Source organism: Anabrus simplex, chromosome 1 (assembly GCF_040414725.1).
Source record: "Anabrus simplex isolate iqAnaSimp1 chromosome 1, ASM4041472v1, whole genome shotgun sequence".
Taxonomy (NCBI): domain Eukaryota; kingdom Metazoa; phylum Arthropoda; class Insecta; order Orthoptera; family Tettigoniidae; genus Anabrus; species Anabrus simplex.
This window is the reverse complement of record NC_090265.1, coordinates 1,089,372,119-1,089,444,207: the sequence shown is the minus strand read 5'-3', so window position 1 is coordinate 1,089,444,207 and position 72,089 is coordinate 1,089,372,119.

Genomic DNA, 72,089 nt, shown 5'->3' with positions numbered 1-72,089 from the left:
TTTAGTCGAGCTCGGTGAAATACAGCCATCTACATCATACCTCGAAGGGAATATTTCAGAACAATTCTGAAATTTTCCGTCGTTAAAGAGGGACTGGATTTAAAACTGGAACCCTAAGCTACTTGACTTAATATGCGTCCCGTCTTTGTTGACAAAGCCTCCCCCTGACCATATCTGTATGTGTCATATGCAGCACTATTAATCAGAAAACAGAAGGCCACTTAGCAAACGACGGAGGGGAAGGAGGCCAATACAAAGAACGACACTCGTGGGGAGAAATGTACAAAGAATGGGCGGGGCGTCACAGAGAACTAATTTGTTTATGAAATAAACTATTATGAAGAACCGTCCGTTTGTTAAATTACTACATTTTGCCAGAGACAATTGTATTTTTATTCTAAATTATTTTATTGGGATACTGATATATTCAAATATACTGCACCAACTGAGGAATTTTAAAGGAAAATCGCAATGAATCCGCACAGAAACTAAGCTTCTCCGGTAGTTATTAGTAAACATTTGTATCTTGAGTCCTCTGCCTGAAGACTGGTTGGATTATCAACAGCTCAACAACCATCAGCTGTCAATGGTAGTCTAGCCGTCAGTGAACAGTGTAAAAGTGAACTGAGGAGTGACTTAGCTCCCGTTGCTTTCCTCATTAAGCCAGAAGTCCTCTGCAATACACACTCTATGAGTAACACTTTCACACAATTAACACAGGGACTGACTACGAAAGAAATTGCATTACTAACATCGTTCATATCTTAGTCACTTTCATATTATGAAAGCGAAGGATGAGACTGGGGCGGAAAAGTGAGAGTAAAAACTGCACACTGTATCTCACCAAAGATAGATCTAGGCACAAGCGATATGAGATGGTAATGGTGTTATCTTTATGTAAACTAGATTATCGAATACATCAAGCCTCTATTATTGACTAATATTTGTAATAATTTTATACTTTTTTCAACACCCCCCCCCCTTTCCACCATTCCCATCTGACGGCAAAAGATGCAAACTAATGAATCTGCAGTTACGGTCTAGACTTTACTATTTATATAAAATCCACCCTCTAGCAAAGTCTCGCATCTGCAGCGGGCTTTTTACGCCTATATTCAGCTGTATTACATTCTCCAAACTGTGTAGTTAGTTAGGGTTTTAACTATGAAGAAATAGCGAACCTGTACTGTTTACCATAGTTAGAATTGGCGAAGTGTATACTATTCATTACTGCAAAAGTTGTAGTCATTTTCTGAAACTGTCTACAATTCTGAACAACAGTCACGTCACGGAGAAGACCAAAATAAAAGCAGCAGAATGCCCCTCAAAGGCGTAGTTTTAGAAAAACCTCTTGCAGTGGAATATTATAATAACGGTACTGTTTGCCGTGAGATTTTCGATCTCCGAAGATTTAGTCCGGGAAACACTACATAAATTCAATAAACAAAAAAATGGCTTCCTGAGATGGGAGTAAAAATGAGCCCAAGAAAAAAAGCTTGAGAAAGAAGTCGAAATATGAATTAGGGAAGACTTATTTGTCTTTCCCACCACCACTGTTGTCGGGAGAGAATGAAGTACAGATACCTAGGGACTACTTTACCGAGCGGAGTGGCTTCGGCTATGAGGCTATGGAGCCAAGCTCTGCAGTCGGGAGACGCGGTGGTCCGAACCCCACCTGAGAATGGTTTTCTATTGTATCCTATTTTCACTTCCAGGTAAATGCTGGGACAGTTCCTATTCATAGGCCACAGCCGTCCTTCCACCTCCTTACCCAATTATATTCACCAACATTCACTTAATCTTCATTAGCTCGTCAAATGAGATATGCGTCAGGAAGGGCATTCACCTGTAAAACATGACCTACAAGTTCATCTCACCTCATCCCCGACCCTATATATCAAGAAACTAGACTAAGGGGTAGACAAACAAACAAACAATATAGAAACTGCTCTCATTCTTACACATGTGTATGGACTGTAGGTACAAAAGGAATACCTTGAATCAGAAAGATTTTACAAGTATTCAAAGTGTACGGAAATTTTCCGTGAGTACTGAAATATCTCTGGAAAACCGGCTTAAAATGTCAAGCAACAAAGAAAACATATTAAATTACTGAATACGAAAGAAATCATTCGAAGAACGTACAAAAAGGAAAGAAACTTCCCGTAATTTGAAAGACATTGGTAAAGAAAGGACAAAGAATAAGGAGACAATGTTATCATTTGAATTTGATTGCAATCTATGCTGAGTACCTCAAAATGAGTTCAGTTTCCACATTTCTATGTGATTTATAATTTAACAGTTTACAATTTAGATGGTTCCTAGGTAGAATGTTTTATTTTGGAATGAAACTGAAGGCAAGAGAGGTAGCTTAGTGTGGAAATTTCAGTCTGAACTTTTTCTTACCTCATAAATTATGATAATGCTGAAAATATATTCTTCTTTTATATTTTATTATTATTGTTATTGCGGTCATTGGTCCATAGACCAGTCTGATGCAGCTGTCCATGCCACCCTATCCTGTACTAATCTAATCTGATCGTTTTGTCATATTCATGCTATGCTCTGCTTCTACCGTTCATACCATTTTCACTTCCCTCAAAAACTAGCTGACCGGGCGAGTTGGCCGTGCGGTTAGGAGCGAGCAGTTGAGAGCTCGCATCCGTGAGATAGTGGGTTCGAACCCCATTATCGGCAGCCCTGAAGATGGTTTTCTGTGGTTTCCCATTTTCACATCAGGAAAATGCTGGCACTGTACCTAATTAAGGCCACGGCCGCTTCATTCCCATTCCTAGGCCTTTCTTATCTCATCGTCGCCATAAGCCCTATCTGTGTGGTGCGACGTAAAGCAACCAGCAAAAAACAAAGCAAAAAAACTATTTGAACAAGTCTTGGTTATCTTAAGATGTGTTCTATCGTTATAACTCTTCTTCTTCTTCTTCTATTATTATTATTATTATTATTATTATTATTATTATTATTATTATTATTATTATTATTATAACATTATTTGTTTGGAAACTACAAACTTCTACCTGATACCTCGTTCTTATCTCGGGTTTGGCATGTAAGTCGAAAGTAGTTTCAGCTTAATTGTTGCCTGCTTTTTATTCGTTTGTTCGATTGTTGCAAACTTACGGGTAAATGGCTCCAAAGGATTTCTCTGAACTCTCTATTTGAATTCAAGGATAACCGGGTTATTCACCGAGATATATATTATTTTCTTAGTGTACAGTGAAGTAGCAATTTTATGAGGGCCAATGCAGGAAGAGACAAGTTTCTTTGTTAATACCAGCTGCATCGAACAACTTTAGCTTACATAATAAACACTGCGCAAAATATAATTTCCAATCTTTTATGTTCAATGCGTACGAGGTATAGTATTACATTTTTCACAAACTACCGAATATCTCCGGAAATATCTGTTCTATATAAAAGTTACACATTACAAAACACAAAAAGTCTAATTTTCAATATCTATGCTGGGTAAAAGTTTTACATTGCGAGTTATAATACTGTAGATATTGACAATTTGGATGATTATTGCCGAGTCCATCAACGGTGAGTATGATTGATGTGTAAATGTTGTACAGTCGTAATAGAGAAGAACTGGTATTATTGATGTGATTGTTTCATAAGCTTAAAAACCTTTTGGTCATTACCCTCTGTTGATCAGCAGTGGTGGTGATTACTGTTTTAAGAGGAAGTAGGCCTACAACGAGGCAACCAACCTCCATGTAACACTAATCAGAGGGAGAGGGAGAGAGAGAGAAAGAGAGAGGAAAGGAGTGATCCGACATTTCGATTAATGAAGGTATCGGCCAAAGAGAGACAAGGGCCACGAAGGGCGTGAAAAAGAAAGACTCCCTGGGCCTCTAATGCTCTAATATCTTCGAGATCGAAAAAGAACAAGAGTTGACCAAGGGAGGTCAATAGGGTAGATGACAGTTAGGAGCTTGACACAAGTAAGTGGAAGCAATGCCACGAGTCAGCTAAGGGCCCCGTGATCGCCAACCCACGCTCCCAAGTTACGAGCCCCTGGGGCCCCTTTCAGTCGCCTCTTACTACAGGTAGGAAGTACCGTGGGTGTTATTCTACTACCCTCACCCACAGGGTGATCAGGACGATAATGAATAACTGTCGAAATGTGAAGGAAAATGTAAAGGGAGGTTGGGGGAGTATGTGTAATTGAAAGTCTAAGCCTTGAACGCAGAATACATAAAAGAATAAACCCCATGGCGCAGAAGCCCTGCTGGTGGGCCTTGGCCTTCAAGGGCCAGCTGCTTAGCCCGAAGGCCTGCAGATTACGAGGTAACGCGTGTTCAGCAGAACGAATCCTTCTTCTTATGACGCCGTCTCCCTCCGAAGGTTGGCGATCCAATTGATTATGATTACACGCGAAACGGCAGCACGGAAGATTTCTATCGACGTATGTCCATACCATCGCCGCAAGTCTTTCAGCCACTCGATCGTTATTCTTGGCTTTCTATACCGGGGCCGCTATTTCGCCGCAAGGTAACTCCTCATTTATAATCACGTAAGCTGAGTGGACGTCGAATCAGCGCTTATATGTACATTGACTGACAGAGCAAATGCAACACCAAGAAGGAGTGGTTCGAAAGGGATGAAAGTTGGGGAAAAAACAGAGACGGCACGGGCGAATAATTGATGTTTATTTCAAACCGATATGCAGGTTACACAATGCGCACGGCATCGACTCAGTAGGATGTAGGACCACCGCGAGCGGCGATGCACGCAGAAACACGTCGAGGTACAGAGTCAATAAGAGTGCGGATGGTGTCCTGAGGGATGGTTCTCCATTCTCTGTCAACCATTTGCCACAGTTGGTCGTCCGTACGAGGCTGGGGCAGTGTTTGCAAACGGCGTCCAATGAGAACCCACACGTGTTCGATTGGTGAGAGATCCGGAGAGTACGCTGGCCACGGAAGCATCTGTACACCTCGTAGAGCCTGTTGGGAGATGCGAGCAGTGTGTGGGCGGGCATTATCCTGCTGAAACAGAGCATTGGGCAGCCCCTGAAGGTACGGGAGTGCCACCGGCCGCAGCACATGCTGCACGTAGCGGTGGGCATTTAACGTGCCTTGAATACGCACTAGAGGTGACGTGGAATCATACGCAATAGCGCCCCAAACCATGATGCCGCGTTGTCTAGCGGTAGGGCGCTCCACAGTTACTGCCGGATTTGACCTTTCTCCACGCCGACGCCACACTCGTCTGCGGTGACTATCACTGACAGAACAGAAGCGTGACTCATCGGAGAACACGACGTTCCGCCATTCCCTCATCCAAGTCGCTCTAGCCCGGCACCATGCCAGGCGTGCACGTCTATGCTGTGGAGTCAATGGTAGTCTTCTGAGCGGACGCCGGGAGTGCAGGCCTCCTTCAACCAATCGACGGGAAATTGTTCTGGTCGATATTGGAACAGCCAGGGTGTCTTGCGCATGCTGAAGAATGGCGGTTGACGTGGCGTGCGGGGCTGCCACCGCTTGGCGGCGGATGCGCCGATCCTCGCGTGCTGACGTCACTCGGGCTGCGCCTGGACCCCTCGCACGTGCCACATGTCCCTGCGCCAACCATCTTCGCCACAGGCGCTGCACCGTGGACACATCCCTATGGGTATCGGCTGCGATTTGACGAAGCGACCAACCTGCCCTTCTCAGCCCGATCACCATACCCCTCGTAAAGTCGTCTGTCTGCTGGAAATGCCTCCGTTGACGGCGGCCTGGCATTCGTAGCTATACACGTGTCCTGTGGCACACGACAACACGTTCTACAATGACTGTCGGCTGAGAAATCACGGTACGAAGTGGGCCATTCGCCAACGCCGTGTCCCATTTATCGTTCGCTACGTGCGCAGCACAGCGGCGCATTTCACATCATGAGCATACCTCAGTGACGTCAGTCTACCCTGCAATTGGCATAAAGTTCTGACCACTCCTTCTTGGTGTTGCATTTGCTCTGTCAGTCAGTGTATTTAAAACACCCTGATCTTGCTGAGAACCTAGTCCGGAGCCCCCGGGTAAGAGGTACGCTCGCTATCCTTAGACTGCGGGCTGACACTAATGTCGAAAAGCCAGAAGAAGAAAGTGCATTAGGCTACAATGTCCTAAGTACCTGAAACTTATTAACAATAATATTGCACTTACTGACTGTTTGATAGTTGAATTATGATATGTCATTGTACTGGATCTCGACCAGGCTGAGTGGCTCAGACGATTGAGGCGCTGGCCATCTGACCCCAACTTGGCAGGTTCAATCCTGGTTCAGTCCGGTGATATCTGAAGGTGCTCAAATTCGTCAGCCTCGTGTCAGTACATTTACTGTCACGTAAAAGAACTCCCGTGGGACAAAATTCCGGCACCTCGGCGTATCCGAAAACCGTAAAAGTAGTTAGTGCGACGTAAAGCAAATAACATTGCTATTATCACCATCCCCGTTAGATGTCAATACAAGTGCAATTACAAAAAACCTACCCGTCAACCACTGATATAAAACAGCTAGTATATATACACAGTATTTATTTATTTATTTATTTATTTATTTATTTATTTATTTATTTATTATTTATTTATTTATTTTATTTATTTATTACATTGGTATACTTCCTCAATTTAGAGGTTGCCTAAAAGACAAAGCATACTTAGTACCAGCTAAAAGCGTGTAGTGGAAAATATAAAACATTCTGTTGAATTTTAAAGAAAATCGCCGGAGATGGTTCCTTAAAATACTTATTGACGATTTCAAGGCAGAAAGTGTAATGTCATTAATCAAAGATCGTGGTAGGTGGAATGTCCTGCGGAACACGAGGAATTTTTGGAGGAATTGTGCCCTTTCTCCCGATTATCAAGCATATGACTTCGATCCTTTTTAGGTTATACGCTTCTTGCTTTCTTGTAGAATGGAACTGTGGGTCCGTATAACCCCTTCTTCGCACGATCAACATCGTCAAGTTGACTAGCGGAGCATTCGAGGTGGACTCTCAGATCGATTATATATCCTACACTGTTGTCTTTTTAGGCACTTACATCGACTCTTCGAGTAAAATTCTGTACTAATTCCTTCATGTTCTACATACAGGAGTTTTCTTAACATCTACTCCTGCTAAGTATGTCTCTAGTTTATTGCATCCGAAATAGATTTCTTGGCGCAAATTGCTCCTGATATGAACAGGAACTTGCCATGCGGAAAGTTGGAAAAAAATAGCATATCTCATTTGGGAAGGACATGTATTAAAGATATCCTTTCAGTTCATACAACTGTAACCGCAATTAAAGCTCATGAAAGCACATTTGTCCGTCTCTGTGGCGTAGTGATTAGTGTGATTAGCTGCCAACCCCGGAAGCCCGGGTTCGATTCCCGGCTCTGCCACGAAATTTGACAAGTGACACGAGGGCTGGAACTGGGCCCACTCAGCCTCCGGAGGTCAACTGAGTAGAGGTGGGTTCGTCTCCCACCTCAGCCATCCTGGAAATGGTTTTCCGTGGTTTCCCACTTCTCCTCCAGGCAAATGCCGGGATGGTACCTAACTTAAGGCCACGGCCGCTACCTCCCCTTTTGCCTGTCTATCCCTTCCAATCTTCCCACCCAACGCAAGGCCCCTGTTCAGCATAGCAGGTGAGGCCGCCTGAGCGAGTTACTGGTCATCCTCCCCAGTTGTATCCCCGACCCAGAGTCTGAAGCTCCAGGATACTGCCCTTGTGGCGGTAGAGGTGGGATCCCTCGCTGAGTCCGAGGGAAAAACCGACCCTGGAGTGTAAACAGATTAAGAAAAGAAGAAGAAAGCACATTTACGACTATATGTTACAAATCACACTATCTGTGATGAGTAGTAGTTTTCAGCCTATTGTTACTGCAAACAACTGAAATCATTTTTAGTGAATTTACAGAAAGAACAACGTGACATTCCGATCAATTGCGATATCCATCTTTATAATCGAAAGCTTAACAATCGAACTGTAAAGCTGCATGGTTGAGGTCCATATCCATAAGTTGACAGCAGTTACCCTGCATGTGGATTTGACCATGCTCCTCATCACTTCACGTCATAAACATCTCGGACCGAGCTCGATAGCTGCAGTCGCTTAAGAGCGGCCAGTATCCATTACTCGGGAGAGAGTGAGTTCGAATCCCAGTGTCGGCTGCCCTGAAGATGGTTTTCCGTGGTTTCCCATTTTCACACCAGGCAAATGATGGGGCTGTACTTCTATTAAGGCCACTGACGCTTCCTTCCCCCTCCTAGCCCTTTCCTGTCCCATCGTCGCCATAAGAACTATCTGTGTCGGTGTGACGTAAAGCAGCTTGCAAAAAAGAAAAAATAAGTAACTCGGTGGAGAATTATTTTTCATCGCCCACATAAGTTATTCAAATCCTTGCTCCTATGAATTTCTATTATCGACGTACGACGTCAGACAACAGTAGAACCCTGCGCGGATATACAAAGTAGTATCCGCATCCGCTCCCATCCGCACTTCCTTCATCCGCACCCTATCCTCATCCACGAATGCTCATCCGTGGATATTTAGTAAGTATATTACACCCATGATATTGAAAAGGATAGATCTGCTAACATAATACAATAGGCCTGACACCTGACACCAGAACCCCTACAGTCACAGGTTTACGAGGGATTTCCTCTTGCTACAACTAACGACGGATTGACCTTCCTTCCTTTTTTCCATTAATTGCGGACAGGAGCCAGTTAGACTTAGGTCCAATTTACGGCTTTATGGTCTCAAGACTCTTTATATATCACCATTCTCCCATGCCATTGTCAAGGGTCACCTAACCGCAAACAAAAATAAGAGTATACCTGAGTGAAAATAAAAAAAATTCCGTATTTAGAAATGATCAGCAAAATAATCCGCACTACCATTCCGTTTGCATCAACCCAGACACAAACTTTGCGGATATCCGCATCCGTGCAGGGCTCTAGACAACGCAGCACTCTAAGGAAACTCAAGGAACAACTTACATGGTTACCCAGACTTGAAAATAAATCTACGTAATAATTACCAAATCGTTATTAATCATTTATAAGTTTAGTAAGCATGTTTATTCCCCTTACGAGAAACGCAAATCACGAATATTATTTTATTTAATATTCGCACACTTCACATCGATACCATGAGGTAATATTGCAAGAGTATGGAAACCATTACAATGTATGGCTAAATACCTTTACTTATAAACACTTCCGCATACACCACAATACATGCCTTTTAGTCATACGGGTACTATCATCCAAGAAATTCCAAGCTCCACAATCAATCATCATCATCATATCAACATATAGTTACGAACTTACCCAGGCTTAGCAAGGAGCAAGGCACTGGCTACGAGGCCCGCAGTGGGGAAGATGTTGAAGATGGACGCCATGGTTGTACACTGAAGGTAACGTATTCATTGCCCCATCAATCTCAGCTAATGCTTACTTCAGGTCCAATTAGTGATGATTCTTACATCACAACCTGCAAGGCATTAGTCGTTTCCTAATCAGGATATATTACGGAAGTGAAAATGGCAGAAATCTTTCCCCAAACACCTCGCAGCTCTTGACTGCGTAACCGTGGAGAAATTATAAATTCGTGGAAACGTCCTGTTGAAATGACTTGAGTGGATTTTTTTGTTGCTAGTTGTTAACGTCGCACTAACAAATCAAGGTTTTCGGTGACGCAAGCATGGGAAAGGGCTTGGATTGGGAAGGTAGTGACAGAGGCCATAATTAAAGTTACAGTCCCAGAACTTGCCTGGTGTGAAAATGGCAAACATCTTCAAGGATGTCAATGGTGGGATTCGAACCCACCATCCCACCATCTCTCGAATGGTATCTCATAGCTACTTGAGTAGATAAACGAGGGATGAAACCCGATGCTAGAATTTATACACAACACTTAAGAGCTCACTGTTTGTGAGGCAGGATAGGAGCTTCACCTGACTGTCGACTTCCTTCCATTCACTTGTTAAGTTTCCGACGGTACTTCTTGACCGACCTAATATAGTCAATATTTTATCCTTTCCGATCCCGATGGCACTAAGTTGTGCTTAGCAACGGTGGTGATGATTTTTGCCTGAATAGCAAAAGGCAGGATTATTTACCGCAGGAAGAAAGGATTGGGTACGAAGAACGATGATACGGTGATGCGAGAAAAACGAAAGATCCGAAGCCTTGCTAAACTATTAAAATCATAATCAGTAAAGCGCAAGTATTTCATAAAATGATTGTCAGGAAAATGTCAGCCCCCGTGGTGTAAGTCTCTTATCCGGAGGCCTCAGGTTCGATACGACCAGTTCAGTGAGTTTAATTCTTAATTGAGGGCTGAAACGAGATACATTCACCGTCAAGAGACCAATTGAGGAAACTGTTGATAGGAGAGACAATGGATCCAATCAGGAGAGTCGAACAACATGCACGCTGACCTCGTGACACTCTAGTGCCTGCAGGCCATCAGGCTGAGCCCTAACAGGCTGTTGCACCAATGATTTGTTTGATTCTCAAGAAATGTAATAGGATGAGACTGGTAAAACTAGATGCAATCCGACATAATGCGATGCAGTGATGACGACAAACGGTACGAAGTGTGTACCCAGTATGGAAGGGCGAAAGTGCAGCATTCCTTCTATTTTCATATTAGCTCTTAGTATCCAAGAATTTTCCTTGATGCCTATAAGGTCCTGTGTGGCCTTTGGTATCAAATACAAGAACCATGACTTGAAGATGACTAGCCAGTTTCAGTGCTTTGTCTTTCGTTCCTAGGTCGTACTTAACTATCCAGCACTACGGAAAATTCCACAGGCAAATGGATTTGAAAGCAGATGGAACATTAGAAGTTTACCGATTAAACATGTGCAAGGTCCACCCGTCTTCACATATCTATTGATATTTTTTTCTTGCCATTTTGAACCCACCATCTTGCGGTAACCATCCAACTTCCCGTAGGGACATGAAAAAAAAGTGGAATTGCAAGATTAACGATTTCGTTTGTAAAAATTATTATTATTATTATTATTATTATTATTATTATTATTATTATTATTATTATTATTATTATTATTATAGTTCACGGTGTGGGTTACTGTAGTCACGTCCTCGTTCGTGAACCATGGGCAACGGCTGAGTGGCCTAGTAAGTCGTTCTGAGAGTCGGGATACCAGTTGCTATGGAATGGGAGTGGGCATCTCGGACATAGTCATTGCCCTCCTTGTGCTCAGGCGGCTAGGACTATACAATCCACCGGTGGTTCCTAACCCATTAGAGGAGATATCCTGACTTGGACTATGTGTAAGTAGGGCAGCATCCTTCTTCATGAATTTACCGAGCTCAAAACATTATAAGCAAGCCTCGGCCCTATGGGAGTAACGGAGTCCCACTCTCATTTGACAAGCGAGGGACTCCTTGGAAACAACTTCGCGAACGTAATGGAATTCGATGGGGAGCTATCAATATTAATGGGGCTTATGGAAGAATGAAAGTAGAACTGGATGAGTCAGCAAAGAGGATGCATCTGTATGTGCTAGGAGTAAGTGATATTCGGTTAAGGGGAGATACCGAGGAAGAGCTAGGAGAATATCAAGTGTACTTGAAGGATGTTAAAAAGGGATGGGCAGACTATGGGGTAGGACTGTTTATCAGGAATACTATTGCACGCAACATAGTTTCTGTTAGGCACGTAAATGAGCGAATGATGTGGGTATATTTGGCAGTTAGAAGAATTAGGACGAGAATTGTCTCAGTGTATTCACCATGTGAAGGTGCAGATGGGGATGAAGTTGACAAGTTTTATGAAGCATTGTGTGACATCGTAGTCATGGTCAATATCAAGGATAGGATAGTACTAATGGGTGATTTCAAAGCGAGAGTTGGAAATGGAACTGAAGGGTACGAAAGGGTGTTTGGTAAATGTGGCAATGATATGGAAGCTAATGGGAATGGGAAGCGTTTACTGGACTTCTGTGCTAGTATGAGTTTAGCAGTTACGAATATATTCTTCAAGCATAAGGCTATTCACCACTACTGATGGGAGGCTAGGGGTACAAGATCCATAATAGACAATGTCTTCAGGAAGTCTATTAGTAATGTACGGGTTTTCCGGGGATTTTTCGATGACACAGACCACTATCTGATCTGTAGTGAACTAAGTATCTCTAGACCTAGGAGAGGGAAAGTGAAATCTGTCTGCAAACAAATAAGGGTATAAAATCTCCAGGACGAGGAAAGTAGACGGAAGTACATGAATATGATTAGTGAGAAGTTTTGAACAGTGGACAGTAAGCAGGTTCAGGATATAGAAAGTGAATGGCTGGCATACAGAGATGCTGAAGTAGAAACAGCAAGGGAAAGCCTAGGAACAACTGTGTGTAAAGATGGGAAAAAGCGAACATCTTGGTGGAATGATGAAGTGAGAGCAGCCTGTGAACGTAAAAAGAAGGCTTATCAGAAGTGTCTCCAAACAAGGGCCGATGCAGACAGAGTGTACGCATATGAAAGAAACAGAGCGAAACAAATAGTTGTTGAATCCAAAAAGAAGTCGAGGGAATATTTTGGTAATAACCTGGAAAGGCCAGGTCAAGGAGCAGAGAAACCTTTCTGGACAATAATAAAGAATCTTAGGAATGGAGGGAAAAAGGATATGAACAGTGTCTTGGGTAATTCAGGATAACTCATAATAGATCCCAGGGAATTACTGCACAGGTGCAGGGAATATTTTGAAAATCTTCTCTACGTAAACGGAAATCTTTCTGGTGGTGTCGCGAACAACCAAGCTCATAGGGAGGAAGATAATGATGTTGGTGAAATTATGCTCTAAGAAGTGGAAAGGATGGTAATTAAATTCCATTGTCATAAAGCAGCAGGAATAGATGAAATTAGACTGGAATGGTGAAGTATAGCGGGAAGGCAGGGATGAAATGGCTTCATAGTGTAGTTATATTAGCATGTCCGGCACTTCGGTGTAGGGGGCAACGAGTCCGTCCGTCGAACGGTGGTACCGGGTTCGATTCCCGGCCGGGTCAGAGGGTTGTAATTTTAAATGATTAATATCCCTGGCCTGGGGACTGAGAATTTATGTCCTACTTAACGTTCCTTTCCTCACATTCAACACTTTACATTTCTACAATTTTCAAATATCTTTCTAGGTTGACGCCCCGAACAAATAGCATCTTAAAAAAAATTAGCATGAAGTGTTGGTAAATTACCTTCATATTGGACAAAGCAGTAATTTCACCTACCTACAGTATAAGCAAGTGAACAGGAAGAATTGCAACAACTATCGAGGTATCTCATTGATTAGTACACCAGGCATTCACTGGCATCTTGAATGGGAGGGTGCAGTCAGTGGTTGAGAGGAACTTGGATGAAATCCAGTGTGGTTTCAGACCACTGAGGTTCTGTCAGGATATGATTTTCAGTATGCGCCAGGTAACTGAAAAATGTTACGAGAGGAATAGACACTTGTCATTATGTTTTGTAGATCTAGAGAAAACATATGACATGGTACCCGGGGAAAACATATGCGCCATATTGGGGGATTATGGAATTAAGGGTAGATTATTAAAATCTATCAAAGGCATTTATAATGACAATTGGCATGCAGTGAGAATTGACGGTAAAATCAGTTCTTGGTTCAGGGTACTTACAGGGGTTAGACTAGGCTGTAATCTGTCACATTTGCTGTTCGTGGTATACATGGATCATCTGATGAAAGATATAAAGTGGTAGGAAGGGATTCAGTTAGGTGGAAATGTAGTAAGCAGTCTGACCTATGCTGATGACTTGGTCTTAATGGCAGATTGTGCCGAAAGTCTGCAGTCTGATATCTTGAATTTGAAAATAGTTGTAATGAGTATGGTATGAAAATTAGCCTCTCGAAGAGTAAAATGATGTCAGTAGGTAAAAAATTCAAGAAAATTGAATGTCAGGTTGGTGATACAAAGCTGAAACAGGTCAACAGCCCCGAAGAAGCATTGCCTACCGAGCTACCGCTGCTCAGCCCGAAGGCCTACAGATTACGAAGTGTCGTGTGGTCAGCAGGACGGCTCCTCTCAGCCGTTATTCTTGGCTTTCTAGACCGGGTGGAACAGGTTGATAATTTTAAGTATTTAGGTTGTGTGTTCTCCCAGGATGGTAATATAGTAATTGAGATTGAATCAGGGTGTAGTAAAGCTAATGCAGTGAGCTCACAGTTGCGACTAACAGTGTTCTGTAAGAAGGAAGTCAGCTCCCGAACGAAAATCTTTACATCGGTCTGTTTTCAGACCAACTTTGGTTTACGGGAGCGAAAGCTGGGTGACTCAGGATATCTCATTCATAAGTTAGACGTAACAGACATGAAAGTAACGAGAATGATTGCTGGTACAAACAGGTGGGAACAATAGCAGGACTGTACTCGGAACGAGGAGATAAAGGCTAAGTTAGGAATGATTTCGATGGATGAAGCTGTACGCATAAACCGGCTTCGGTGGTAGGGTCATGTGAGACGAATGGAGGAGGGTAAGTTACCTAGGAACTAGGACGTGAATACAGTAACCCACTCCATGAATCTCTTTACGGACTGGCTCAGGCGTAGCATGGAGTCACCCATCCTATCTTAATCATAAACTAATATTTCAGATGATTAAAGACGTACAATACATTTATGCAAACAAGGCTTGAGACCAGATAGTCCTATGCCGCATTATGGTGAAAACAGAGTTTACCCGTCGATATATTCCTAAGCCTACTGGCTTGTATCTGTGCAAGTAGTATTTAATTATGCCAGTAAAAGGTAGACCAATACAGTAATGTTTGTTCTAGATTTCGTGAGTAAGTCTGACATTCTTTGAAGCAAGTGGTTCTATACCACTACTTATGCAAAACGGCCCAGTAATGTAGTAATTTGCTGCCGGGCTGAGTGGCTCAGACGGTTGAGGCACTGGCCTTCTGAACCCAACTTAATATGTTCGATCCTAGCTCAGTCCGGTGGAATTTGAAGGTGCTGAAGCACGTTAGCCTCGTTTCGGTGGATTTACTGGCTCGTAAATGAACTCCTGTGGGACAAACTTCCAGCACCTCGGTGAGTTCGAAAACCTTAAAATAGTTGCTGGGACGTAAAGCCTATAACATTTGTATTATTATTATTATTATTATTATTAATATTATTATTATTATTATTATTATTATTATTATTATTATTATTATTATTACTTTTCTGCTCACCAAAATAAAGAGTTTGCATGTGACAGTGATAAAGAGACTGCCGATATTAATACGGGGATTTCAGATGAATTTAAATCAAATATGCTTGGATAAAGAGATTCAACAAGGCACTTTACTCTTTCAGCAAGAAATTTCAATATTATATAAATATAGTATGGAACATAAAATTCTTCTTCTTCTTCTTCTTCTTCTTCTTCTTCTTCTTCTCATTCTAGCCGCTTCTCAATTACTTGGGGTCGGCTCCCTGTATGGATTTAGCCCATTTAGCGGCAGGCTGCCTTTCCTGACGTCAACTCTATATGGAGGGATGCATTCACTATTGCTTGTTTCTGTGGTGGTTTATAGTATGATGTGTTGTATGTAAATGAAGGTATATATTAAGACGAACACAAAATCCCCGGCCCCGAGCTAGAGGAATTAACTAGGTTAAGTGAAAATTCCCGACCCGGAAGGGAATCAAACCAGAGACTCTCTGAATCTAAGGCCACTACGCTGATCGTTCAGCCAAGGATCTTGACTTTGTACAAACAACATATGAACTAATAACGAAAGTTCAAAACACTTTCAGAGACATACTGTAATAAAATATAAAAGTAATGTGACTATATTGAAGTTTATGGATGCATTTTAAACACGTTTTGCATTACAGCATTACATATTTCTTAATTTGAGTCCGATATGGCATAGGACTATCTACTACCAAGCCCTTCGTATATACTGTAGGTACACATGGGGTGGGGTGTGTGATTCACTTTTACTCTAACCGAGCTCGATAGCTGCAGTCGCTTAAGTGCATCCAGTAATCGGGAGATAGTAGGTTCGAGTCCCATTGTCGGCAGCCCTGAAGATGGTTTTCCGTGGTTTCCCATTTTCACGCCAGTCAAATGCCGGGGCTGTACCTTAATTAAGGCCACGGCCGCTTCCTTCCACTTCCTAGACCTTTCCTATCCCATCGTCGTCATAAGACCTATCTGAGTCGGTGCGACGTAAAGCAAATAGCAAACTTTTACTCTAGCTTATTGGATCCTCGTGCTGGGAAAACGTCTGCTGAAGGGGAGACCCGTACCAAAGACTTCGTCACAATTTGAAGAACAGTCTTTTGAAGCTCTGTGTGAGTAGATGGATATAGACTGTGTGTAACTAATGAACTGTACAGATTCTTGGGACTGACACTAGTACATTATAAAACTATTGGAAGGTAACTGCAGGGTAACATTTCCTTAAGCGCTGTATTCCTATTGTCAGTTTAGTATACTGTACTGCAATATTTTTGCTCCTATTGTTGTCTGCAGGTTTGGTGTTTCGACTATTCATCTCTATGAGAAATGTTGTCTTCCTAACCTTGTCAATGAAGATGCCATCTGGTCAGTTATTATTGTTCTGTTGAACATACAGTATCTCTCCCAGAGGAGTTTGTGACATGAGTTTTCAAGCACTCCTTCTGGTGTGTATTTCCAATAACCAGGGGCTAACGAACAACGTTTTAACTGGAGTTGGTGATTCTTTTGGATGATTTAGCCGTGCCAATGCCTGCACTCTGAAAACACTAAAAGTGGGCGATGATTTAATGTGATGAATTCCTCTACTGATCTGGAGTAGCGGCAGCAGTTACCTGATGTAATTGTTAAAACCTTCTAGATAAACGTCTGCAATTTTTTTTTTTTTTTTGCTATTTGCTTTACGTCACACCGACACAGATACGTCTTACGGCGACGATGGGATAGGAAAGGCCTAGGAATTGGAAGGAAGTGGCCGTGGCCTTAATTAAGGTACAGCCCCGGTATTTGCCTGGTGTGAAATGGGAAACCACTGAAAACCATCTTCAGGGCTGCCGACAGTGGGGCTCAAACCCACTATTTCCCGATTACTGGATACTGGCCGCACTTAAGCGAATGTAGCTATCGAGCTCGGTGGGATAAAGGTCTAGCAGTCGAGAGAGGCTATAACCGGATCACGAATAGCCAAGAATAATAAGGTTCAATTTTTGGAAAACAACGCATAATAGTCAACACGAGGCACATCCAGCTTAGAAGGGTAACTTACTTATACGATGAGCTCTTTGATTCTATTCTGTTATTTTAGTTATTATTACCACTATTATTATTATAGTGGTAGTAGTAGCAGCAGGAGCAGTAGTAGTACTAGTAGTAAGGTATATTATTCACAGAGGGCTCATTCATTAAGCGGAGCCGTTCCAAGTTATTTCAGCAGTTATAAAAGTTTAAAATCTACACAACAGTAATTTCATTTCTAAATATAATACAAAAAAGTTTATAACAAATTAGCCTACCTTTATCTAAGATCAAATTTATCTTAGATATTTGAAGTCAATACGGAACTGGAATGAAGTTTATTACTTGTAATAGCCTAGCTTTTGCACACGTCCTCGCACGCGTGGAGATTAATTTTGCGGCCATTCATAGAACTGATGAACACTGGAAAATGAATCAAGATGTATTCAATAATATATTTTAGAAATGTTGAAAAAGACAGATTCTGTTCATTTATTGACAGAAAGTAATTGTTTTCAGATAAATGGCAGTAGAGGTATAAATAAATCATCATGTAATAAATAATTCGCTTAAAGTGGACATGCAACACTACGATAGTGAAGAAACCCTGTTCCTGGCTCCTTCAAGAAGTACACCACTAAAACTGAGGTCTCAAAACAAATCAACATCACCCCCTTGATGGGGGAATAGCATAACACATAAGGTACATTCTGCCTGTCTTAAGAAGCGATTAAAAGGAGACCCAGGGGCTCTTAACTTGGGAATGTGAATTGGCAACCACGAAGCCCTTAGCTGACCTGATATTGCTTCCACTTATTTGTGCTAGGCTCCTCACTTTAATTTATCCTATCCAACATCCCTTGGTAAACTCTTGTTCTTTCCCGACCCCGACAGTATTAATTGACGAGGTCTTTCATTTACGTGGCCCTTGTCCTTCTTTGTCCGATACTTTCATTTTCCGAAGTGTCGGACCTACCCTACTTTCCCTCTGATTAGTGTTAATAGAGGATGGTTGTGCTCTGCAGCTACTCGCTGCAATAGATGTGGCGGCTCACACCGCCACACTGATTGCACGGTACCGCGGGACCAGCCGAGGTGTGCAAACTGCCAAGGCAGTCATGCCGCCTCATTCCCTGGTTGCCCCTTTATCAAAAAGGCAGTGAAGGAACACTATAGACACGCCAAACATTTACAGTCAAACACTAAACCTACAGCACATACAGCTACCAACACCCTACCTCACTCGAACCCCGGACCCTATATCCAACAACCCAGAAACCAGACCACTCAAGACACCACCACCATCCTGAATTTATTACTGCTAAACCTCCTATCGACCCATAACCAGAACCCCCCACCCCCCATGCCAAGCAAACAACTTATAATAGACTAAAGTCTCCAAGCATCCCACCCCCGCCAAGTCAGCAAGAGCATGCCCTCACTTCCTAAACTGCACAAACACCTCACTCCCTAAAGCTCCAACAAAACACTGGAACACTCAGACACCGAAGCGGGTGCACCACAACGAACTGCCGCATTTCTTATGCTGTCTACATCCACATTTAAATGCTGTATTTCTAAATTAAAGTATCAAAACCAGCCGATACTCAGGAATATAAACATATTCCAGCGAATAATCTAGCGGCAAAGCCCGGTAAACCAAAGCAACACCGGGCGTGGTCAAAACATGGATGGGTGACCATCCAAATTTGCCCTTGCCGCTGGCTCAAAGACAAATTTAGACATTTATCTAACATCCAGCCATGGCACGCAAAGAATAACGTTGGGTTTTACCATATCACCACACAACCGCACCCACTTTACAGTAAACTTCCACCATTTATTATTATTATTATTATTATTATTATTATTATTATTATTATTATTATTATTATTATTATTATTATTATTATTATTATCACTCTAATATATTTTTATTCTTTTTATATTTATTTTCTACAACAGGCCAGGTGAGGAGCGCGGCATAGCGTACCGGTACTGGCACCGCAACCGGCACCCCCCTAAGGGGTGTCCAAACTGAAAATATGGCGATGGTTGCCCGGTTCTACTTCCTCATAAAACAGTAACCGCCACTACCACCACTATCAAAACAACATGTGTTATTCTAGTATAGTTGGGGATTCCACATAGTGACCCGAAGGTAAGAAAATACCAATCACAACCACCATGTAAGTAAAAAGAACCAACAGTAGCCCTAGCCGTTGTTTAAATAGCCCGCGTCGAAAGTCGCTGACGCATTGTTCGCCTCTCTTGGTCTGAGAGACGTGTCTCGAGTTAAGACACGTTATTTCTCTGCTGCTACGCAACGGATTGAGATAAAAACAAGTACAGGAACATTCTGATTGTCTCCACTTTTAATATTGGAAAAAAATTATGAAAAATAGGTCAGGAGATATTGTGTTTATTCAACACAAACCGAATGATAGACATTAAAATGTGATTGGTATCGCCTCCACATCAACTGTCTCAAAATCGCGACAAAAGATCAATATACGGAGTGACATTACATACTTTTTATATTAGTAAGTTATTGGAATTTCCTACGTGTGAAGGTGTTTGGATATGCGATTTTTCCTATTTCATACCCATATAAATGTCATTGTAGAGTTTCTCTGTCTGTACACTCATTTCTTTCCAATGGTTTTTGAGATATTCATCCGTTTCATGTTAACTTATAATCACATAGATGATATTTAGCTTCAATATCTGTCCATTTCCTTACTTCTCCTTCATGAAGAAATGGCTGAATAGTTCCTTGAATCTTGATTCTTAAGGAACTACCCATCCAGAAACAGTTGGTTTTTATATTCAAGTGATTTCGAAATCACCTAATGGTCTGAAGTTGTATACGAAGACCAACAGTTACTTAGCATTTTATCATATATTACTAATTTTCAATAAAAAATTTACGGACACTTCGTCAAACGTCCCATTATTTTCATTTTTGTCCTGTACACACTCTTGTAATAACGGAACAATTTCATATTTTTGATTCGGCTTATATTCTACCGGAAATGACTGGCTTAAACACAGCTTGAAGCTATCGGTTGGCAGCGTTGCGATCTACCTGCAACTGCGCACATGCAGCCAAACTCCTAACATGACACCATGCCCGTTATCAATAATATCACATGGCCCGACTATAGTTTATGTTAAGTCCCTTCTGCTGCCATTTATCTTCTTTATATGACATTACTTCTGAAGGAAATATCAATATACGTTTTATGAAAGAGTACAATGTGATAGTTGGTAAGCCTTCAACAATTTGTACAATAGGTCTCTATTAATTATGTCTTTGTCTTCGGGATGTTCATCGTTTCGTATTGATTTTCTTTCACACGCTTTTATGCCTATCATTTCAGTTTGTTGCGAGTCAATGAAACTGTCAACACAGTTAAATTTATGTTTTTTTCCTTACGAGTGCTTTAACATTGTTTAAGTTGATCACTCAACATCAATCAGAGGGAAAAGTGGAAGCGGTCCGACACGTCGAAAAATGAAGCTATCGTTCAAAGAAATACAAGAGTTACGAAGAGCGTGATGGCCTCCAGACGGGGTCGGAAAAGAACAAGAGCTGGCCAAGTGAGGTGGGATAGGACAGAGGAAAGTGAGGAGCCTGACACAAGTAAGTGAAAATTTACCACGTGTTGGACGAGTAAAGTTATATCCCAAGTTATTATACTTAATTTCCTTTACATGAGGAATTATTTCATCTATTACTTTTCTAAATGAATAATTAGTAATTACTCTTTCCATTTAAAAGAGAAACAGTTGCCACTAAAAAAAGGTTTCTGAAATTACCTTTCCCCAATTACAGATACCTAATTGAAACAGATTTCTAAAAGATTACAGAATTCACTGGAATTCCTCTCTAACAACAACGGGATTACTTTTACATAATTAATTTTCAGTGCATCCCAGTCTCAAATTCCACCAAGAGAGGAATGTTATTATGTTTGTATGTTGGTTTCAGTTTCATCTCTAGTATAAATAATATACATACATAGGATACTATTCTATCTGTATACAACATAACTGATACAGAAGAATGTGATAATTTAATTTTAAAATCAAAGTAAATTCCTTTTCTAATATTTCTTCTTACTGAAAACTTATTATAGTCCTGTGTAAAGGAAAAATAATGAACTATTCGTAATGCGACAGCATGGGTAGTACATTTAAATATATGCTAACATAAATTGTGAATGTTATATAAAATTAGGATACTTCACAATTTCATTTTCTTAGCGTACATCGCAATACTTTCCTCTTTTAAGTTCCCTTCAAATTCTCAAAATTGAAAGACTGTTCTTAACCTTCGAGGTCCAGCTAATCTATAGCAATCCGTCTCCATTAAACTTAAATGAAGAGCGCCCATTCTAGGTTTGTTCGATATTTGTGTTATGGGTATCTTCGTGGTTAATCTCCGTTCAGTTCATCCAGTTGTTACAGAAAAGAATCTAACTGTATTTGTCAGTTACGTTAAGCTCATAAAATCTTGAATCCATGCAGATATACAAGAACTAATAAAACAGCTTTTGTGAATTCCGTCGAAGTGAATCGCACCCTGTTGGTTCATTATTTCTAGTTGCTGTGCTTATTCATTGCTGTGATGAACCATTAAGGTGATAGAATACAACTAAATGTCCATTTCACTGCAATGGGTTTGTGGCACCGTGTTTCCATTGCTAAATTGCCACCTTAGAAGAATATACAATAATATGAAATGATTTGGTTATTTATGGCTCAGGGTACTTTTTATGGATTATAAAGTGTAATGGTCTATAAAGAGGTATTGCCTTCGTAACATCTTGTGTGACTCCAGTCTTATAACCTTATGCGACAATAATAAAGAGAATCGTTGACGCAATGCGGGAGTTTACGATCGCAACACGGCAACTTTCAAAATGGTGAACTTGGGTACTCTGTCTCAACCATAATTTTGTAAACTTACTCCAACTAATCACATTTCCAGGATATTTTATTCATTCTCTAAACCGGTTACTTCACTGACCATTCACCTAAGGAGCCGGGCATTGAACCACAGACATTCAATTAATTAAATAAGTATGTAAATGTACCGGTACTAAGAATGTCCTAACTAATTTTAGTATCTATGATTAACAAGCTGGCTATGCGGTACGAATAGTGTAACTGCAGGCTTGAATTCGCGAGATGGTGGGTCAGCATCCCCTGAAGGCGGTTTTCTATGGTTTTCCATTTTAAACCAGGAAAATTGATTCATTATTATCACAGTTGTTACCTGTCTAGTCAGAGCCTCTCCATCCTACCATCGCCGAAAACTTGCTTGTGTTAGTACAACGTCAAGCCCTTAGCATTACAAATAGTTTAGTGAGCTGACTCGAGCTAGTTCACATACAGCGCTAATTTTGTCAGTAGGCGACTACTGAATGTATACAAATGCGAGTCATATGGCGTAAAGTCATTTAAATTATTGATTGTGCCCCCGTGTTTACTAGCTTCTTTACAAATATTTTACAGAGTTTCTTTTAGGAAGTATTCACGATGGAAATATTAACCATTTTCGTGATTGCAACTGACATGAGATATATTCGCCAGTGAAATATTTTGCAGTGAGTTGTTATTTCATGCCGTAATATTTCTTCCTCTGTCTTTTCATTTTTAAAGTATCTTATTATATGTGCTGGTTTCGGGCCGCATATTTCATAATAATTGTGCGAAAATAGCTGCGGCACCAGTAACACTATAACCTAAACGTGGGGTGGTTTACTAGGTAAGTGCCCAAATATTGACTAAGGGTTTTATAGCAAGAAAATACGTCTGACATAAATTAAAACATTCTTCAAAAAATACATGAAACAATAATACAACACGCTTAAATGCATTCAGATCCTACCGCTCTTGAGTAAGTGAAAGCTTAAGAAATTATGAAAATATAGCTATATTCTATACCACTGTATCTGTATAATAAAAGAGTTTACTAAAAGAGTCTTTGGCAAATCTCTCCGTACGTTCTACTGGACCAATTTGCTTCATTCTGTTTTATACTCTCCGGAATTGCCTGCTGGTGAATCATGAAGCATAGATAGGTTTCTGAGTTCAGCCAACTTTGAGTATTCATAAAATCAAATCATTAAAGGATCACTCCAATATTTGCAGGCGAAGGCTGTTAAGAGAAAAACGTCTACGTACAGACAGTCCCCATCATGAAATACGCCTTAGACATTATCTGGAAACACCTATCGAAGGATAACCTAGCTACCCTAGAGAGAGTGAAGGCCATGCCTCTTGGCAAACAGCGCTCCTTCAAGATTAACCTATGAGCTCGCTAGACAACCGTTATATATAGAAGAACTGCGATTAAAAATACCATTGTCTTCTACGACACAATACCAAGCTTTACACCAAGAACTACAGGATTAAAAATAGCGAATATATGGATAGATTTTTACCAAATAGACTGCATGATGACGTCATAATGAAATAATTTTGACTACGAACTGTGGCATACAATAACGCGCTTCTTGTTAAATGGTCATCAAACCATTGAAAAGGCAAGTAGAACAATATTACTACGACATGCATATCAAGACGAGTTATAACGAATGCGGCGTAGCATTTACCAGAGGCTTATATTTATTAATTTATTAATTTGTACTTGCTATTACAGCAAACCTCCCTTGCTCCAAATATACATTATGACCACATTATGACCACCTACCTACTATCAATATAAACCCGTCCAGGCTATAGCAGCGTCACCTGCCGAGGCATGATACTAGTCAGTCTGCGGCCGACTTGATGCGTCGCTCTAGCTAGCTGAGCGCAGCGAGGGATCTAGTCGGCCGTGGTCAGACAAACGCACGGTGCATGTAGTATTCAGTGAGGGTGCTGTCCGTGTGTAGAATGGGGAAGGTGCGCGATCTATCTGAGTTTGACCGAAGACAGATTGTGATGGGCCGAGGGCTCGAGGAGTGCTGTGGTGAGTGTTTTCAACAGGTGGCGATACCAAGGAGAAACCACGTCCAAACGTCGTGGGGTTGGGCGGCCACCCCTCATTACAGATGTCGGACGTCGTAGACTGGGCAGACTGATAAAACAGGACAGGCGGCGAACTGTGGAGGAACTAACATCAGACTTTAATACTGGGCAGAGTACAAGTGTGTCTGAACACACAGTGCACGGAACACTCCTAAGGATGAACCTTCGCAGACCATGACCCATGCATGTGCCAATGTTAACACCACGACATCGGCAACTACGACTGAAATTAGCACGTGACCATCGACACTGAACTTTGGCGCAGTGGCAGAGCGTTGCACAGTCTGATGAATCCCGATACCTTCTTCATCATGCCAATGGGAGAGTACGAATCCGTCGTCTTCCAGGGGAACAGCTCGTTGACACTTTTACTGTGGGACCGAGACAAGTTGGCGGCGGCTCATTTATGCTCTGGGGAACATTAACGTGGGCATCCATGGGTCCAATGGAGTTCGTGCAAGGCACCATGACGGCCGAGAAGTATCGTGCCCTGGTTGTAGACCACGTATACCCCTACATGACGATCATGTTTCCCAACGGCAGTGACATTTTTCTACAAGATAATGCGCCATGTCGCAAGGCCAGGAGTGGGATGGAGTGGTTCGAGGAACACACTGGCGAGTTGCAATTGATATGCTGGCTCCACAACTCACCAGATCTTAACCCAATCGAACACATCTGGGATGTGACTGAACGTGGCGTCAGAGCTCATCGCCCCCTCACCGGAAAATACGGGAACTAGGTGACTTGTGTGTGCAGATATCGTTCCAACTCCCTCCAGCGACCTACCAATGTCTCGTTGCTTCCATGCCAAGACGCGTCGCCGCTGTTATCCGTGCTAAAGGTGGACATACCGGCTATTATGTAGGTGGTCATAATGTTCTGGCTGATAAGTGTATATGTATATTCTTGAAATAAATCACCAATGGCAAAACATACATGACTTAAAATCTCTAACATATAACTGCCCTATTTATGTAACTCAACAGCATTCCTATGTCTATGCGGAATCGTACCTCCCTTCAGTAGGTCATCAACTAGGAACCTCTGACAGCTATCGGGTCGCTTTACGATATTTGCATTGATTCTTTGATTCGGAAGAAAATGCGATATCTGATATAATGGTAAATACGTTTGGAATGTCCAACACGTGTTCATGACTGCAACCTAGTCCACTGGTTATTGTGGTGTTAGGAAGATATCTATGTATTCTTGAAATATTTTATTTAAATATGTCCCCTATAAAGCTTTTGGTACTTTGAGACTTCTAAGTACAGTACTGTTTTCTCTACATGGGAAAGTAGTATGAATAATTCTTCCAAAGGGTGAGTCAGGTATTTGGATGTATTTTTGTATTCTCTCAGGCTTTTAACGTCGAAAATGTACTACCCCGTGGTTCTTTGGAACTATCATGAAGTCAATTAATGCATGATACACAGTTATATTTTTAGCGTGATGTAAGTTACTATATAATCACAGAAGTGATTAAGGACACTCATTTTCATGTAGTTAAGCATGTGCTGTTTTAATTCCTAGATGAGTGTTAGAGACTCTTGAAATGTAAGCTGTCCACGGATAAAATTTTCAACATAACCACAGAAGTAATGAGTGACGCTCATTTTCAGGTGGCTAAACAAGGGTTGTTATAATTCCCAGCTGAGTGATGGAGACCCTTCAAAGTTAAGTTTTCCACGGATTTCGTGTTCAACCGAATCTCTAATTTCTGTACTGCTACTTGTATTTCCACTGTTATGACTTACAAATGAGGTTAGGGGTACATCTGTATGAGGCTCGCAATTACCTCTTTTAGGCAGTGCATTTTTAGTGCGATGTAAACAGACTGTAGCATGTAGAAATGAAAAATAATCCACTCTAGAGGAATTGTCATCAAGACTAATTGCTATGTGTACACTACAGTGTCGCTCCAAGGGGTCTTGGTTAAATTTGGAAGTAAGTACGTAAGGGAAACTTTTCCACAGACACTCTGTAAAATCTATCGTGCTTTGTAGTTATATGTTATTCGTGGAAACTTAGAGACAAATATGTGACCAACATTTTTCACAATTTCATTCATTTTACACAATTGATTGAACTTTTCACAACCAGCAAACAAAGATTCATTGGATATACGAGAAATGGGGGCATTAGAAAGGTCATTTATGTCTCTACTGAAGGTATCTGTAGCTTCGCTCCTTTCAAATCTAACGGTATGGTTTTCTCTGAGAATTTTGTGGACTTGCCAGGCTTCTGCTTAGCAGCTGTAATGCTTAGTAGGGCATTCATATTCTGAAAAGTAATGGTGTTGATGAGGGAGGAAGTAATTTTAGGGCAAGTTCTCAAACATGCAGAATCCAAAAGAGTATAATTTTCATACACAAGCCTGTAGTACTGTACTTGAAGCTGATGGTGTGGCCTAGATTGAACTTGGACATTAAAATATTTCTGATACATTTGAGTTCATGTAGGCTACTACATCGTAAAATGTCCACAGTGTTCTCGAGTGATGTACAGGATTTCGATTACGGTACTTGCTGCACAGTAGTATCCCTGTGGTGCAAAGTTAATACACCCAGTGGGATGATGCATTTCCTACTTTTGAAACAATGTGGAAAGTGTCCTCTAACAATTCCGACATGGAGAAGGAATATAAAACTTACATGGATGAATATTCTACTTAAAATTAGTCTTTCTCAATATTGTTTTCTGTGAAATTTTGATAATTAAGTGAGCTTGTTTCCTCGTATTCCTCGAGGTGGTGCAGTTCTTCCTAGACATGCCGTCATGGCGCTGAGTTCTGTGTACCCGTTCAGCCACACATCAGCTTTATTGCTAATCTTCAATTTCTGGAAGTACTGAGGGTCGAATCCTAGCCTCTGAGAACGACAGCTAATGATGATTACTCTAACACTATAGATACGGATAGCTTGATAATTATTAGCAAAAAATGAAAGAAGCTCAACTGACATATTATGCTTCGAAGATTATCGCATCCATAATATTGCATTCCAACTGCTGTGAGTACTGCTTCCCTTTTGGTGTATTGTGACCTATAAGTTTTGAAATAATTTACTTTAGGGATCAGAAAGCGATATACTTGTAATCACAAAAGTAAGTGATAATTCAAATTATAATCTACAGGAATTAATCAAACTAATTACGTCAGGTTGTGTTAGATAATTGGAGACTTCAATTCGCACACACTCGAAGTATTAATGAACAAGCCATAAACTGGTCATTTTAGAGGAGAGTATTACTTCTGTATTTGTTGATGAACGTTAATGTATATACATTTTTCACATCATTAGGTTTGTACCTGCTTGAAGCAAAATAAATAAATAAATAAATAAATAAATAAATAAATAAATAAATAAATAAATAAATAAATAAATAAATAAATAAATAAATAAACAAATAAATAAATAAATAAATAAATAAATAAATAAATAAATAAATAAAATTGTCTTACTTTGAATAAAACTAACGTAAAAAGCATAGACACAACTTTACACAAATGTTAAGTTGCAACTGTTTTCCGTTTTTAAACACGCCTTTCCTTTCAATTAATTTTTTACCCAACTCCCTTGGTTAACTCTTATTCTCTTCTTACCCCAACAGTATAAAATTTATGAGACGCAAAGTGTGTTTCATTTTCATGCTCGTTGTCGCTCTTTTGTTTGCCTTGCCGATACAATCAGTCTTCCGCGTTTTCCTTGCATTAGTGTTAACAGGGCATAGTTACTTAGTTGTAATTCCCCTTTAAATAATAAACACCATTACCACTACTACTATCTGAATTTCTCCTACTGGCTCCACTTGTCCAGGTGAAGATGTTGTTTTAAATTTACCATACTTCTGAGAATTATTTGCACTAGAAATCCCAAAATATGCATGATAATGTGCAATCTAAAATGCACTTTACGCATTGAAAAGTTTGAATCTGCAAACGTTAGTTTCCTGTTGTATAGGGCTCGTGAAGAAACAACCCGATACCAAAATAACGTGAAACATTCAATTACACTTGAACACATCATTCCTACCCTTTCTCACTATGCATCTAAATCTGTCCGGCTCCATGGCTAAATGGTTAGCGCGCTAGCCTTTAGCCATAGGGGTCCGGGGTTCGATTCCCGGCAGGGTCGGGAATCTTAACCAGCATTGGTTAATTTCGCTGCCACGGGGATTGGGTGTATGTGTCGTCTTCATCGTCATCACGACGCGCAGGTCGCCTACGGGAGTCAAATCAAAAGACCTGCACCTGGCGAGCCGAACATGTCCTCGGACACTCCCGGCACTAAAGGACATACGCCATTCCATTTAATTTTCATCTAAAACTGACTTTTAACAAGTCTGAGATACTGAAGTATAATTTTTTCCGTATTTTCCGGTTCCAGATTATTTCTCCTGTACTTGAAAATATACTTATAGCATGTACAAGTTATATTCTTTCAGCATCACGAGAAGTGAAGAAACAAAACTTACAGTTAGACAAGAAGCTAAGGCAAATGTTCGCATTACTATCAAACCTTGAAGGACTTAACTAATTTCCATTAGCTCCGTAATTCTTTAGTCTTTGGAAGGGCGTCTGCCGTTTTCTGTTTCCCGTCACTCCTACGTTCTCCACAAGCTACCTCAACACTAGTCATGGCAGTATCACGTTCCTTCAAACTTCCAGAAAGCTCCATGCCCCATATTTCTATTTGCTTATTGCTATTGAACAGGCTACGAAAATTTGATGTTATGTACACTCTGTACAATGTCCGATCGCTTGGTTGAATGGTCAGTGCTGAGGCCTTCCGTTCAGAGGGTCTCGGGTTCAATTTTCAGCCGTGTCAGGGATTTTTTTTTTTGCTAGTGGCTTTACGTCGCACCGACACAGATAGGTATTATGGCGACGATGGGACAAGGAAGGACTAGGAGTAGGAAGGAAGCGGCCGTGGCCAATTAAGGTACAGCCCCAGCATTTGCCTGGTGTGAAAATGGGAAACCACGGAAAACCATTTTCAGGGCTGCCGACAGTGGGGTTCGAACATACTATCTCCCGAATACTGGATACTGGCCGCACTTAAGCGACTGCAGCTATCGAGCTCGGTCGGGAATTTTAATAGCGTCTGATTTATTCTTCTGTCTCGAGGACTGGGTATTTGCGTTTGTCTCAACACTTTTTCCTCTTCATATTCAGACAACACACTACACTACCAACCACCACAGAAACACGCAACAATAATTACTTTCCTTCATATAGAAACGGCGTCAGGAATAGCATCCTGTCGTAAAACAGGGTCAAATCCATATGTGCGACACATTTTTCACTCGCGACCCCATAGGTGTTGGAAAAGCGGTAGAAGAAGATGTACACTCTGCACAGTTTTGCCCAGATTACCACAGCATTACCACCTTGCAATTAAAGATGATTTGTTGCATATATTATGCTTCCTTTTACCAAAGTCTAGAATACTCTGAAACCAGTATTCAACACAAAAAATGATAAATATGCTTTTAACATCAGAATATGCACAAACGTCCAAAATATGCACACATATATGCTCGAACAAACATGCTTCAATAATCTTAATTTGGCATAAAACATGTAATTACTGAGTTCTGTTAAGAAATGAAACTACATTCAAATATGCACTTGCATTTATTTCTCAGCACTAATTATGACACATACCCACGAAATTAAGTATACTCGTTGACTTATCAGCCTACGGTACTATAACTCTAGAACTGTGTCGCAATGTTTCGAGTCAAGGAATGACTTGTGGGATCATTGATGCCATCAAGCGAATTCCTTCGCATAACAATTTTATCTGTAACATTACACAAATATTCACGTTCAAATGTGTTTCGATGTTTTGCACTTTCAACACATTCTTATGAATCGGAAGAAGTGTTAAATAGGAAAAAACATATCTTTTAAATAAATACGATTTTCTTTTCTTAAAATACCAATTACAAATCGTCCTAAGAAATTACGTAGGCTAATCTTACACAAGTTAACAATTTACTTTTAGGTAGTTTGGTCAATCAATTCACAAGACAGTGTCATAAAATTTCGTCCTCTCCTCCTGAATGATGATTTTTACCAACACTTTTCTGAGCAAAATTGGAACAACTATACCGATATAAAAATAAACCGAAGTCGATCAGATTGGCATAAAATGGTGTGAAGGTTCAAAAGGTACCGTTGTTATAACGAGAGTTAGTGCATAGAGCGGTGACATAAATATGCACTGCACTTGGGGGACTAAGCTTTAAGTAGCTTACACTTCGCTTCAAATATTCCCTGCATCGAGGATAAAAAGAGGACTAGCATTTACCTCTTCAAATATATTGAACTACTAAGCCTATTATGGAGACCTCTGCACTCTCAAAAATACATCCCCAATTTTTGTATGAACTCTACACTAAACAATATTTTCTCGAATACATAATTAAATGAACAAGGATAATTATTTCTCCCAAAGTGAATTAGATTCTACAAGAATTACTCCCTGTGAAATATGTGGAACATACTCGTAAAAATATATCTCTCCATAGAATATGTTCACAGGAAAGTTTCTGTGACTACGTTTTTAACTTGGACGAAATTAAAAAAATGGTTCTTGAAGAATGATATACTTATCGCTGTAATTCGCAATAAATGTTACGGTTGCGGTAGGTATTTCTTCTGTATCGTGATAGTGGTGATTATTGTTTTAAGAGGAAGCACAACTGTGTAACCATCCTTTAAGCACGAAGATTGTGAAAATAAAATACTCCCTAGGCCTCGCAAACCTAAGACCCTTAGATTCGGGTGAGAACAAGGGTTAAATCGGGGAGATAGGATGGGAAAGATGAAAGTGAGAGTTCTAGTATAAGTTGAAGAAATGTCAGACTCACCTTGGGGGCCCATAGTAGCCAACCCACGTCTTCCAGGTTGAGAGGCCCGGGGATTCCCCTTTTAGTTGACTCTTACGATAGGCAGGAGTTACCGTGGACGTATTTTACCACCCTTACCCATAGGGGGATATTTCTTCTGTAGGTTTTATGTGAAGCAGACTGACACCTTTATGACATTTCGTAACTGTAAATGCGTTTCGAACCATGTAATAATAATTATCCTCCATAATAAATCAAACACTCCCTAACAAGAGAGTAACTATCAATATTAAGTACATTCTTCTCCCATCACGATAAGAAGTCATCCATGCTTTCAGTAAAATCTACTGCTTGTCCTATTTTATTGTGTTAATTCTCCTCCTAGGCAGTGTTCTCACTCAATCAACGAACGATGCGAATGACAGTTCAGATTTGTGTTCACAATTACTACCGAAAGCAGGGCAAGTTTTGTTGGGATCTAAATAGACAGCAACATGTGTAGATTCTAGACACCTATTGTTGAATGGTGATCTTTACAATGAACGTAATATACTGTACCGTACCCAGGGGTAAATACCCTCTAGGACGATGCCTCCATTCCTGTATGAACATCCGACTATCTCAGGGTTGGGCAGAGAGTGGGTTGGTCGTCATTGGATCAGGATAAAAGTAGAAGTTCTACACTTAAATATAAGTAAATGACAGGAAAATGGAGGTATAACTCGAATGAGAAACAATAATCTGGGGTAGGATGAGTTTATTCACAAATATCCCCGAATCATACTAATGAAAATGAAATAAATCAAAATTATAAAATGTCATTACAAAATCTCAAAATTAAAGAAAGAAATGGACATGAAAAACGTTGATTGATCAAAGAAACAAATGTGATATGAAGTATCAAGCACAAACATTGAATACTTGAATACTTTTAGAAATAATCTTCTTCTTATTGTCCATTGTTCATGTCATATGATGTCATATGTACGCATACACTGATACGTATTTATTTCGGATGGAGTCACACTTGAAAAATATCACATTGATACGGGTTTGTAATTTAATTTAGATTTTTTTGCTAGGAGCTTTACGTCGCACCGACACAGATAGGTCTTATGGCGACGATGGGATAGGAAAAGCCTAGGAGTTGGAAGGAAGCGGCCGTCGCTTTAATTAAGGTACAGCCCCAGCATTTGCCTGGTGTGAAAATGGGAAACTACGGAAAACCATCTTCAGGGCTGCCGATAGTGGGATTCGAACCTACTATCTCCCGGATGCAAGCTCACAGCCGCGCGCCTCTACGCGCACGGCCAACTCGCCCGGTTAATTTAGATTTAGAGTCGTCGCAAGATTAAACGTTAAAGGAAAATTACAATATAAAAGAAAGTTACGATTAAAAAGAAAAACTAAGATAAAAAGAAAATTAAGACGCAATGGGACATGATATGAATTATGAAAAAACCCTAGTGGCATTTCCCTACGTTAAATTTACAATGAACAAAATAAGCAAAATATCACATCTTGCATCGGATAAAGAGAAAAAGTCTTACATACTACACTGATTCTATGTGAATCGCGGTTCACCACAAAGGATCTAGTGAGAACTAGATTGATCATCAACATAATTCAGCACTCGGGCTGTTCCCCATTAAACAAGAAGACAACATATTCAAACAATATTAAACATCATAAAACACCATCCTGTAAGAGAAAAACATATAATATCCATCAATATTCATGTGGAAAGCAATGGGCAACATTGCCTTCTTCTGCTGCATTTGCGCACTCAACAGCGCGGTCATCCGTCACGTATTTCCTGCTGTGCTGTGAGCTAAAAGGAAATGTTGGAACTGAACACTGTACTAAGGCTTGGATTCTGTCCGCCAAGATTGTAACACGGAAATACCATCTCATTCTCGCCGTCTAAGTAAACACGGCCAATATATCAGCTTGCAATGCGATATCATCTTTCGTCGGCTACACGGAGACTCACTTTCAATCGTATTCCTTCCTAGCATGCTTCGACAATTTAACACACATCAGACTCATTGGTCTGGAATCAATTCCGTCAATTCTGATAATTAATATTCTCTCAGAAGACAATAACAGGTACATATCCACTGTACATAATTCTTTCACTTATCAGGCATGCAATCGGCCTGCATAATCACTTTACAACTCCGCATGCATTATAACCTCTTATATCTCTTACAAATCACGTCAGCCTTTTACACTATGAGACCAGGTTCGTTTCCTGTGCAAATCATTGAGCAAAAAACAGATTCCAACCTAAATTCGAAGATCCTATTCTTTCAACGTTGTTATGCAGCTCCTTACTTACAGCTTCTGAAATACCATGCGTCATGCAATTTTAACTGTTACTAACACTATAAATGACCGAAATTAAATAACGTAGCAAGTGTTTAACTTTGAAATTAGAGGAACTTGTCAATCTAATCCTCCTAACACTAATATACAAGGAAAAATCGAAATAATACTAAACTAAATTAACATGCATAAATTCATAACAAATAATCCTAACAATTCCCTCATTATCCCAACTAGCTAGTCATAAATCAAAATGAAAATATAGAGAACATGCATTTCTCTCTTATCCGTATATACAACAATATAAAAGTGAAATAAACACATGCCGTCAGGCTTACTTTACGTTAAATAAAATCCCTATTCTAAACTGCACTAGTATTTTAACATAACCCATATACCATTCCATAATTAACACATGCGCCTTATCTTGGACGACTCTCTGGATACATGGCAGTGGCTTACATCCCCGCCTCGTTGGGTGTCTACTCCATGTTGATCACAGCTTCAACACATAGAAATACACTTCCTTCTGCCATAGGCGAAGCCATCTTCTTGCTGAAAGTTATTGAACACTGCAACACAGAAGGCTTTGGATGAATATCTCTTCACCGCTCAATTCTGCACGTGCCGAACAACCCTTTCTTGGCTATAGAATTAGCCAACACACTAACATATAAATACACTGTACATTTTAGACTTGAGGGTTTATATACACAGTTATTTAGAGCGGCACGCGGTACGTATCGAGAGTTCCTCGCAAAACGTGACCGACACGAATATATGAGACCACAGAACGCCTCTCCTTCACTTTTCAAACTGCGGCTAATTATCACCGTCTATATATTGGTAAAGAACTTTGCGATAATATGATCTGCAATTAACTCTGCATCAGTTCATTTATTCAACTGCACGACTGAAACATTGTTTATTGGTCTTAAAAACCATATACTGGTACTGATATATACACGTGGCAACTTTCAAGTACAATTCTCGGAGCAAACCGAACAACGTCCACCTCACATCAGTATCCGCGATCAGAGTGACGTTCTCCAGAGCTTGCGGTGCTAAGGAAGCGTGGGTAACGCCGTTGTAGCTATGGGATTCCCGCATGTCTAGACAAACCACCAATCAGAATGCTTGCCATTTATAATGACACAATATTAATTATAACATATCAATAAAACACAGTTCAAATAATATCAAATATCTTCCTATAATGTTTATATCGCACTCCTGATTATATTTCACTTATAGACCTGTGGAAATCCGTCGAATAACAGAATTTATCTCAAGCAACTGTACACGTTGGTCAACCTGGGATTATGACTTCGCGCGATGTAGCCTCCATATTTGCCACATCCTCACGTTCTCATTGGCTGAATATTTCGCTTGGTCAGCATCGTACACGTGCCGAGATGTGCCAACTCCTAGTGACGCTAAGCCATTCTCACGGTCCCGAGGAAGTGTTGGGCAATATCAAGCGACTTGATGTCTCCATCGACTTCCGGTCTCAGCTACCCCGAGCTCCTGGGATATCACTAGACCAAACACCCTTATTTGTATGGGCTGTAGCAATTACTGCTCTTCTTCTCCTCCTCTCCCTACCCGTTTTAGCAGGTGCTATTACTATATTACTCACTGACCGAAATTTAAATACCTCATTCTTCGATCCTGCAGGTGGAGGTGATCCTATTCTCTATCAACACCTCTTTTGATTTTTTGGGCACCCTGAAGTTTATATTCTAATTCTCCCAGGATTTGGTATACTTTACCACGTATGATTGCAATTTAGATGAATAAAATTTATATATTATGTCAAATAATAATCTGGGTATATTTTATGGTCCGGCAAGATACGGCTCAATACCAAAGTGCTGTTCTTGATTAAATTTTGATGTGAAAACATATGGGAATGTATTATTGCACAAATACTTGGACACCTGCATGATGTTCCCAGCTGTTACTTTTAGGGATTAACGTGGACTTTATGAAACTAAAGTATTCTTATTTCTACTGTACTGGCCAACAGTACACAAACTAAGAACTCATACTTTCTCTTTATGACAGAAGCCAGATTTGTTCCAGTGTAAAATTTGTATTTTCGTGATAATTCTCAAAATGTGTCAAACTTCGAATTTTGCCTTAATATTGCGAATTTAGCCGAATCTTCCCTATATCCATATGTTACCGAAAGTATTTCGGCCTTAAATTTGAAGAACGTTATAAACCTGGTCCAGCTGTTTATGAATATTATTATGTAACACTGTCCTTTCTGTTGGGTGTATGCACTTAACGTTGAGCATTTCTCTAAAACTCATTGCGATTTGTAACTGCGGCGATACATACGAGCACCTCTAGTTCATAGTAATTAAGGATATATATATATATATATACTAGTTGATGTACCCGTGCTTCGCTATGGAATTTTACATTGTATACAGAATTCTAGGTTAGTTTACGTGTTGTGAGCAAGATTGTATTAAACTGCATAGCTCTTAACTTTACCCTAGAAACGCGACGGGGAAGTCACCAAACGTCTTTCCTCATATGAAGACTGAGTTAGGGAATTTTTGTTGTAATGGTAGGCCCGCTTGCCTACCATCAGTCACAATCAGGTTAGGGAGTTTTCATTATAGTGGTAGCCACTCACTCTCCACCTGCATTTTTACATCCTCAGAAAGACTATCTTAGTAGTTTGTACAACTGAAATGAACATACGTCATTACAATGACGTCAGTAGGAATGGCGCGATTAAATGCAATACTTTCATATGAAATACTCGATCAAGCAAAAAATCACACATTTTCTCACTTTTAACGAATAGGACTACGCTGCCGATCTAACAGTCCAAAGTTCAAAAGCTGGAATGATCAAGGCCGCAGACAGCCGTGATCCGTGAACTCTCTGTCATTTTTCGGCGGGGAAGGGGTGGAATAGTGGAGACTCCCAGGGAAAAACCCATGTCCTTTTACTAATCTGTTTGCTAGTAATTTCCGATGAGTCGGAAAATCTTAATCCACTACACTGGCGGTACAAAAAACTATCTGACTTGGAGGCAAATTTTTCCTCCAAGTCAGAGGAGAAACTCCCTCTTCACTGCTAATTTGGAATAAAATGAATGTAGAATTTAATAACTGTGAAGAGGAAGAAGCTTTTCTTAAGAAATGCTTTTTTCAGAATTTCGAGTTATTTAGTGAAATGTGGTGCTATAATTTGGAATAGGCCTAAATTGTTATTCTAGGCCAGGCCATACTACTACTACTACTACTAAGTGAGCCTCTGCTTTAAGTATGCACTCCGCTCATTCAAAACAGCGCGTCAGAGTAGTGATCGAATAGCTGGAATACTAGGATGAACCAGTGTGTTACGTACCAGCTGTATCAGAAAATGTATGAACCAGAGGAATGGCATGCTAAAGAAGGAAGTTTTTTAATTCCCCAGTTATTTCCCGCCAATATTCAGTCAGACTGTTATACTCGGTACGCAGCAGTATTCCCATCTATCGGAGTTGAGAGGCAGCATAAGAGACAAAGAACATCACAACAAACTATGGTCAGTGCAATGTTATTGTTGATTATTTTTATGCGCTTTCGATATTGTAGGCCTTCGCAGTTAGTTTTCTTCCGACTCAGAAATACCACTCTTACCATAGTCAGTACAGCAAAACTGAATAAAACATAAATGATCGGAAATTGTATTCTCTATAACTTTTGTTATGTAATACTTTTCGATAGGACCAATGTATGTATGTATGTATGTATGTATGTATGTATGTATGTATGTATGTATGTATGTATGTATGTATGTATGTATGTATGTATGTCAGTCCGTCAGCGATTCCGCTGGTGGGATCATCAACAGCTCTGCCATCAGCTGTCATAGATGGCCTTGGCATCACTGAAGAGGCGTACTAGGGAAATGAGGAGTGAGGTAGTTTCCCGTTGCTTTCCTCACCGAGCCAGAGCTGTTATTACATATCAGTCTGCCAAGCCCACTGAAATGCATACACCAACCGACCATATGAGCTACATTTTCACACCATTCATAGCAGGGACTGGCTGCATAAGGATTGGCATTCCTAGCATCACTCATACCTCAGGCACTTTCATATTGTCAAAGTCAACGATAAGACAGACTGATCTATGAAAGTAAAAAAATTGCTCTAGCCTATGCCAGAAGACCTAGTGCACTGTAAACACGAGGTCCTGCCAGCAAAGGCATGAGAGGACCAATAGCATAGGTATTTAAAAATTACATTTTAGGCGCCTTCCTCTAAACTATAATTTCATCCGTGGTGAATAAATTTGTTTATATCTTAGACTGTTGTTTCTTATTCTCAGACTCTATACACAGATTTTTCATTCTGTTAATGCATTTTCTCGTGGCTCGGCGTCGATATGGACTTAGCAACAAAATTAAAAATTTATGAATATGAGTGTTATCATAGCCGGTGCGGTAAAAATTTATAAGACACAAATGATCGGAAATTTAATTCTGTATAACTGTTGTTATGTAGTATTTATCGATACGATCACTAATAATAAAAATATTTGAGAATTAAATTTTAGTCCTTCTCCTAAACTACAATTTTACTCAGCGTGAAAAAAATGATTTATAGCCCAGATTGCAATGGCTCATTCTCCGACTACGCATACCAATTTTCATTAAGATAAGACCACTAATAACATAAATATTTGAAATTTAAATTTTAGGGCTTCCCCTAAACTACCATTTTTATTAGCGTGAACAAAATTGTTTATAGCCTAGTTTGTAGCGACTTATTTCCTGACTTCGCATACCGACTTTCATTAAATTCTCTTTAGCCGGTTTCTAGTGATGCGTGTACATGCATACAGCACATACATACAGACAGACAGAAATTACGGAGAAGTAAAAAGTGCATTTCCTTGTTACTGTGGGCATACAGAAATACCATTATTTTCAAATTCTGAGCAATGTACAGACATAACTCTTATTTTATATATATATATATATGTGTGTGTGTGTGTGTGTGTGTGTGTGTGTGTGTGTGTGTATGTGTGTGTGTGTGTGTGTGTGAAGGATACACCGAATGTGTTAATTCCTCACGAGCACATGGATCTTCTCATTGACGGACTGATATGCATTTACAGCCTTGTAATCGAGAAATAGGTTTCATTTCACTCACGCCATGAACTGTATACGTAGGGAGACTTGGAGACCAGGTGCCCCAGAAACTCCTCGACAGTCTTATTGAATTGCACCATTCCTCTCTTGGTGGGGAAGGTCCAGAAAATTCCTTTCCCTCCAGACTAGGAACAGACTGTTAGTGCGAACATTTGTTTACTGGGCTGGTAGTTCAAAAGCACGCGGCTGTTTAATGGGTTAATTTATCTTGCTCAGTGACTCTAAACATTACTTCCTTGTTTCTACTTGTTTACCGGGATTCCCATTCCTATTATAGGAGGTCACCGTATCAAGAATTGTCGTTCTAAGGAGGAAGTTGGACCCAGGATATTAGACAGCATACATAAAAGTATGTAAAACCTGAGTACAGGATTCAAACCAGCCATACAATTTAGTTATAAAAATATGTGACCACGGATTAACAAACTATTCCACTAAAATGTGCTTTGTATTTGCAATAACTGAAGATTTCCCAGACGTGTTTAATTCCAAGCACGTAAGCACTTGGATTTTTACACGTGGCATCTTTAGAGATACTGGCGCACCCTTCGCAATAGTCTGTTAAGAAAGATAAATTTCACCTCCTGAGACAATGTCCAATTATTATCTGGAGAGTCAACCCTCATACTTTCTGACCTCTTGCGACGGAAATTACCAGAAGTGTGGTCTGCACTGGAATTTGTCTGGGATTTACACGCAGACTGTGCTCCTTGATTTTGTACTGTTAATCTGAGAATGAACAGATGCCGTCTGGAAAGGAGGGGATTTTACACTGCTATACGTCATGGAATCAATGAAGGTAGTAATGACACTGAGCTGAACAGTTTATTTTTCTTTGTCGCAATGACTCTCGGACTGAAGTAAGTAAGGTGTTACGAGTATTTCTTCCCATTATTTATACATTATACATCGAGCTCGATAGCTGCAGTCGCTTAAGTGCGCCCAGTATCCAGTATTCGGGAGATAGTAGGTTCGAACCCCACTGTCGGCAGCCCTGAAGATGGTTTTCTGTGGTTTCCCATTTTCACACCAGGCAAATGCTGGGGCTGTACCTTAACTAAGGCCAATAGCAATATATATATATATATATATATACATGCATTATAGTGAATATGTTAGTGCCTCCTAGTGTCGGCCTGTAATGTACTTTACCAGTATTTGTACATTTGGTACTTTCATTTATTCCATTATGTAACATATTTGTCACCTCCAGCATGGATGAAACTGTGATTTTCTTTAGTTTGGAGTATTACCATTTCTTCTAATTTACACATATGATTAGAATAACACTCAAATATAGATGTATTATGAGGCATATGATACAAAGCTACTACAAAGAAATCTACCATGCTCGATAGCTGCAGTTGCTTAAGTGCGGTCGGTATCCAGTATTCGGAAGATAGTGGGTTCGAACCCCACAGTCGGCAGCCCTGAAAATGGTTTTCCGTGGTTTTCCATTTCCACACCAGGCAAATGCTTGGGCCGTACCTTAATTAAGGCCGCGGCTGCTTCCTTCCCACTCCTTGCTCTTTCCTGTCCCATCGTTGCCATAAGACCTATCTGTGTCGGTACGACGTAAAGCAACTTGTAATAACAAATCTCTCACCGGGCGAGTTGGCCGTGCGCGTAGAGGCACGCGGCTGTGAGCTTGCATCCGGGAGATAGTAGGTTCGAATCCCACTATCGGCAGCCCTGAGAATGGTTTTCCGTGGTTTCCCATTTTCACACCAGGCAAATGCTGGGGCTGTACCTTAATTAAGGCCACGGCCGCTTCCTTCCAACTCCTAGGCCTTTCCTATCCCATCGATATGTTTATTCAATTTACCTTAATGGCATTGTGTATATGAACAGACTTGTAATGTTAGGTCTTGGAAGTCCACACGTTCCTTGCGAAATGTTGTCTTAACTCTCAAGCGCCTACTCTTAGGTATTGCTTCATTATTTTTCCTAAATTGTTATGAGAAACGGTCGGCCCCGTGGTGTAGGGGTAACGTGCCTGTCTCTCGCCCAGAGGTCCTGGGTTTGATTCCCAGCCAGGTCAGGGATTTTTCTCTCGACCTGAGGGCTGGTTCGAGGTCCACTCGGCCTACATGATTAGAATTGAGGAGCTATCTGACGGTGAGATGGCGGCCCCGGTCTAGAAAGCCCAGAATAACGACCGAGAGGATGCGTCGTGCCGACCACACGGCCCCTCGTAATCTGCAGGTCTTCGGGCTGAGCAGCTGTCGCTGGGCAGGCAAAAGCCCTTTCAAGGCCGTTAACTGCCGGGAGGGGTTATGAGAAACGAATTCAACAATTACTGTGCTTGTTACAACTTATGCCCTAGATTACCATCTAAGTGTGTCATTGTTTCCCTGTCAATACCATAGAAGCCTGTTTGTCGCAATGACTCTCGGACTGAAGTAGTAAGTAAGGTGTTATATGCGTTTCTTTTCTTTGTTTATACATTTTAGAGAATATGTTAGTATCTCCTAGCGTCAGTCTGTAATATAACTTACCATTTTTTGTACATGCCAACGGCCGTAGCCGTGTTGAAACACCGGATCCCATGAGATCTCCGAAGTTAAGCAACATTGGGCGTGGTCAGGAGTTGGATGGGTTGCCACCCGCTGTTGGTGGGGGGGTAAGGGAATGGAGGAACGGAAAGGAACTGGCCACCCTACCGTATATAAACTCCGGCTCAGGAACACCTCTGCGGAGGTTCGGACCTGCCTTCGGGCGGAATAACCCTTACCATACCTTATTTTTTGTACATGTTTTACTTTCATTTATTCCATGACGTAAAATATTTGTCACCTCCAAGCGTTTATCATAGCTACCAGCCATTAGTATTACTATCTGCATAATAACCTATTATCTGATAGAAATATGAATTATTTTCTTCTGTACCACATTACTAATTGTCTTCAAGCTGTATAACAATACTCTTGCTAATTTGCATCAAAACGTACACAATAAAATAAATTATTATCGTCTGTTACGTACATTTTCCTAGTGTTTTCGGAGTGCACTTGCTCTTCAACTGCTTGAAGATGACGTTTCTGAGGCGATAACTTGTTTAGGAAGCAATTGCTGGCACAAGCTGAAGTTGTGTTGTCTGGAGGTCAGCGACTGGGTGAAAATGAAGCCGAGGATGCCATGGTTCAAGAAAGAGAAGGGCCTAAGCCAAATCTCGAAAAAGCGAACCATCAAGCAGTGACATGGGTGCCTAAAGACCTGCTTAATTGGAAAAATATTAACTCGTTTCTAATATTAATTTGCAGTACACTAAATGTCCGAGGAACTTGGAAGTTCGACACCGATTGTCCACAGGAATCCAAAAATAAGTAACTTACTGAGATTTTTCAGGCACGTGCAAGAGCCAACTCTTCAGGAAAATAAGTTATTGTGGGCAATTTTGGAAGGCTCGCCGCGCAAGTGATCGTCCTTCGATGCATTGAGTTACGCAGGTTGTGAATCATACAGGATGAAGTTTCCAAGCAACGATCCACATGGCCAACCTAAGAGACACTTGGACAAGATTGACTCATGAAGTCACCGTGTCATTTCGAGGACAAGAGGAGGTATGCCTGAACCGTTCATGGTTGATAGATTCATGTTTATGCCGAAATTTCAAAACTGAAACCCACAATGAGTTTAGGTCCACTGCTCAACATATTTTGCTTTTAATTGACTGAATATAGTTCATTCAACGTTGACGTTGCTTAATGTACTGAATTCAGAAGTTGAGCTACAAATGTGTAACCATCTGAATTGGATTAAACTATTTCTTTTATAAACATACACTTATTTTGAAAGGAAAATGTTCAACAGCAATCAAAAGAGTTTCGTTTTCCATTCGTGATTTAAAATCACGTGATCGTAACAGACACTGTAACTACAGTTCTACATAGAATACAAAGCCCATGTTTTTGTTTTAAATGGGAGTTATACGGAATATGGCTTGCGCCTTAACATCACTAAACCCCGAGTATGTGTAAGGTGGCTTGAAGACTGCTGATAGTACTTACATCATCGGGCAAGAGCTAGTTAAAGCCAACCACTTTAAATACCTTGGATCACTCATCACCTCAGACGGAAAAACATTACCAGACACCCAAGCAAGAGTAAATGCTAAAGTGGTGTCAGGTCACTAGTGTGCTATGAGACAAGAAAATTCCCACCCGCCTGAAAGGAAAAGTCTACAAATCCATGGTCCGACCAGTTGCACTCTATGGATCGGAATGTTGGGCTACAACTAAGAAGCATGGGCAGGAAATGAAAATATTACGTTGGTCACTGGGTCTTACAAGATTGGACCCTATCAGAAATGAAGATGTCCGAAGGCGATTGGCTGTGGCACCTATCCCAGATAAGATGCGAGAAGCACGACTCAGATAGTAAGATCATGTCATTCGAAGCCCTGCAGAGACAATAATACATACAGCCCTCCAATTTGATCCCGGAGGTTCCCGATACCGACGTCCTCCCAAGAAGCAATGGTTCGACTGCATCAAGGAAGACATGCGTCTTCTAGGCATTACTGAAACTGACGCCCTTGATTGCAGGAAGTGCAGGTTGGCATGTTTAAAAGCGGACCCTGCACCAAGGCGGGACTAAACGCTAGGAAATAATAAGAAAAAGATTTTAGTTCCCTCGAAATATTGAAGACGAACCAACTCTATACTGGAACTCCGTCACATAGACATCACAAGACGTCAGCTGATAAGTTGAACAAGAAACATAGCAAAATATAGTTCATAAATCAAAATTTAATGAATTAGCTTGGTTTTTATACACGGTTTCTCCGACGAGAGGGTAGAGACAATTGTAAAATATGCTACCACAAATTTATAAATTACCACCATTTCCAAGACATTTTATTTTCCTTACTGATCGAATTTTATACCTAAATACGTATTAAAGTGTTAGAAGATAGTAAACTATATAACAGATTGGAGGTTTCATTAATTTACGTTAAACATGAACTGCAGGGCAGCAGAGGAGACTACTACCACTTTGAAATCAGCTCATGCTTTGACGCCTTAAATTCTACCGTCGAGGACAACGATGCCATCTCGTGTCTCTGGTTTAATGTTTAAAATTTTCTTCCCAGGAGACAAGAAATCAGTAATTCTATCGTTCTCCTGGACGAAGTGACAGTGAAACTTGGGCTGCAGTACAAAATAAATAAGGCCAGACGTGCAGCCGATAACAATCTGTAATTCAATTTAACGTGGGTGGACAATGGTTGTCTGTTCTCTTTCGGCCATGCAACACTCAGGCAGGAACAAAACGCCCTCTGGTGACGTTGATTAACTGGACGTGACGTAGGTAATGATGTCGACGACAGCGATACCCTCCAGTAAAGGAGGAACGAATAGAAAACACGATAAAAGAAAATGAAACGCCGAAACATGGGAAGGATTTTTCAGAATATAGGTCAAGTGTCACACATTGACTGCAGTAGCAAATTAAACTTGTGAAAATGAGTACCAACAAGACAGTCGCTCCTCATGACGAGAGCTGCACTCTCCCTACTGGTTAATTATTGATTTGCAGCCTGTACGGAATACCACGCTCTGGCTGCAATCTCATTACTTTCCCTTCTGCTTTTATTATAATGAAATTTTGAGTTCAATTGGGAAATAGAAATTGACTTGTAAAAGAGACATGGTAGGTTGCAGTAGGCAGAGCATCCTGAATTATTTACGTCTGCTGTGCACTGTAATTAGAAATAAAAGTCGAGTTGAAATTTGGCATAGTTTTATTTAATCCGTAGATTTCATTCGCACAATGCTTAGGAATTGCAAAACTTTTACTGGGAAATGGCGAATGATGCAAGAAGTCAGAGATAAAGTAGACATTATTTACGAATTGTTTTCCTAATTGATCAAATTTTACATATAAATAACCATTGGGTGTTAGAAGATAATAAATTTAGTGATATGTAAGAAGTATACATAAGATATATATTTATACAGAATGTATCAGAACTATACCGAAAAAAATAACATTGATGCTCTTCGTGTTACGTTAAGAACAATGGTGTAATCTTTTCGAGAAGATGAGGTTGCTCTGTTACTTTCGGACGCGCGATTTAAAGACGAACTCATCGTATTTATTATATCAGGTAGCCAGCCACTGCCTGTTGAAGAGCGTAAACAATTTTCACTTAAATAATTTGTAATTAGATAACTGAAATTTTCACGGTATGAAATCACTCTCATATTCTTTTTTTGGACTACAGTACACCGTATAGAGGAAATTTTACAAAATAAAGAACTTAAAAAGGCGTGAACATTTCTATTGATGTACGTCAATCTTTATCTACTATTTTTTGCTACTTTGCTTAACGTCTCACCGACACAGATATGTCTTATGGCGACGATGGGATAGGAAAGGTCTAGGAAGTGGAAGGAAGCGGCCGTGGCCTTAATTAAGATACAGCCCCGTCATTTGCCTGGTGTGAAAATGGGCATCCAAGGAAAACCATCTTCAGGGCTGCCGACAGTGGGGCTCGAACCCACTATCTTCCGATTACTGAATACTGGCCGCACTTAAGCGACTGCAGCTATCGAGCTCAGTAACCTTTATCAGGACAATTAATGAATGAAATAGCACTGGTCGTCAAGATGTGTTCTCTGTGCTGTGGACTTTTGTTGATCTTTAAGCGGAGCAATTACCGGGAACCAAGCTGTCTAGGGATGTAACCTGCATCTCTATTCAAATAACGAAGATATTTTCGTATTTATAGTGCTTCTCTTACAATTTTAGAATAATTGTGCTTCACTCGAGCTAGTACTTCGGAGGACAAGGCATGACGTGCTAATGCCGACTTACCAATTGGTTAAGTTCAAAGCATCTGTCATGTTCCATAAGCCGTGTTGATGCCGATCTTGAGATCTGTCCTATGTCAATTTCACAACATGTGCATGGAATCTTGTAGATAATATCTATCTTTTTGCGTATAAATTTTTCACACGTTGTAGCTCAAAAAGAATATGAGCATACTATGTCGTGTCGACTACATACAGAATGGGAGGAATTTAGCTATGCGGTCGATAACATGCGATTCCGTATGTCCGAACGGGCCGAAACGCGTGAAAAGAGTATTGAAAATATGCGTGGCTTGGGAGAAAAGAGGAAAAACAGTACTTAGCAGGTGACAAGACCACTTCCAGTAGTACTGTACGTAAGTCCGAAGAAGGCAATCCAGCCGGAGGGTACTCGTATGTCAGCAGTTAGAACCCGATACGATTAGATAAGAGGAGGTTGGATGTGACAAACAGGTTGTGTGCGTAAATACGGGACATGAAGATCTACATGTCGGAGTAGCAAACGCAATATTTCACGTGCGTAGCCGAACTTACCAGGGAACCTCACGACATTCTCGCTTTCGATTTTTATGAAATGTAGTAATATTGCGTTCATTGACGTAAAAATAACATCAGTGAAGAAACTCGATTCGGAGCCCTTCATATCTGAAGTTGTTGAAAATAAATCTTTGAAATTATCCCTGTAGTTAGGGATCCCAATGATGGGGCTGTGCCTTAATTAAGGCCACGGCCGCTTCCTTTCCACTCCTAGCCCTTTATAGCCTTTCGTCGCCGTAAGACCTATCTTTGTTGGTGCAACGTAAAACAAAATTGTAAGAACAGAAAAAGGGAACCCGAAAGCACCTTTTGGTAAAATGTTAGATACAAATTATTTTTATTTCATACTATGACGGTTTACCGTACTGTAATTACTAACCGCGCCGGACGAGTGGGCCGTGCGGTTAGGGGCGAGCGGCTGTGAGCTTCATCCGGGAATTAGTGAGTTCGAATCCCACTGTCGGCAGCCCAGAAGATGGTTTTCCGTGGTTTTTCATTTTCACACCTGGCAAATACTGGAGCTGTACCGTAATTAAGGCCAAGACCGCTTTTTGCCAACTACTAGACCTTTTCTATCCCATCGTGGCCATAATATCTATCTGTGTCGGTGCGACGTAAAGCCACCGTTTTATTACAAATCGTCTCTAATTGCTTGAGCTCCAATTCAGAATAACGTAAACACGGATAGTCAATAGAGATCATGAATCAAGGAACACCAAACTTAACCATGTTTCCGCCTGATTGCAGCACAATAGTTTCGTAATCATCTACAAAAAATGGCTTCACTGCATTCCCAGCTCAAGTAATCTGCCGGATCACAACATTGACTATTGTATAGGTCAATCCATTTCCAACAGACACATATATCGCAGTGTATCATAAAGTTCGTATTACCTTCATTAATCCGGGATCGGAGGACCATGTTTACGACTCTGATAGCTTAGTGGACTGTCAGCTGCTTAAAAATATCATTAATTTTTATGTTTTATTACAACATAACCCCATGTACACTCCTGTCATATCTTTCATAGCAAGACACTGCCAAAAAAGAAAACGGCAATGCATGGATCAAACACGGAAGATTTGATTCGTGACCAATCAAAATTATTTATAATTACATTCATTTAATTTGAAATAAAGGATTTCACTCGCTTCGAAATCCCGCCCTCACCTGCGACTCGGGCGTATACATGTCACTCGTAACGTAAACGATCGCTTTCCGTGGCTATTGCGTAAATAACTATTAAACTCTACATCAGTTCAATTTCTCCTCGAAGATGCATCTTGTGTGAACATAATAATAATAATAATAATAATAATAATAATAATAATAATAATAATAATAATAATAATAATAATAATAATAATAATAATAATAATAATAATAATACTTGTACCGGGAGTACACCTTCTCCGTCCAGTTAAACTGCGCCCCTTCTATAAGCCATCTATGTAATTGAACTTGAACTAATGTTACGCAAGATACTTGGATTTCAACTGTTAGATGTCTCTACAAACGGCCTAAGTGCTCCCTCTGGCGGCATTAAGGACAATTAATTCTTAACGGTAAGTTCATTTTCACAGTTGGCTAATCTCAGTTTTTGCAGATTTTTTTGTTCTTGAATCAAGGTTGTCAACAATTCTGACCCCCTGAATCTCCTGTATCCATCAACCAATCAGAAAACTTGTGAATATTCACACTAGCCAATTAAAATTGGGGGTGTGTACAGGCATTCAGCATATCTGTAAATATTCTGGAAACTTCCCCTCGAGATACTATAAAAGCTATAAAAGCTGGGTGCTTTAAGGCGGCATTGTCATCTTCATAGCCTCAGTTATTGTGCGAGGCGTGTACTAAGGAGGCACAGGCAATACTGTAGGTCAGCGTTCAGAAGGTCCAGCAACTCAAGGTAATGGCAGAATTTTCTTAACACATGATAGCTCCGGCAGATAGCTTCAGCGGAAGGTTTCTTCTTCTTCTTGTTATTTGCTTTACGTCGCACCGACACAGCTAGGTCTTAAGGTGACGATGGGATAGGAAAGGCGTAGGAATGGGAAGGAAGCGGCCGTCTCCTTAATTAAGGTACAGCCCAAGCATTTGCCTGGTGTGAAAATGGGAAACCACGGAAAACCATCTTCACAGCTGCCGACAGTGGGATTCGAACCCACTATCTCCCGATTACTAGATACTGGCCGAACTTAAGCGACTGCAGCTATCGAGCTCGGTAGCTAAAGGTTTAACAGCTTTTTTATTTTATGTAATTTTCTAAACCTTGTGGTTTAAATGTAAAATTTTCGGTCGGTCTAAGGCCTCTGTTTTATTCCCTACTGGGAAGTGTGTAACGTAAGGAAACAAAGAGTGATTCCCCTCTGTTGATTCCCACTCAACTTGGTATGGGGTGATTCAGTTTCTTATCCTCTAACATTCTTAACACTCTTTTGGTATTTAATGTTTATCACTTAGTCACTCCGGCGTAGAATACGCTTAGCCTCTGTGTCTTAGGCCCATAAGCCCACTTAGGATTTTAAGAGTTTTTAGAAGGAGTGCAGGTTTTTCGCCTCCTCTCATTTTTCTTGGCCGATTATTATCAACAGTTCCTTTTTACATTATGGCCATATAGTATGGGCATTCATTGCCCCTGATTATGTTCCTGGAAAAGAAAGTGAAAACCTTTTGAGCAGAAGATAAGCCCAAAACAGGGCTAAAGGAGTATAAATAACTTATTTGAAGATTGTCAGGTATTACCTTGTGCGCAATTTATGCCTCTGAGAGGCTGGACTGTATTAATTTTGGAGCTCAGACTCCTAGGCCGTGTAAGTTAGTGGAGCAAACATGCTCTTATAACACATTGTACCTGTTTCAGAGCTATAAGGATCGTGATCATGTTGATAATTCTCTCTAGTTTTGTACCTGACTTTTGGACTTTAAGTCGTTGTTGTTGGAGCTGACGAGCTCATTATCATACTGTAATTGTTTATTCAGAGCTTCAATTTACCGAATTTAATTTTTTTTTTAAAGGAAGGAAAGAAATAAAACTTCAAAATTTAGTGCACTGACTTATGGTCTGGTCAATTCCTTGTCCGCTCATTCACACCAGCCCATCCTTACACCTCTGTGATCCACAATATTCCCGTAACAATAATAATACTATTATTATTATTAATAATAATAGTCATAATAACAATACGGCTGTGAGTTACTGTAGTCACGTCCTAGTTCGGGAACCATTGGCAACACCTGAGTGGTCTTGTAAGTGGTCCAGAGCTTCGAGATACCATTTTCTATGGAATGGGTGTGGGCATCTCACAGACATTCTGAGTCCTGGCCCTCCTTGTGCTCAGTGGCTAGGACTATACAATCGACCCGTGGTCCCTAACCCGTTAGAGTAGTGATTATTGCTGAGATTATGTGTAGGTAAAGTAGCATCTTGTTTCACATAATTTTTACCCAGCACGTTTAGAACGTTAAGCAAGCCTCGGACCTGTGGGTGCAAAGGAGTCACACTTCCATTTCACTGGTGAGGGACTCCGTTAAAACAACTTTACGAACGAAATGAAATTCCAAAGGTGAGCCTATCAACATCGATAAGGGTTATGGAAGAAAGTAAAACTGGCTGAATCAGCAAAGAGGATGCGTCTGGATGTCTTAGGAAATAATTATATTCGGGTAAGGGGAGATAGCGAGGAAGAGATAAGATGTTATAAAGTAAAATTAACAGCTGTTAAATAATTTAATTTTTATACAATTTATTTTACGTTACACGAACACAGAGAGGTCTTATGGTGACGATGACATGTGAAAGTCCTAGGAGTGGGAAGGAAGCGGCCGTGGCTTTAATTAAGGTACAGCCCCAGCATTTGCAGGTGTGAAAATGGGAACCACTGAAAACCATCTTCAGTGTTCCCGACAGTGGGGTTCGATCCCACTATCTCCCGGATGCAAGTTCACAGCTGCCCGCCCCTAACCTCAAGGCCAACTCGCCCGATGTTAAGAAATGAAGGGCAGAGTGTGGGGTACGACTGTTCAACAGGACTATTATTGCACGCAACATAGTTTCTGTTAGCCACATAAATGAGCGAATGATGCGAGTAGATTTGGCTGTAGGTGGAATTAGGAAGAGAATTGTATCAATGCATTCACCATGTGAGGGTGCAGATAAGGATGGATTTGAAAAGTTTTCATGAAGCACTGGATGACATCGTAGTCAGGGTCAACGCCAACGATAGGATAGTGCTAATGGGCGATTTCAATGCGAGAGTCGGAAGTAGAACTGAAGGATATGAATGGGTGATAGCGTAAAGTCGGAGAAGGAATGGGAAGCGTTTACTGAAATCCTGTGCTAGTATGGCATTAGCAGTTATGAATACGTTCTTCAAGCATAAGGCTATTCACCGCTACACATGGGAGGGTAGGGACACCAGATCCTTAATAGACAATATCATAACCGACTTTGAAATCAGTAAATCTGTTAGAAATCAGCGGGTGTTCCGAGGGGTTTTCGATGATACAGACCATTATCTGATCTGTAGTGAACTAAGTGTCCTAAGTCTACGATAAAGAAAGTGAAATCTGTCTGCAGTGGAATAAGGGTAGAAAAAGTCCAGGGCGAGGAAATTAGATAGAAGTACATAGATATGATAAGTGAAAAGTTCTCAACAATAGACAGTAAAAAAGTTAAGGATATAGAAAGAGAATGAGTGGCATACAGAGATGCCTTAGTGGAAACAACAATGGAATGCCTGGGAATAACTGTGTGTAAAGATGGGAAAAAGAGAATATCTTATGAAATGAAAAGGTCAGGGCAGATTTTAAATGTCAAATGAAAGCGTATCAGACATTGCTTGAAACAAGGACTGATGAAAGAAAGAAAGCGAAACAAGTAGTAAGAATCCAAGGAGGAGTCGTGGGAATATTTCGTTAATAGCCTGAAAAGTCTAGAGCAAGCAGCAGGGAAATCTCACAGATTCTTAGAAAGGGTGGAAAAAGGAAATAAATTGTGTTTTAGGAAAATTACATGAACTCATAAAAAATCCCAGGAAATATTGGACAGGTGGATGGAATATTTTGAGAATATTCTGAACACAAAAAGGAAATATTCCTGATGTCGTCGCGAACAACCGAATTATAGCGGAGAGGATAATGATGTTGGTAAAATTAACGCTTGAAGAAGCGGAAAGCATAGTAAATAAACTCCATTGTTGTAAAGCAGCAGGAGTAGGTAAAATTAGACCTGAAATAGTGAAATATTATGGAAAGGCAGGTGTAAGATGGATTTATAGAATAATAAGACTAGCATGGAATGTTAGTAAGGCACTTTCTGATTGGATAAAAGCAGTAATTGCAAATATCTACACTCATGTTCATAAAAATCAGAACACCTTGAAAGACTAGAGATAAGAAGTTCATATCCACAGCGCATGTGCATTAGTATGTTCTGAAGAAATGACCACAAGAGGGGCTGTCAAGGTCAAATTATCAGTATGCGCCATGTAAATAAAAAAATTCTACAACAGGAATAGACAGTTAAGTTTACGTTTTGTTGATCTATAGAAGAGGAAGGCGTATGGTAGAGTATCGAGGGAAAAGACTTTAGCCGTACTGGGAAGACTATGGGATTAAGAATAGATTACTAAAATCAATTAAAGGCATTCATGTTGACAATTGGGCTGCAGTGAGAATTGATGGCAGAATGAGTTCTTCGTTTAAGGTACTTACAGGGGTTAGATAAGGCTGTAACCTTTCACCTTTGGTTGTTCATAGTTTACATGGATCATCTGCTGAAAGGTACAAAGTGGCAGGGAAGGATTCAATCAGATGGAAATGTAGTAAGCAATTTAATCCATGCGGATGATTTGGTCTTAATGGCAGATTGACCTGAATCCCTGCAGTCTAATATCTTGGGACCTGAAAATAAGTTCAATGAGTATACTGTGAGAATTAGCCTTTCCAGGACGAAAGTAATGTCAGTAGGTAAGAAAACTAGGAGAACTGAATGTCAGGTCGGGAAAACAGGTAGATAATTTCAAGTATTTGGGATGTGCATTCTCCTAGGATGGTAGTGAATTTTAAAGTAAGAGAGGTTAAAAGAAGTGGTTCAGTCGCAGTTGCGACGAACAGTCTTCTATAAGAAAAAGTCAGCTCTAGAACGAAGCTATCTTTACACTGGTCTGTTTTCAGATCAAATGTGCAGGTCTTTCGAGTTGACGCCGTGTAGGCGACCTGCGCTTCTGTGAGGATGGGGCCCTACCTAGGATCAATTGCAATGCTTAAGACAACACGCACGCAGCCCCCGAGCCATCAGAATTAACCAGTTAAGGTTAAAATCCCCGACCTTGCCGGGAATCACACCTGGTACTCCCTGGACCAAAGGCCAGCATGCTAACCATTTAGCCAAGAAACCGGGTATCTGAAGATAAGATGCATAGAACAAAATGGGGCCACCGAGCTAGTTACAAATAAATTATTATCACAGTGGCTTGCAGACTGAACTCCGAAGTGCATACCAGTATATCATGTTAACGAAACTTTCGCGACCGGTTTTTCATCATCCCTATGCGCTCGCTTATTTATAATCGCGTGTGAATCCAAATATTAACCAATGCTTCGCAATGCCTGGCAAACAGCAGGTTTTATTCCCATGACTTTCCGTGTCCCATGTATTCAAATGTTCTAGACATTAACTGTTATGTGTCAGGAAGCCGTACAGTGATGAAAATGCTCTCATGTTGAGTTCCTGGTGCGATAATAAACTGTGCATCGAACATTGTTTTTCTCAGCTTACCGCGAAATGCCCTCATCGCATTACATTTCCGTTTTACAGCTAATTTGTCCTAATTACAGCATTATTATTCAGCAGGTGAGAGACACTGCACGCGATGAAAATTATAAGCGCGCGTTAGCTTTTCTCGTAGTGTTCTGCGCACGGACCAGGCAGATACACCAGCGACACGTGCTGTGCAGTGTCTTCCATCAGTACCAGAATATCTTCTTCAACGTCTGAGATTGCACCTGTGTGTATTTGATTCGAATGCAATGCATCGTTCCATAGACTGTCACCACGTACAATCTCCCAACAATAATAGTTTTCGCGAACCTGTATGCTCAGAGCGATATTCGTAACTGAACAGCTGTTAACCAGGGGAAGGAGACGCAGACAGCTGATAGTACCGACGACGTTAGTGAGGGAAATTGAGGAGCTAAGAACAATGCTGCTACCTTTTTAAATACGTACGTTACCGACTCTTACAGACATGCAAACATTACTCTAAGAGCCCTGTTATCAAAGACGTCCGTTGCGAGAGTGGTGGCGACAAAATAGTATTTGTTTAATCCGCTCGCTAGATCTAGGAGCAATACAGATCTTTTTGCTTTACAACATACAGCAAACCTATACCAAACTTATAGAAAGCAAGCTTTAACACGCTAGACATGGTCAAATACCTTACTTTGGCCCTTTTCTCCTTCTTTATCATGCAATATTGGAGAGTCTCCGTGGCTCAAGCGGCAGCGCGCCGGCCTCTCACCGCTGGGTTCCGTGGTTCAAATACCGGGTACTCCATTTGAGATTCATGCTGGACAAAGCGGAGGCGGGCCAGGTTTCCAGGTTTTTCTCCGGGTACGCCGGTTTCCCCTGTCATATTTCATTCCTGCAACACTCTCCAATATCAGTTCATTTCATCTGTCATTCATTAATCATTGCCCCAGATGAGTGCGACAGGCTTCGGCAGCTGGCACAAATCCTATCCTCGCCGCTAGATGGGGGCTTCATTCATCCCATTCCTGACCCGGTCGAATGACTGGAAACAGGCTGTGGATTTTCATTTTCATCATGTACTATTGATTTTTACTTTTTCACGTCTTTCGGATAGTTTCTACCTGGGGAATAGTGCATTCTCGGCTAGCGAACCAAATCTCTCGCACATTGTATAGTATATGACGAGATAATTTAAGAAATGTTCGCAAGTGACCAACCGCATTTCGGTAGGAGCCGAACTCACATCCTTAGTGGTTTTAATGACCAGATGGTCAGATGCTCTTCCTGACACCACGTAATATTTTAGGTGAAAAAGTTACAACTCGGGATCCACCGGGAGTCGACCCTCGGTCGGGTTGGAAAGCCCACAACTCACCACCCTTTGTTTGGAACACTGGTATGAAACTGAAATGAAGGACATAAAGGAATATGAGAGATTAAATAAATAACACAAGATGCTAAATACATGGAGGATAGAATCATACAGCCGAACCATACATACTCTTACTCTACTATATTTCTTAAGATTAGACCAACGTCACAATAAATTTCAAAGTTTATCACAACCGAGCGAGTTGGCCGTGCGATTAGGGGCGCGCAGCTGGGAGCTTGCATTCGGAGATAGTGGGTTCGAACCCCACTGTTGGCAGCCCTGAAGATGGTGTTCCGTAGTTTCTCATTTTCACACCAAACAAATGCTGGGGCTCTACATTCCTAGACATTTTCTATCCCATAGTCGCAATAAGAGTTATATGTATCGGTGCGAAAAGCAACTTATATTTTAAAAACGTTTATCACAGGATTAAGGACTAAAACACCCAAGTTACTATCATTTAAAATACAGAAGTTACACCTCTGATAAAATTGTCGAAATTGGACGAACGTTTAGCTACAATGACTGACCTGTAATATCTACAACGACTAGAAGAATACCTTAGGGGTACCACCGGGATTAAAGATTAAACTTACATTCAGGCGTATTTGGAGTGTCGATCAACTCACAGCACTTGATGGAGTTTGAGAGCGGATAAATTACCGGTCTCTGTGAGGCCCCGTGGTAGTATCGTGCGATTTTGAGATATATGGGACATTCTGGTATCTTGTACTTGAAGTTAGAAGCGAGTATACCCATATTTATCGCGAAGATTTCTGTCTGCCAGAACAGTCAACAAGAAGTGGGGATCACCGTATTTTGTACCAAACATTACGCAAATCTCATAACACCAGATGGCCCCCAGGACGTGGCAACGCTAGCTTTCGAAGCGGAAGCTGACCGAACCATCACAATCAGTCTAAGCGGTTCACATAACGTGTTTGCGTAACACATGATACGTCCTGGTGGCGAATGAACGTACCATTTTTCCACTTCTATTATAACGTCTAAATTTAAAGTGTCATTGTTTAAGAAGCCTTTCTCGTGGACAGTCGAGATTTCTTCTGAGGACGCAGAGCACAGTTCCCTGCGAAACGTAAAGAATTTCACCTTATTTTCTTGACACGGTATAAGCCCAAAAGCCTATACAGTATCATAGTGGCTGTTGTTATAGCCGCAAGAGACGGCACTACGAGGTTCTAACGGGGTGACAACAACCGAACAAATATTGAACACATGCCCGATGACGTTTTGGTAGATAGTGCATGCTGATCAATACTATTGTTATAATAAACTTAGCGAATTATCTGGTGAATGCTCTTACTGTAGACTCACAACAAAGAAACATAATAGCTGAGTTAGTTGGCTACATGGTTTGCAACACCTAGCCGTCTGATTACATTCGGGATATAGTGGGTTAGAACCCAGGTTTCGGCAGTCCTGAAGATATTTTTCCATAGTTCCCCATGTCCCTACCAAGCAAATTAAAGCGGTGGACACTTCTTTCCTAGCCCCATTCTCTATAGCATCGTCGCCACAATATCTGCCTTTGTCGTTGTGACGTGAAAACAAACCGACAAAGAAAGAAAAAAAACACAACGCGTATGTGATTAGTGATTACTAATCCAGTCGTCAGAACCCACACAGTGCATGGTCAAGGTAGACGAAACGTTCTCTAATGACAGAAGTCATCATCAGCTTATTGTTGTTCTCCTGGAGCAGAGACCACTTTTAGAAGCTTCGACGCTACTTCGTTTGGTCCCGAGCATCAGTAAGTAAGTATGCGAGAGTAAATATTCTATGAGTACGAGAGTGGTGGTGGTGGTGACTATTGTTTTAACAGGAAGTACAACTAGGCAACCATCCTCTATATAATACTAATCAGAGGGGAAAAATGGAAGGGATCTGACACATCGAAGAATGAGAGTATCAGCCAAACAAATACAAGGGCCCATAAGGGTGTGAAAATGAAAGACACCCGAGGCATCGATTGCTCTAATACCGTCGGTGTCGGAAAGGAACAAGAATTGACCAAGAGAGGTCGGATAGAATAGACGAAAGTGAGGAACATGGCACAAGTAAGTGGAAGCAATGCCAGGACTCAGCTGAGGGCTCCGTGGTCGCCAACTCGCTCCTAAGTTCAGAGCCCCTAGGGTCCCTTTTAGTCGCCTCTTATGAAAGGCAGCGAATATCGTGAGTGTTATTCTACCGCCCCCCACCCACAGGGGGATATGGGTACGACACCAGTTAATGAAATAACTGAACTTTGATAATACCGCGCATGTGCAAAGGCTTAGTGGTTTTCGATAGGTAGCACTCTATGGCGGTATTTATTTTTGCCATTTGTCACATATTTCTGAAACAATTATATGTATTTCAGTAGCTGTTAGTTTGCGAGTGGCTAGGGTACGGTAACAACTGTCGGGATGTCTGAATATTATGAGCACCGTATAAACAGGTAGACAACAGGAAAACAGTGAGCTTTGAAAAGTGAGTTTACTGAAGCATTCTCTGCATTTCTTGAACTGAGTACCGTACCAATAGGCCACGTCCGTACTGGAAGAAATAGGCATCCAGACTATATTTCTTGATAGATCAGCCTGACTTACCTCTGGTATTTCTGGCACATTGCCAGAAGAACAGGCACCCTGAACAAGTTTGTGGTGGAAGAAAAGTTACTGGCAAGTGACCCCGAAAAAGACACCCTATCAGATGGATGCACCTACTGGAGAAATATTTACAAGAAGATACTCTGATTGCGACCGGACGCCAGACTTGAAACAATCAAATCTAGACGTCCCTTTCAAGGGCAAAGGTTTGAGGAGGAAGGAAGGATACCTGACCATGTACTGAACCACTAAACTTTGTCACCCCGACTCACTCATACTGTACATTTCCCTCAGCGTAATGGAGAGACTGGAGGATTAGCTTTTCTTGCATTGAGGGAGTTGATGTGTGAATCTCTTCTCTTTATTGCCACTAGCCCACGGTAATATTACTATAGTGGTTCTTGCAATACACACATTCCGATATCACACTGAACTTTAGGTATATGTGGAGTGGAGCCAATCCCAATGTACACAGCAATTAGTGCGCAAGGCAGGTGTACAACAGGTGTTCCTGCTCGGCATTGTGTACTCAAGTGAATAGGCTCTCGACGCAACGCGGCTGCTATGAATAGGTCACAGTTCCCAGTGGAATGTTTGATCGCTATCAAGTACTTGATCAACTCACAGTAGGAATTTTCTTGCTGAGTGATACGATAGAAATCAATACAAAAAAGTGCCCACTTATTTAATTCTATTTCGAAAATTTCTAGTTCACCTCGTCGCTAACGTACGCTCATCATTCCTATAATTTCATGACAAATAATGTGTTTCGCACAAATATATGAGATTGCATTAGAGAAAAATGTACTCATATAACATGTTCTCATGAAACAAACCCTTAGCACACATAGGCCATTAAGGTCCATTAAGGCTTCTGCCCAGCCAGATGGCCTGTTTCACGTGATCAGTTTGACGAAGTCCTCAGCCGTATTGCTTGGCTTCCGCGACTGAGTCCACTGCCTCTCACCAGGCTGAGTGAACCCCCTTCGTTACTTGTACGATATTATTTTTGCAATGAGGAGTGGTATGACGCAATGTTCGTCTAACAATTCAGTTACCACTATAATCTATAGTCTGTATACTTACAGGTTAAACTTTACAGTTCAGTAGTTTTATATATAGGAGTTTGTCGTCTTAAGCTGTCAGTGATTGTGTGTCTATCAACGTAAGGAAAACTATGACATTTCTTAATTTAACTGGTTTTAAGACAATAATTTTTTTTCATCAGTTTGTTTCCACAGTGTACTATTCCTGTTTTGTTTTTAGATTTTTGTTAGAGGCATTGCAGATAGGTCTTATGGCGACGATGGGATAGGCCTAGGAGTTGGAAGAAAGGGCCGTACCCTTAATTAAGATACAGCCCCAGCATTTGCCTGATGCGAAAATGGGAAACCACGGAAAACCGTCTTCAGGGCTGCCGACAGTGGGATTTGAACCCACTATCTCCCGGATGCAAGCTCAGAGTCGCACACCTCTAACCGCACGGCCAACTAACCCGGTGTACTATTCTTAATTCGTATTAATTTATTATTTGAATTCTGTAATAATATAAAACGTACTTACAACCTTTTATATGTTTATCCACAGTTAACCTGTGGCGTGATAGCCGACTGACATTATCACTAGATTTTCATAATGGCGAAAGTGGTTTAAATCCCTGCCAATTCATGTGGGTTTTTTTGAAGTTAAAATAGCCATCATTCTGGCTTAGACTCCATCCAAGCAGACCTGTGTTCAATATATCAATAGTCAAATTAGTTTACTGCCTTTGGTGACTTAAGATGATGCGAGAATATTGTGCTTAACACAGGAAATATAGTGCGCTCACTGTATGAAGTTAGCTGCAATTTGATCTTCCTGGTGAATAAAATTACATTCCTTACGATTCTGATTTTACATGGATTGCTGAACACCCGTTAAGGTAATTTGCTTTAAAGATTAGCCGGTGAATAACTTCCGCAGAAGCCATCATTATTTACATCAGTTACTTTATTGCCAAACTTGTTTTAAAATCCTCAGGGTATTTCATGATCAAGGGCCGATTCTATCACAAGTATTGTTTTATACAATATAAGCACATCTTAAAGAGACAAGACCTTGTACAGTCGCTCAAAGAAAGATTGAGCGCATGGTATCGTGGAAGTTCCTCGCCGGTACACTTTTATCAGGAACAATTGAACCAACAGATGTAATGCTTGTTGTGGGTCTCCACAAGGTTTGCGTCCACATGCGAGAGAAACTATATTCTGTTAGTAATTAAAATTAAAAATCCGACTCATAGGTGAGCATTCCATTCAGAGGGTCCGGGGTTAAATTCCTAGTCGGGCCGGGGATTATAATTCTCTTCACATTCACACGACACACAACAACTGCCAACGACCACAGAAACGCGACATAGTGAATACATCCCTCCACGCAGTGTCGACGTCATGAAAGATAAACATCGTAAAAACAAATCATATCCTCATGAGTTATATAGTTCACACTTGCGACTCAACCGGGATGCAAGAAATGTCGTAGAATAATAATAATCTACATAAATAAAACCGTAACGACCGCGTGTCTGTACATTGACTATATTGGCGAAATTTCCGTACAGTTATCCGTTTCAGGTGTAATAATATCCATTCGCATATTTTTTAGCTTTGGTGTCTGTCTGTTTGTTTGCCACGAGCTATTATAACTTGAAAACTACTGGATATATTTCTAAGAAACTTTATATTTAGAATCCATCTGTCATTGGGTAGGTTTTACGGCCAATATTGGTTCTAAATCCCTGAATTGACTGGGGGTTTATGCGATTTTGCACTCCCACAAAATATACACAACCAAACTTACTGAAAATCTACCTGCCGTAATGGGAATTAATTTCTGAACTTTTTTCTCATGTGTATCATTTCGATACGACTATTAACAAGGGAGATATCAGTAATGGACGGTTTTTTAGTACAAGTCCCATCGGATTTAAAAGCTGGTGCGTGTAAAGCGTATTTCTTATAACTTGAAAACTACTGAAAATATTTTAACCAAACTTCATATTTACCATCCACCTGTCCAAAGGTAGGTGTTTAGGTCCATACCATGTAAAATTCTTGGAATGCAATGGGGGTTTGTAGGGAACAGAAACAGTGAATTTACTCCCCCCATAATATATACAAGACCAACTTGAATGGAAGTCGACCTACTTTGATGGAAATTCATTTCAAACATTTTCTCTTGTGCATATTTTGTAGGAGGATTAATAAGGGAGATGTCACGAACGGTTGGTTTTGCAAGTTAAGTCCAGCGGACATAGCCCAAAAGGTGTACGTGGAGATGATTCCTTATTTATATAAATAAGATCGTAACGACCGTGTGTCTGTCCATTTACTATTTTGGTGAAATTTTCGTATAGTTATCCGTTTCAGGAGTAATAATGACCATCTGCATATTTGTAAACTTTAATTTCCTGAAAGTCCTCATTTTTGCCCTCTCCTCTCAAAGCTAGATTGCGGCACAATCTTCCAGACGAGCTAGAATATTGAAATTTGGCAGGATTATGTGTCTTAGACTGTAACCGACGGAAAGCTTCCAAGATATTTAAATATTTCACATTTCCCCACCCCCCGCCCCTGAAAATCTACGAAATATTGAGGCAATTTTAATATCGGTGCAGACCTTCGTTTCAAGGTGTTTCGTGGCGGCTAAACGGTAAGTCGTATCACAAAACGGATGGCAACAATCTCCGTTCAATCTAGAGTGATCTACAACTTTGGTCCTAAGATGTATTGCCGTATCTCTATTCTTTATATGGTAGATTTGTCTCTATTTCACAAGTGTAAGTAAAGTTTATACTTAGTACACGTATAATTCATAGTTTTAATCACTTTTGAAAGATAGAATCAATTCTACATGAACATTGGCTCACCCAGTATGCATATGTGAGCCGATTTCAATATTTGTATCTCTCACATAAGTATCCAAACGTAATGCACTGTGAGAAAACCTTACCCATATTTAACCCTATTCAACGTTTCTAACTCAATCTAATCCAAAAATAGATGAGATAGGAGAACATATCATAAGACCAGCCATTTAGGCCGCTAAATGAGGCGTCATATGGTACAATCCGTTTGTCGACATGACGTATCGTTTAGCAGCGGCTAAGCTGTAAATGAAGGTTTACAATATTGTAAACATTCATACACTTCGTGTGTCGATCTCTCTATAATCATTAAAGTCGATTTGTATCGATGTAGAAAGGGTGTATCTTCCATTATAATTAATATTTTACAAATCGATAGTAATCTCAGCAGGAGGGCGTCTGCTATTGTAATCATTACTCTACATATCGACTTCGACTGGCGGAAGAAATGGGATCCTTCTCCAACTCCTGTGTAACTAGCATTAATAAGGAGGGACTGCCATTTTAATGAATGATTCCCTTCTGGATTTGACTGGCAGAAGTTAAGGGAGCATGCAATTATGCTCTAAACTCCCCTAACAGATTGTATTTGGAATTAGGCAGGTGTGCCCACCACTATAAACAAATTTACCCATCTCTAATGTGACTGGCATTAGGCATAGTGGCCTGCTATTATAATGGAAACTCACCAACTCTCTGTGACAGAAGTAAAGAAAATGGGCCTGTCATTACAATGATAACAACACAACTCAATTTTGACCGGCTGTAGGAAATTTAATAACTGGGATGGTATAGGTAAGGAGTTAGTGATTACAATGGCATTGCTTCAGTGGGATGCTCCCATCACATATGGTGGAAGATAAGGTCAATTAAAAACCTCCTCATGCCTGGATAAAAGCTGGGGTCGGGCATATTATATGGTGGTAGACTTTTCAGCAGCTCTTTTAAAAATTTTGCTCTAGATCACGAAGTGGCTGACGTACATTCCATTCCAAAATTGCTCGGTAAGGAAACAAATCAGGTGAATAAGCAGGGCAAAGAAAATTCGGAATTTGTCGTTAACTCTCCTGGGAAACCAGAGCCAGGATTTCCTCAATATAACATTGTGCAGTAAAGAGCCCCTTTTTGTTGCTGTATACTGAGACAGGGACTATAGTATTCCCCAGTGTTTCTTCAATCCCTGTTAGGGCAATCATCAGCTCCTAACGAAGAGTGTAATTTATGGCTAAAACAAGTCGTCAAATTTCTACTATGATTTCTGCGAACATCATTGGAAAAGAATGTTGAGGTGTTAATTGAAGGGGTCATAAAGCTCGTAATTCCTTAAAAGGGAATAATTAATGCATATAAGTAGGGTTTTAGTGCCTTGGGGTTTGTTTTTGTTTTCAGCGTTTAAGTGTTTTAAATTATTTCAACTAAACTCTTCAGGATAACATTGATTATTACTTCGATAACATAGTGTCCGAGTTAATAAATGTACAGAAACTTAATTGCAGCACGCAACTCAGACCAGTAATAGTACAATGGTCCGAAAGGGCTGTCTCCTATTTTTTTCTCAAAAACTGCAAAAGCTAGTCTTATGGCATATACCTTGAGATAGTTTCGTATATTTTGAGAGCATTATTACAAATTTCCACATTACCATTTTCATTTTCTCCGCTATTTAGTTACCAATAAGAGATGTGTTGTATCCCAACTTCGTAAAATTCCTTGCTGTAGTCCCAAAGATCAAGACGGACACCTTTTTCAGAACTTAGTAGCCAAGGAAATGATGAATACTGAGTACATTACACCAGGGGTCACATGGATCATAATCTGTACGTGCCAGATCCCGCCTATACCCATGATGAGGAAGAACGGTCCATCCTAGTCTTGCGATGATTACTCTTGTGTGAAGACACATGAGGTCTTGCTGCGTGGAGAAACAGGATATCATCCTTGTTTCTTTCGGGCCGAAATGTGCAAATGCATGTTTTCAGCTCCTTCAGAATTTCTATATAAACCCTGAGTAAAGTGCTACCTCTCTACATAATATCTACCGGTAACACTACATCTATGCCCAAGAACACTATCACTATGACTTTACCCGCCGAAGATATCCTCCTGAATTTTCTCTTGCCTGATTAGGTATCTGGGTTGTAATGGTGGATCAATTTTTCAACTCTTGTCACTATGCGCGACAAGAAAAAATTCCCCCTCCGTTGTTTTCCGTTCCAGCAGGTTGGAGCAGATGTTTCTTTATGTTATATTTTTCAGACTCACCAGGAGCAAATGTTTCTGTAAACAAACTCCGTAATGATGTTGAACACAGCTGGTTTCATAATACCCATTATGACACAGAGTTCAATGATCCGGTAGTCTTCTTTGATGAGCGCGTCGATTCGAACCTTACTGTCTTCTATAACTGGCTATTATACCATGTCATCAGTTTCGTAAAACTACAAGCTTTGTTTTAGCTAGTTTTGGACTTCAATCGGACTCATTTATTCTGATGTGAGAAATTCAGTCAGGGGTTATGTTTTACAGTTATCTGATACCTACATTCACCTCTTTAAATAGTACTGTGGTACGGCGAAGATAGAGACATCTAGTAATCATCTAGTGCACAAGACGGAGTGCCAGTTTTGAAAGGAAACAAAACAGCATTCATCACTCTGCTACTGTTATTATGACAAGAATGGCGATGCTGTGTTCCTATTTGTTTCTTTTACTTTCCTTAAATTATTATCTTACCATAGGTGAGAAATGTGTGTGCAGTTCTGATTTCATGATGGGAGCACAGCAGTTAACGGATTAGAGAAAGTACTGTATCTCCATAATATTCGTATATGCGTTAAAATGTGTTTTCTGTAAATAATATATCTGGAATATCCTGGTCCATGTCAGCCATCGGCGGTTGCAGAGTGGGCTTCAGCTGGTCCGACAGCTCTGCACTCCGACCGACCCACCGAGTAGAGGAGTGGTAGCCGCGGCTCTGCCGTGGCTCTACGCCTCTGCATTCGGGAGACGGAGAAGGGCTGGTCCCCGCCATCGGCTGTCCTGACAACGGTATTCCGTGGTTTTCCATTCTCTTGCATTAAGGTGAATATCGGGACAGTTGATAGTATAGGACACGGCCGCCAACCCACTCACCTTTTCCGCACATCTCCTTCACCGTAACAAATCTCCCGGCCTGAGAGACGGTGTCACCGTTTAGGAGGCCCGCCTCCCTCTTCACGGGAGGAATGAAAACGTTTTAGTAGTAGTAGGATGTACACGCCAAGAGCTAGAATCGCAGACAGATAAAGCCATATTATCGTACTGTTGAGAGAAGTGCACTTAAATTTTCTGCAGATTAATTAAAGTTGATACGATAAAGAGGAAATTTGCATTTATAAATTTTCAGTTTGCTGTATTTATTAAATACAGTCATTGTGAAAGGAAGACTTGCTCTGAAGTGACATACGAAAATGTTGAAATATATAAAATGGACCATGACGAGGCATTGCTAATTATTTTCGCGATAGTGTTTAATTACGTACACTTTCAAGACTTATTTTGTAAATATTAATGGATAAAGTACATTATAAAATTTTATAGGACTTACTCTACGTTACTAACATGAAATACAGTAATCCATTTACTAATATCTCTCCACAGCTATCATGACCATCTGCAGTCATCATTATGATTCTATAAAACCTGTGGTGTAGGTTACTGTAATAAGTCAGTGACTTCAATTTTTTATTTTGTTAGGTTCACCATTCGGGCGTAGTACATTCCAAGTTATGTTGTAGAGAGAAGCTCTTACGACCATGATCCTCCGTTTGCTGCATATCAAGAACATCAAATTGTCCTTCTTTATTACCACTGTCCTGATACGCCCTCTGTAAATTATTATTTGTTCAGAAAGTCGTCTGTCCTCATTTCCAATCATTGTACAGTCATATTCACTATTCTGTCTCTATTCATAAGTTAGAAGTAACATACATAAAAGTAGCAGGAATGGTCGCTGGTACAAATCAATCAATCAATCAATCAATCAATCAATCAATCAATCAATCAATCAATCAATCAATCAATCAATCAATCAATCAATCAATCAATCAATCAATCAATCAATCAATCAATCAATCAATCAATCAATCAATCAATCAATCAATCAATCAATCAATCAATCAATCAATCAATCAATCGATCGATCAATCAATCAATCAATCAATCGATCAATCAATCAATCAATCAATCAATCAATCAATCAATCAATCGCTGTTGTTCTGCATTTAGGGCTATCGCCCAGGTGACAGATTCGCTAACAGTTCTTTACTTAGTCCGTTCTTAAATAATGATTTAAGTTGGAAATTTATCAAACACCTCCCTTGATAAATTATTCCAATCCCTGATTTGTCTGCGTGTAAACGAATATTTACCCCCAATAATTTGTTCTTTGGAATTCCAACTTGATCTTCAATTAAAGCTTTCCTACTCTTAAAGAATCCACTCGGGCTTATTAATCTACTAATGTCATTCCAAGCCATCTCAGCACTGACAGCATGAAACATTCCCCTTAGTCGAGCAGCTCGTTTCTTCGTCTCTTTACTTCCAAGTCTTCCCAACCCAAAGTTAGCATTTTAGTAACACTACTCCTTTGTCGGAAATCACCAAGAACAAATCGTGTTGCTTTCGTTAGGGTTTATTCCAGCTCTCGCATCAAGTAGTCCTGGCGAGGGTCCCATACACTAGAACCATATTCTAACTGGCGTTTTACTAGTGATTTATATGCCTTCTCCTTTACATACTTACTACAACCCCTAAGTTTCCTCATAATCATATGAAAAAATCTGTAACCATTATTTACAATCACGTTCATATGATTACTCCAATGAAGATCTTTCCTTATTTAAACAACTATTTGTCAGTGATCCCCGTGAGTTACAAAGTAATTAAAACTCAGAGGATTTACAACCTGACTGTTCACCCCATTAACCATCATACCATTGTCTACTGTCCATCTCACAACTCTGTCGGGACCTACTGTATTTGCAGTAGTTCACAATCCTGTAAATGAAAAGTCGGGTTGTGAGTTTCGCAAGGAGGAAAAGTCCTCTTAGTTTTAATTACTGCGTTGACGGGACAAAAGTTCCTCGTGTGGTTCATTGTAAGTACCTAGGTGTTAGTGTAAAGAAAGGTCTTCTTTGGGGGTAATCACATAAACGTGATTGTAAATAAAGGTTACATATCTTTTCCCATGGTAATGATGGTATTTAGAGGTTGTAGTAAGGGGGTACAGGAGAGTGCATATAAGTCATATAAGTCTCTGATAAGACCACAATGAGAATATGGTTCCCGTGTATGGGGACCCGCACTATTGTTACTTGATTCGAGAACTGGAAATAATCCAAAGAAAAGCTGCTCGATTTGTTCTGGGTTATTTCGAACAAAAAAGTAGCGTTACGAAACTTTTGTAAGGGAAGACTCAAGAGAAAAAAGAGAAGCTCCTCGACTAAGCCGTGTGTTCCGAGCTTTCAGTGGAGAGATGGCGTGGAATGACGTTAGTAGACGAATACGTATGAGTGGTGCTTTAAAAAGTATGAACGATCACAATATGAAGATAAGTTGGAGTCTAGGAGAAACTGGAGAAAATATTCGGATATTTGGAATAAATTACCAAGAGATGTGTTCGATAAATTCCCAAATTCTTTCAGATTTAAGGAAAGACTAGGTAAATGACTGCCCTAAATGCAGATCATTGGTGATTGATTGATTGATTGATTGATTGATTGATTGATTGATTGATTGATTGATTGATTGATTGATTGATTGATTGATTGATTGATTGATTGATTGATTGATTGATTTGTATAATACATTAGGCATGATATTTGAGTTTGGATGGAGGGTTGTGTTGACATTATAAATACATTTCCTTCAACTTACAGTAGTTCGCACTCTACATTGTAACGTATACTGAAATTTATCTGACACCGAATTACAGTCAACTGAAGTGGCCACAGAAGACTCAACACTTAAGTCTTAATGTGACTAAAACTACGATTCGTTTAAGCGCAAAGCATTCCCAAGTAACTTACCCACACTCACAGACTCAACTTTATTTCGTTATTCTGTTCCTTCATTTAAATAATCCTACATTTAAATAATCCATGAAATTAAAATTAATATTCATAATATCACTTCATATAAGTTCCGCTGAGTTACTTCATTCGATCACATTGTTTTTCTGTATACTTCTTGATAAGAAATATTAATTCAGTGACAACGCAGCTCTGTCGTAATTGAGTATTTACTTACCGTTTCTTTTCCTCTGAATCATAATTATTGGAATAGATATAATGACTTCATGTGACTGTTACCAGCTAGCAACAGAAATGGACATTAAAGGAAATCAAAATTCAAGTGAGAGGCTGAGGAAGACCTCGTCAATGTGGATGTTCATTATAAACAAATACTGTGGAAAGCTCAACTAAATTCAACATAATTGGGGACAGAAGGAAACTGGTAAAAGTGAAATAAGAGAACCAACTCCAAGTTACATGGGACAAGCAAGAAGAGGAAGAAAAAATAATATATATGGCTGTTACTAGTCCAGTGCAGACCTTGACCCTCTGTTGAAGGTTAGGGACATTTTAGTGTTGCATCTGAGTTGCACGAATGTTGGGGACAACACAAACCCCTAGTACTTGATCTGACGGAACTGACCGTTGAAGATTTAAATCGTATGAACAGACCAGTCGGCCACGGAATCTAATTATATTTGAATTATGTATTTCTAATGCCCTAATTTAGTGAATTAGAAGATAAATACAACACAAAAATGATGTAATTCCGTAGTGCAATGTGTGATTTACTTTCGTAGACCTATGATCTGACTTCAGATGCCCCTGTGGGTGGGTGCGGTAGAATAACACCAATGGTAACCTCTGCCCGTTGTAAGCGGTGACTTAAAGAGGTAGAGGGGCTCTTAACTTGCGGAGTGTGGTCTGGCGACCATGGGGCCCTTAGCCGAGTCCTGGCATTGCTTCCACATACTTGTGCCAGGCATCTCACTTTCACCTATCCTATCTGACCTAGCTTGGTAAATTCTTATTCTTTTCCGATCCCGACGGTATTAGAGCATCCGGGGCCTAAGGAATCTTTCATTTTCATGCCCTTCATGGCCCTTGCACTTTTAGCCGACACTTTCATTTTTCAAAGTGTTGGACCCCTTCGACTTTTTTTCTATCTGATTAGTGTTAACAGAGGAAGGTTGCCTAGTTGTACTTACCCTTAAAACAATAATCTCCACTGTCTTCAGAGGCACTGTGCTAGTAGGCCATACGGTTAGGGGAGCTCAGCTGTGACCTTGCATTCAGGAGATAGTGGGTTCGTACCTCACTGTCGATAGCCATAAAGATGGTTTTACTTGATTTCCCATTTTCACACCAGGCAGATGCTGGGGCTGTACCTTAACTGAGGCCACAGCCATTTCCTTCTTAGTCCTAGCCGTTTCCTCTCACATCGTCACCAATAAGATCTGTCTGTGTCATGTGACTTAAAGCCAATTGAAAAAGAAAGAAAAACTAACTTCGGATGCAAGTAAACTAACTCTGAGACTATTAGCGAGGACAAGACAAACATTTCTAAAAAAAGTCCATTATTATCAATGTTAGTGGTAGTGGTGTTGGGTCAAGTGAAGATGTTGATACTAAAGGACCTTGACCTCCGATAATTCTCCTATTAGTATTCTTGTAGACAGGCAATGATCGTTTTATTCCAAATTCTGTGACATCGCAACTGGCTTGAATGTTTTATCGATTTTCAGTCACCGTCGGGTATTGAATGATGTATGTAAGAATATAAACAACAAAAGCTTTAGCCTACATTCAATGAACTCAATAGATCTGGTATGCCGAGAGGCATTAGAAGGCAGCGAGCAGATGAGGTTAGCCACACGAAATCATCAAAACCACCACAGTCAGACAAAATAGAATCTTATTTGAATTTTTCGTGAATCGTGTGTATTCAACTCTGAGAAATGAAGAAAATTTTTCCCACAAAATCAGGACAAATATGTTAAAAATTGTATAGCCTAGGCAATTTTAAAGTCTTGCCACTCACTCGCCGGAGCTGTGACAACTAATGATGTAACTCTTGTGGTAATCATCCTTCGGGCTGAGGAATCATCGTTCATAGCTCATTACGAAATTCCTATTTTGTGAATAATTAATTTGCTGCACAAGAACACTTTTCTCAGAAACTATTGAATATATAGACAGAATATTTGTTGTTAGTATCCACAGGGGTTTTATCTACATTGCTGGGAACTATAGCCGCCCCCGTGGTGTAGGGGTAGGCCCCAGGTTCGATTCCTCACCAGGTCAGGGATTTTTCTCTCGACCTGAGGGCTGGTTCGAGGTCCACTCAGCCTACGTGATTAGAATTGAGGAGCTATCTGTCGGTGAGATGGCGGCTCCGGTCTCGAAAGCCCAGAATAACGGCCGAGAGGGTGCGTCGTGCTGACCACACGGCCCCTCGTAATCTGCAGGCCTTCGGGATGAGCAGCGGTCGCTGGGCAGGCCAAGGCCCTTTCAAGAGCGTTAAGTAACGTGGTTTTTTTTCTTTTTGGAAACTATATCTTAATAATAACGAAAATTACGTCTAACAAAATACTGAATGTTGCAAAATTATTACAAAGAAATGACAAATCAAGTATGAACATTTTAAATGATCAATTAATACTTGCTATGTGAATTGAAGTATATACACCATATTCGCAAAGTATGCTAAGTCTCTGTTAGCGATTTTTTCGGAAAAATGTATTTAAAATCAATTTCTTAGGAGTTTGATTCATACATGCATTTTTGTTTTGAGTTAAGAATGTATTATTTGGTGCATGTGAAAAGTACCAATCTTTTATAAATGAATGGAAGCATGTCAGCCTCGTGTCGGTAGATTTACGGGCACGTAAAAGAACTCCTGCAGGACAAATTTCCGGCACCTCGGCGTCTCCGAAAACCGAAAAAGTAGTTAGTGGGACGTAAAAACAATAACATTATGGAAGCCTCAAAGTAACTTCAATTTTTGTGTTTAGTTCAAACCACAACCCTTCCATGTGCACTTATTGCAAAGAAGAGGAAATGCTTCTCAGTAATACTGGCCATTCGGTTCTCCAGAACATTCACGGGTAAAAACACTATCACCACAACTCCGAAGTTTTGGGAGACTACTCCCATTTCGCTCCCATGTTGGAACAAAAACATGTCTCAAAAATTCCTCAGGGCGGTGCATAAGCTCTATGGACCACTACACTAAACGGTGATAGTGTAGATTTCATACAGTAACGCACTTCTCATCTCTTCTCTGCTCTCCAGGTATGTAAACTCAATACTACTATGAACCATCAAACATTCAGACTGAATGGATCAATCACTTCGAAGGTGCCGGATGCACCTACTGGGAAACGATAAAAAAAAAATAATTCGATACGATCTAACAATCCAGAAGCCCGCTCCCATATTATTGAATTTTGTTAACTAAATAGGAAGGATTTTTAGTTCCAAGATTGAATAGATAATACTTCTCGTCCAGGTATATCTCTTGTTACTCATCGAGTACTATTTAACGGGCTGATCAAAAATGGCTTTACCAAAGCCCGTTTCCAGTTGTCATATTTGTTAAAGCATAAACACTATACGATATGATATTAGCATACAAATGAGCTGCCATCTACTGGGTGACAGTGAGGATACCAGAAAAGTGGTTAGTTTCGTAATCATGCTTTTACTGTTTCGTTTCTTACTGTACTGATTTTCACTGTGGTTAATTGAATTTCTTTTTTTATACAATGAGCAGCATATTAACTACACTGCAATGTGGTTATTATTAGTACACGTTCCATCCTTTTAATGATAGTGGCTTTACGTCGCACCGACACAGATAGGTTTTATGGCGACGATGGGATAGGAAAGGCTTAGGAGTTGGAAAGAAGCGGCCGTGGCCTTAATTAAGGTACAGCCCTAGAATTTGCCTGGTGTGAAAATAGGAAACCAAACAATACCATCTTCAGGCCTGCCGACAGTAGGAATCGAACCCAATATCTCCTGGTAGCAAAATCACAGCAGCGCGCTTCCTAAGCGCACGGCCAACTCGCCCGGTACGTGTCATCTGGAGAAATGTCTCCTATATTGGGAGTTAATCACAAGAAGCCACTTACACGATCTGAAAATTAGACTACATCAACTAAACCTTTGCAAGCGCTATATGAAGATGACCTGGACCGTCGTTTGGAGTTCTGTGAAGGTTTCCTTGTATGATAAAAAGCTAATCTTGATTTTCAGATTAACATTCTATGGACTCATGGAGTTTCGTTTAAGCTGAGAAGTGGAGTAAATCGATACAACTGTATTCAATGAGCTGTGGAAATCTGCAATAAATTAACATGGAAGTTACTCAATTCAGTCCTGGAGTAGAGTAACTGCCTGGAGTGCATGTGAGAAGCGGGCTCGTATTGAAAGGAGGGTTACGTGTGAAAGATCACTTAGGGAATTCATATACTGTACTGACCTGATATATTACTTGGCCTAATTATAATTGGTGATCTCGATGTTTGACCCCTTAATCCATTAAAGCCCACTGTCCTATTTCGAAGGTACTGCGTTATTCTCGTTCTAAGAATATTATTAGAATTCAGTAAATTCTCTGAATCTCATAATATAAGTGCTTATGATGCTATTTTTGTTGGAATTCTGGTTTTTGCAACTGGTTTAATGTCGTACAAACACATCGAAGGTTTCCGGCGACGAAAGGATGGGAAAGGGCTAGGACCGGGAAGGTAGCGTGAGTGGTCCTAATTAATGTACAACATCTCCAGCATTTTCCTGGTGTAAGAATCGTAAACCACGGAAAACTATCTTCAGGGCTGCCGTTGGCGGGATTCAAACCCACCATCTCCCGAATGCAAGCTCACAGCTATAGGTCAACTCGCTTGGTGGTTGGAATTGTCTCTATGAGTAAAGAGCACTGTGGTCGTAATTTATTCATTGCCAACTCGCCAACAGGTTGGTGCTTTACAATATCCTTCTTTTTCTTCTTTATCTGTTTACCCTCCGGGGTCAGTTTTTCCCTCGGACTCAGCGAGGGATCCCACGTCTACCGCCTCATTGGCAGTGTCCTGGAGCTTCAGACTTTGGGTCGGGGATAAAACTGCGGAGGATAATCAGTACCTCACCCAGGCGGCCTCACCTGCTATGCTGAATAGGAGCCTTGTAGGTGAATGGGAAGATCGAAAGGGATAGACAAAGAAGGGGAAGGAAGCGGCCGTCGCCTTCAGTTAGGTACCATACCGGCATTTGCCTGCAGGAGAAGTGGGAAACCACGAAAAACCACTTTCAGGCAGTTGACCTCCTGAAGCTGAGTGGACCCGGTTCCAGCACTCGTGCCACTTTTCAAATTTCGTGGCAGAGACGGGAATCGAACCCGGGGCTCCGGGAGTGGCAG